Source organism: Frieseomelitta varia, unplaced genomic scaffold (genome assembly GCF_011392965.1).
Source record: "Frieseomelitta varia isolate USP_RPSP 00005682 unplaced genomic scaffold, Fvar_1.2 scaffold_508, whole genome shotgun sequence".
NCBI classification, from domain to species: Eukaryota; Metazoa; Arthropoda; class Insecta; order Hymenoptera; family Apidae; genus Frieseomelitta; species Frieseomelitta varia.
Window position 1 is genome coordinate 77,301 of NW_025110266.1, and position 69,317 is coordinate 146,617.

The 69,317-nt window shown below is 34.8% G+C and overlaps 10 protein-coding genes across 25 annotated transcripts; 5 read left to right on the top strand and 5 right to left on the bottom strand.

Moving 5' to 3' along the window:
• Window positions 1–3,194: 3,194 nt before the first annotated feature.
• On the bottom strand, window positions 3,195–15,737 carry LOC122533228 (alpha-protein kinase 1-like). 3 transcript variants are annotated; one of them, XM_043662733.1, is made up of 4 exons: window positions 9,232–9,250; window positions 8,852–9,136; window positions 6,619–6,889; window positions 3,195–3,514 (listed from the first exon to the last, which is right to left on the bottom strand). In XM_043662733.1, exons 2-4 carry the CDS (start codon window positions 9,003–9,005, stop codon window positions 3,232–3,234), a joined length of 708 nt encoding a protein of 235 aa, XP_043518668.1. In that variant the 5' UTR covers window positions 9,006–9,136; window positions 9,232–9,250; the 3' UTR covers window positions 3,195–3,231. The 3 variants fall into 3 exon arrangements, with proteins under 3 accessions (XP_043518668.1, XP_043518670.1, XP_043518669.1); XM_043662735.1 differs by lacking the exon at window positions 8,852–9,136 and having other exon boundaries at window positions 3,197–3,514; window positions 9,232–9,438; XM_043662734.1 differs by lacking the exons at window positions 8,852–9,136; window positions 9,232–9,250 and adding an exon at window positions 15,122–15,737 and having other exon boundaries at window positions 3,198–3,514.
• A 339-nt stretch (window positions 15,738–16,076) lies between these two features.
• On the bottom strand, window positions 16,077–19,773 carry LOC122533224 (protein prenyltransferase alpha subunit repeat-containing protein 1). The gene is made up of 2 exons (XM_043662724.1): window positions 19,448–19,773; window positions 16,077–18,437 (listed from the first exon to the last, which is right to left on the bottom strand). Exons 1-2 carry the CDS (start codon window positions 19,756–19,758, stop codon window positions 17,222–17,224), a joined length of 1,527 nt encoding a protein of 508 aa, XP_043518659.1. The 5' UTR covers window positions 19,759–19,773; the 3' UTR covers window positions 16,077–17,221.
• A 437-nt stretch (window positions 19,774–20,210) lies between these two features.
• Window positions 20,211–21,023, top strand: LOC122533229 (tubulin-specific chaperone A). The gene is made up of 2 exons (XM_043662736.1): window positions 20,211–20,513; window positions 20,797–21,023. Exons 1-2 carry the CDS (start codon window positions 20,384–20,386, stop codon window positions 21,021–21,023), a joined length of 357 nt encoding a protein of 118 aa, XP_043518671.1. The 5' UTR covers window positions 20,211–20,383.
• A 172-nt stretch (window positions 21,024–21,195) lies between these two features.
• On the top strand, window positions 21,196–22,667 carry LOC122533225 (programmed cell death protein 7). Its single transcript, XM_043662725.1, has 3 exons — window positions 21,196–22,033; window positions 22,104–22,308; window positions 22,416–22,667. Exons 1-3 carry the CDS (start codon window positions 21,196–21,198, stop codon window positions 22,537–22,539), a joined length of 1,167 nt encoding a protein of 388 aa, XP_043518660.1. The 3' UTR covers window positions 22,540–22,667.
• A 150-nt stretch (window positions 22,668–22,817) lies between these two features.
• On the bottom strand, window positions 22,818–24,874 carry LOC122533223 (U3 small nucleolar RNA-associated protein 15 homolog). The gene is made up of 5 exons (XM_043662723.1): window positions 24,761–24,874; window positions 24,002–24,584; window positions 23,709–23,929; window positions 23,192–23,627; window positions 22,818–23,098 (listed from the first exon to the last, which is right to left on the bottom strand). The coding sequence occupies exons 1-5, from the start codon at window positions 24,848–24,850 to the stop codon at window positions 22,863–22,865; spliced, it is 1,566 nt and encodes a 521-aa protein (XP_043518658.1). The 5' UTR covers window positions 24,851–24,874; the 3' UTR covers window positions 22,818–22,862.
• LOC122533222 (DDB1- and CUL4-associated factor 12) lies at window positions 24,861–29,990 on the top strand. Of its 3 annotated transcripts, none has more exons than XM_043662719.1 (8): window positions 24,861–25,092; window positions 25,449–25,508; window positions 25,581–25,671; window positions 25,770–26,225; window positions 26,307–26,537; window positions 26,605–26,889; window positions 26,976–27,141; window positions 27,490–29,990. In XM_043662719.1, exons 1-8 carry the CDS (start codon window positions 24,861–24,863, stop codon window positions 27,643–27,645), a joined length of 1,677 nt encoding a protein of 558 aa, XP_043518654.1. In that variant the 3' UTR covers window positions 27,646–29,990. The 3 variants fall into 3 exon arrangements, with proteins under 3 accessions (XP_043518654.1, XP_043518657.1, XP_043518656.1); XM_043662722.1 differs by having other exon boundaries at window positions 24,988–25,312; XM_043662721.1 differs by having other exon boundaries at window positions 24,988–25,312; window positions 25,449–25,671.
• A 1,552-nt stretch (window positions 29,991–31,542) lies between these two features.
• On the bottom strand, window positions 31,543–40,749 carry LOC122533227 (tumor necrosis factor alpha-induced protein 8-like protein). Of its 5 annotated transcripts, none has more exons than XM_043662731.1 (5): window positions 40,401–40,714; window positions 33,647–33,725; window positions 33,342–33,443; window positions 32,497–32,768; window positions 31,543–32,368 (listed from the first exon to the last, which is right to left on the bottom strand). In XM_043662731.1, the coding sequence occupies exons 3-5, from the start codon at window positions 33,349–33,351 to the stop codon at window positions 32,015–32,017; spliced, it is 636 nt and encodes a 211-aa protein (XP_043518666.1). In that variant the 5' UTR covers window positions 33,352–33,443; window positions 33,647–33,725; window positions 40,401–40,714; the 3' UTR covers window positions 31,543–32,014. The 5 variants fall into 5 exon arrangements, with proteins under 5 accessions (XP_043518666.1, XP_043518667.1, XP_043518662.1 ...); XM_043662732.1 differs by having other exon boundaries at window positions 40,657–40,686; XM_043662727.1 differs by lacking the exon at window positions 33,342–33,443 and having other exon boundaries at window positions 40,657–40,749.
• Window positions 40,750–41,027: 278 nt separating this feature from the next.
• Window positions 41,028–43,007, bottom strand: LOC122533226 (geranylgeranyl transferase type-1 subunit beta). The gene is made up of 3 exons (XM_043662726.1): window positions 42,063–43,007; window positions 41,593–41,953; window positions 41,028–41,497 (listed from the first exon to the last, which is right to left on the bottom strand). Exons 1-3 carry the CDS (start codon window positions 42,597–42,599, stop codon window positions 41,385–41,387), a joined length of 1,011 nt encoding a protein of 336 aa, XP_043518661.1. The 5' UTR covers window positions 42,600–43,007; the 3' UTR covers window positions 41,028–41,384.
• A 130-nt stretch (window positions 43,008–43,137) lies between these two features.
• Window positions 43,138–51,184, top strand: LOC122533219 (zinc finger RNA-binding protein). 3 transcript variants are annotated; one of them, XR_006307659.1, is made up of 12 exons: window positions 43,138–43,294; window positions 43,572–43,735; window positions 43,856–44,197; window positions 44,579–45,145; window positions 45,270–45,983; window positions 46,057–46,369; window positions 46,447–46,634; window positions 47,612–47,760; window positions 48,995–49,090; window positions 49,352–49,472; window positions 49,753–50,130; window positions 50,362–51,184. XR_006307659.1 is itself a non-coding variant. In XM_043662711.1 (11 exons), exons 1-11 carry the CDS (start codon window positions 43,245–43,247, stop codon window positions 50,034–50,036), a joined length of 2,988 nt encoding a protein of 995 aa, XP_043518646.1. In that variant the 5' UTR covers window positions 43,138–43,244; the 3' UTR covers window positions 50,037–51,184. The 3 variants fall into 3 exon arrangements, 2 of the variants coding, with proteins under 2 accessions (XP_043518646.1, XP_043518647.1); XM_043662711.1 differs by having other exon boundaries at window positions 49,753–51,184; XM_043662712.1 differs by having other exon boundaries at window positions 44,690–45,145; window positions 49,753–51,184.
• Window positions 51,185–53,249: 2,065 nt separating this feature from the next.
• On the top strand, window positions 53,250–57,150 carry LOC122533220 (polyubiquitin-A). 6 transcript variants are annotated; one of them, XM_043662717.1, is made up of 3 exons: window positions 53,250–53,359; window positions 54,006–56,624; window positions 56,853–57,150. In XM_043662717.1, exons 2-3 carry the CDS (start codon window positions 54,014–54,016, stop codon window positions 56,981–56,983), a joined length of 2,742 nt encoding a protein of 913 aa, XP_043518652.1. In that variant the 5' UTR covers window positions 53,250–53,359; window positions 54,006–54,013; the 3' UTR covers window positions 56,984–57,150. The 6 variants fall into 6 exon arrangements, with proteins under 6 accessions (XP_043518652.1, XP_043518650.1, XP_043518649.1 ...); XM_043662715.1 differs by having other exon boundaries at window positions 54,006–55,962; window positions 56,191–57,150; XM_043662714.1 differs by having other exon boundaries at window positions 54,006–55,506; window positions 55,735–57,150.
• The last annotated feature ends 12,167 nt before the right edge of the window (window positions 57,151–69,317 follow it).

Below are 69,317 nucleotides of genomic sequence, written 5' to 3' on the forward strand. Positions count from 1 at the left end.
GATGTTATTTCTTCTTTTCGCCGCGGCGCTCTGATAATAAGCTTGCTTTCTTTTTCAAGTCTCCTTTAACTGAGTTTTTCAGAAAAATTGCGGCACGTACTCGCGAGGATTCGAACATTTCTACGTGTGCTTGTTCGTAAGTTGTATCGGGGCATTTGTGAAAACGTAGTTCTTCACTCGTGAATTTCTTATATAATAAATTTGAAAGATTCGACGTAACAGCTTACGATGAGTCTACAATTAGAATAGTAGTGAAGACTTGACACTTTGACTTCATTGTGGAAATATAGTAAACATGTGATATAAGTATATTTCTTTAATTTTAATGTCACGCGATTGAAGAATAATATTTTTTTAATATTAATTAATATTTTAATATTGATTCTTTAATCTTCATTGTAACATAGTTGATGAAATCTTTATCTAAAGACACAATACGTTTTAACATCTTGACATTACACGATAGAAAGAATATTCCAAAAATTCTGAAAAGAAACGGGAGAAATTTTCTAGTCGCAAAATGAAATAAAACTTTTGAACAATTTTAATAATTGCTTAATTTTAAAACTACTGCTCTATATTAAAAAACAAAAAAAAATAAATAGAAATATGACTTCTTCTACAGAATTTACAAATATTAATCTTGCAATTTAATTTTCCAAATATTAATATTAAGAACAAAAACTTTCGAATAGGAACATAATGATCTCGAAATCGTGTTTTCTGCGAACCTGTAATCGATAGTTTTATTCAAGGTACTACCGAAAATACCAAAATTATTCACGTCTCTAGCATTCTACGTCGAGGCACGTCCTGTTCTCGTGCACGATATCCTTCCGAAGCGAAATTTCAAATTTTCAAAGAAGTCGGCTTGCTTGAAAATATTCAACAAATTGCCACGCTTCATCCAATGAATATTTCATCGCGAGTACTCGCTCATTTCTCTCATGGCGGCTGGGAAATAAATCACTGGACTAGCCAAACGCAAACAGTTCGATGCGAACGAGTTACGTAACCCGAGAGGAACCAGAGAGGTTACTATCTCGCGTTTCCCTTATCGAGGAAATTATTTACGTCACGATATCAACTTGCCAAAAATATGATCGCTAACGAACCGAATCGAAACGAGCCACGTGACGAAGATCCACTAAAAAGAAACGCGTTGCAGCTTTTCGCGTTCGACTTGAATTCCCTTCGACGTCTGATCGAATCAACATACGTATGTAATTTAATTTAACTGAGCGACGCCAGAGTAAAGAATAATGGAGGAGCACGCGGGGTGAAATGTAAATTTCGACGAGTTTAACATTTTTTTTTCTCACGGTGCCGTTCGCGTGCTCTTTATCGCCGATTATGTCGCGCCTTTGAATTTGAATTGTCGAGAACTTTCGAGAAGTTGAAGTATCGACGATTTTATCACGGTTGTTAGTTTCATTTACTGCGTGTGAGAAAATACGAAATCAGGACGTTACGTGTACATTCAGTATTCTATCGAGATTTTCTGTCCCCAATATTGACCACTATTATTCTACACTATGAAAAGGAATTTTACACCTACTGAAAAGAAATGTAAATATTTAAATAAAAATAAATAAAGATAATTAATAAAATATTAAGGAATGGATCTTTGATTTTTAAGAAACGCTTAAAAATCTTGACATTCCTCGTTCTTTTTTTTCTTTTTTTTTTATACAGACTCTCCAACATTCGCGGATTCACGGTCGACACGTTTCAAGAAAACGAGCAAAACATCGCGAACAAGCTGTGCAGCTTGAAACCAGTCCGCGTTAATTTACATCCCGGTCTACTAAATACGATGTACCTGACGATCGATATATTAAGAGATTATACGTATACTCTGGAAACAGTCTTATGTAAATACGAAGGCCGGAATATGAAGTTGGATTCATTTACGAGGGATATCAAACGAGTGATGAACCATGCAGTAGAAAGTTCGACACAGCTTACTAGGTTAGATTTGCAATGCAAATTTCGTATGTTTCTAGAGTAACCAAACTAAAAAGACGTGTTCCTTTTGTCAACTTGAATTTATCTGGGTTGAATATTTTATCAAAGTTTTCTGAACTCTTTTGATTTATGTTGCAAATTACAAATATTTGAAGTTACTCGTATTCCACTGTGATAGTAATTTATTTATTTATTTATTTATCGATAAGATAAAAGTTAAAAGTTGAAAATTTAAAATCTCTTTTATAGAAAGACAAGCAGATAATTTGTAAAATTTACTTGGAAAGTTTTATTATTAAATTTGTTTTCGATTTATAAGAGAGTATATTAATAGTCTCTGATAGTTTTTAATATGAAATTGAATTCAGAGTTCGCAAATGTAATTCTGCACAAGAGAAAACTCCAATATCAAATTTACTTCTAAACTTGCAAAAATTCTTCCTTGTATAATCATCTAGAATAATGTTTGCCTATTGTAACATTATTATAAATGTAATCTTCTTTCTCCTCTTCAACATATGTATATGTATTCCATTTCTTACATTCCATATATATATATAAACTTGTCTACTTGCCAGAAAGACTGTAAGTAGACAAGTTACAATAGACTGCGGATGTTTATGCAAATTTCAAAACAATAAAATTTAGATAGAGCTTCATTCCGGATTACCATAACAACTATACGCTTTACTTTGAATATTTTCTACATTTTTACATATGATCTATTATCGTATCTATTATCTTTACATATTTGTTACAATACAACTATTTGTATGAACTCCATTTAATCAATGCCTAATAAATTCCTGTTAATTAGATCTACTTACTTGAACTTGAACTCTTGTGTTATATGAACGAAAAATCACTAACAGAGAGTAGGATATCTATCATATAAATGTCTGTTATATGAGTTCCAATTTTATATATATATATATATATAAACTATTTGTTCCCTGAAAAATTCATATCAAATTCATATTAAATCTAATCTAAATTCCTATTACATGAACAAAAAAAATCACTAATGGAGAGTAGGATATCTATCAAATATCTATTATATGAATTCTAATTATATATATATATATATATGAACTATTTGTTCCCTGAAAAGTTCATATAAACAGAGTTTATACAAACTACTCTACATCCAAGTATTTTGCAAATACATAAATATCTACAGTCTTCTAAGAAGATTATTATAATGTGCCAGACTTCCCTCATCAAGCGATCATCGTCAGAAATAGGAATAGGATAGGATCAGACTTACCCATTGACGACGGAAGAGGATTCATCATTGTTCGATGGTCCCGACACCTGGACTTTGGGCACGTTGTAGATATCCGCCTGTCCTTGACCATACCCATGCCCATGACCATGCTGCTGCTGCTGCTGTTGCAGCTGCTGCTGCTGCTGCTGCTGCTGCTGCTGCTGCTGCTGTTGCTGCTGCTGCTGCTGCTGCTGCTGCTGCTGCTGTTGGGTATGAGTCGTCGAGTATTCATCGCTGTCGCTACTCTGCGGAGGCTCAGACCCAACTCCTCCACGAGGTCTGGAAAAAAAAAATCAGCAACTCCGAAATATTAAACTGGTCAATGACCATTGACTTGAACATCGTGGGATTAATAATACATTGTTGGTCTCCCTCCGAATTCCTTGTCGAGGATAACGATTTTCATCCAACGATACCGCATGATATTTCGAAATTTACGTCGCGTCACTGATTTGTTGCTACTTGTCTAACGAAGGATCTGATTACGCAGCTACGCAAATCCGAAACTCATCAATAATTTTAATCTGCTTCGATGACAGCGATTATGTTTTTTCTTTTTTTTTTCTTCGTCAGATTTGTCAGGTTTTTTGCAATGAGAATCGCGACGAGATTGAAAATTGTGGCTTTGAATTGTGGCTCAAGTTCGCGCTCGAGAAATTTGGAAAAGTTACGATGGGCCTGATGGTTTTCGTTTCTTTGTCAGTGAGAAAGTAGAGCAGATATTTGAGCCGGATAATAGACGGGAAATAAAATATCAAGAGCTTATATTAGATGCAACAACGGGAAGGAAATGATCCACATGCGTCAATGATGGAATGTTTAACCTTACGTGGACTTCACACGCGGTTAAGTGCCTTTTAAATGACGTAAATTTCGAGACGATTGAGGAAGGGTCGATCTAAAGAACGAAAGAGAGAAAGAAAGTCTCTCTCCCTTATTTGTGACATACAAAAAAAAAAAAAAAAAAAGGAAGAAAGAAAAATCGATTAAGTAACGAACAAGCAAAGATGAGTCTGGGATCTCGTAACTTTCGCGGATGGAAAAGTTTGAAAAATACGGTGGTTGGTCGAAACACCGTTTGCTGAACGCAAGGCTCCGGCGGTTGACGCGAGAAAACGAGTTTGAAAAAGTCACACCTGCGATGAGTGTTGTCGTAGCTAGCAGTCCAATAGAGGGGCGCCACTGTCCCACTGTTACAACTACACAGTGTCACATGCAAAAACTGAACTCGAAAATTAGGTCCCTTTCGTTGCTTCTCTAATCACTCTAGAGAAGGCTTCCTTATCCGCTCGTTCCGTTCTTCATGGTTAAACGGCGGTAACGACACACAAGGACCTCGACAACTTTCCATTCGATGGAACGAGAAGCCGAAAGTTTCGCTCGCGGTTCAATACGGTCGCAGCATCGTTTCTGTTTCAAAGCCAAGAGGCTGCTTGGAGGATCAATGAAACTCTTCTTTATATCGCATACGGATGTTTATTCTCTGATTTCTTTTCTAACAAGTCCCTCCCCCCCTCTCGCCCCCTTCACCGCCCTTCACTCGTTGTACACCTCCTCGTTCTCAGAGGGACAACGAACGAAAGAGGCTATCCCCCGAAACCACTTTCCCCCGTAGACTCTCTCCCTCTTATTAACACGGTGCACCGATTTCCCTCATCTCGGCGGAAACGTCTCGAGTGAATACAAAAGTGAATCTTCAGTCTTCTTTTGTCTCGTTTAAAAAAAAAAAAAAAAAAGGAAAACCCAGCGAAGAAGAGCGAAACTAACTCCCGGTCTCAGGTGGTCGGACTTTTCGCGAGTGGACAGCGGCAACGTGGACAGCTCCGACTCGGGAAGAGCTCGCAGTGAAAATACGGCAATGCGGTGTGCCGGACGTGCTGCAGTCCGGCGCTCGTGCGATTCTCCTCGCTGCTCGACGACACTTTCGCGGATGTACACCAATGGTACAGCAGCACCGTTGGATGTACGTGAACGCACACTCAGCTGTTTCGGCGCGTCTGCGCCAGTCCTGCCAGCTATTGACCGTACACCACGCCGCCAGTTGCAACATCTATATATGTATAGCGGAACGAGGAGCTGGCTGGCTGGTTGATACGTGTGCGCGGCGAACGGATGCAGCCGATGGGGGATTATTGCATCGTTTGCTGCACCCATAGCGGAGATATATCTCGGAGGGAAAAACGACCGACAGAGGGAACGCGCGCGCGGTTCTCGCGTCAGCTGATCGCGAACGTTTATTCCCCAATCTCGGCGGCGCGATAACACGTGTGCGCAGCTGGCCTCGCGCTGATACATGTTTACAAGGTGGACGTTTAATTGCTTCGCAGGCCTGGCGAAATAAAAATAACTTCCTCATTAAGGGACTGCCGGTGTACGCCCGGTGGCTGACACAGGAGCGTAGCGAGAGAATCGCCTGTGAACGGGGAACAAATTTCATTCTCTTTGATTTTTTTTCTGTTTTTTTATCTTCGATGAGAGATGGTAAATTAAATTTCTTTGATAAAATTAAAGTAATTAAAAGATAAGGAAGTAGGAACGACACGCGCGACGAAGAATGGATGTAAAAATTGGAGTCGAAGTATGTTAAAGTGTATTTTTGGGTGATGAAGCAAGCGGTTCGAGACATTTTGGTAGACGCAAGGACCTCGAGCCTCCTGCCTCAGGACCGGACCACGTCACCTCGGAATTGTCTCTTTCGACTCTCGAAAATATGCATCGGGAATCGTTAACCAATCGCGCTGGCAACCATAACGAGCGACCAAACCGTACACAATAATTCGTCGCTCTCATTTAGATAGAAATTACTAAGAAATAATAAATTCATTCGCTTAGGTTATACTTCGGTATATATATATATATATATATATACTTATAAAACTGAGAAAATATTGCAAAAGAAATTCTCGACGTGGCACGCGTCCATCATTCCAGCGCAAGAGAGGTTAACAGCAACAAATTAATTTCATCGACTGCCAAACGAGAAAGACAAGAGAAAATTGCCGTAACGTAACATCACGAAGAAGAATCTCCGCCGCGAGTACAACAACACGTCACTGCTCAACTCCTCCAATTTACTATCTACAACCGACCGAGATTTCATTCGAATACATTCCATCTCCACGAAATTCACTCGGAGGCCAGGAGAAGACAGTTCCTCCCTTGTCGTTCTATATCTAAAGTAACACACCCCGTGCACCCAGCCGCGCCACAGCCAGCCACTCTCTCGCCAACCGCAGTGCAAAATGCGCAGTAATCCTATTCTCCCGGGGGCGAGAGCGAGAGATGATGATCGCGGTTCGCGGGAATCGCTACGAAATGACGATCCGGATGGATCTATCGAGCCGTAAACGAGTGCACACGCGATAGATCAGAGAGAGACTTACGTGGGCATTGACACGACGGGACAGCCAAGCTGGAGAAGATTCCTGGCGAGGTATTCCGGCGCAGGTGCGTCGATCGCAGGTGCGGAGTGCCTGGCGGGCCGGACTGGTGTGGCGTCCGCCTTATCCGGGGTTATGGATGCTGGCGATGGTGATGGTTTGCCGTCGCACGGCGACACGTGCAATCGATTGCGATCGACGGTGTTGCTCGAGTTGGATGATTTTGGCAGCCGGAGGGACGCGGCGCGTCGAAACGGCGATCCTAGCTCGCTGTCTGGAAAACAAGCGTGTGATCCTTGTGTGTCACAATCTCGTCGAACGTCGCATTCGTGAAGTGGGGAGGTGGGGGGAGGGGGCGGGGGAGGGAGAGATAGATTGCTCGCGATCTTGAGCACTTTGTGAAAGAGACTCGAGTCGAATTTTCACGGTCGTGAAATGAGACAAATATACATGTATCTCGCCTTTGCGAGCTTGAGATTTTCTAAAGTGCTTGAGAAGTGCTTTAGAAAAAAATACTCCAGTCGTCGAATTTTAGTAGTCGCGACACGAGAAAAATGTAATGCTTGTGATCTTATGATCTTGAGATTTTCTAAAGTACTCTCAAGTGCCAATAATATTATATATAATATATACAATATATTATGTTATATATAAATTTAATATTTTTAATAAGGGTAATAAGTTAAATATATATATATATATATATATATATATATATATAATATTATATATAATATATACAATGTATTATATAAATTAGAAAAAGTCAAATTATAATACGGTGAGGTTTTGAAATTGCTTAATATTTTTAATAAGGGTAATAAGTTAAATATATATATAATATTATATATAATATAAATTGCTTAATATTTTTAATAAGGGTAATAAGTTAAATATATATATATATATAATATTATATATAATATATACAATGTATTATATTATATATAAATTAGGAAAACTCAAATTATAGTACGGTGAGGTTTTGAAGTTGCTCTTTTATCGAGTCGGAATGAAATATGTCTTCTTACCACGCTTTTGAACATTTAAAAATATCGACTAAGCCAAATATTGCCCGTTGTTTGCAACACTTTGTAAATTTAAAATATTTGTACAGTTGTGAAATATTTAAATAATTCTCCGACAAACCATTTCAATCGAATCCATTTGTTGGAACGAACTTCTACTGTTGAATTCTTTTACTTGAGTAGCTCGAAACAGTTGGTGACGAATACCAATTACGTAAATCATTTGTCCACAAGTTTAGATAAAATGGAATATTGTAATTTGTACTTCAGGTCTACTTTAACTAAATTATAAATAGATAAAAGGCGACTGATAGTGAAAAAACATGACTAACGTATCAAAAAGTATCGCTATACATGCGTATATAAATCACGTGATACGTAGTATTACAGATACACTGTCGTTCGCATACGAGCAATGTGATAGAGAATGCATTAACAAATAAACAGATAAAAATGCGAATAAATGAATAAAAAACGCGAATTAGAATTAAAAGAAATATGAAAAAAAACATAAATAAAATTACGATTGCGTGTATAAATAAATTAAAAAAAAAAAAAAACAGATAAATCGTACACTTATCGATGTGACACGAAGCAAACAACAAACTGCATACGTATGTAAGTATATATAAGTTAATTTCACATCGACAAAGCACGTCTTTCAGTTTTAAAATCGATCACACGCTGTGTGGAATCACTCAAAGCCAGTTATATAAATCGAACACGAATCGTATTTCGCGAGAAGGAGCAATCACTGCGAGTAATTCACGTTTCCTTGCGAATTCATACGTTTCTGTTTGCATTTCTACAACCTCATTTAGAAACGAAAGACGCGTTAAAACGCCCTGAAAATATTACAAGATACAATTGTATCGTTCACCAAAAACACTCGTCGAGACACACTTCGAGAATAATTATCTACTTCCCGAAAATTACTTTGCGAGACTCGAGACTTGCCCAACATTGTCACGTTGTAGATACATAAATGCCGCCAGACGCAGAACTTACAAAGATGCAAAAAAAAAACAGAAAAAAAACAACGGTCCATAGTCCAAGAGACGCGCGATAGTCATGTAACCGACGATTATAAATGCAATAATATATCCGGCACATCACAAACGTTTACTCTATCTCGTTCCTTTCTCGTTTCCTTTTCATTCCTTTTCACGAAAAGTGGGTAACGTTCAAACAAGCGTGGCGATCATCACCTGAGAAGCCTCGCGTCGACATCGTTATACAGGTTCCTCTTCGCGTGGAGCGTTGATAAATATTTCGCGATAAGAGATCAGGTAAGCGGTAAAAAGTCGCGAACAAGTTATGCAAAACGGAAGGCTTGAGAGGCGACTGATGTTTAAGAAACATCGTGGCGTGGTGTTGTTAGCAAAAGACGCGGGATTCCTGCCTGGCTCTTGGCTTTAATTCGTTTAAAACCTCTCTTGCATCACGCCAACCTTAACATTCGGTGTACTATGTCTTCGGTTATGTTATGTTTCCTTGCAAAAGTTACGTATTACGTGAGCGTATTACAAGCATTGCCTCTACTGCCGTAATCAAGTCAACTTTCAGCCATTCGTTCATTCGTGCTTACCTCGTATCTGATCAATTCGCAGCGCCATAGAGAAACGATCTTGATACTCCGACCGACGCGGCGAGACACAGCGGATCAAACTAGAAACACACCTTGCACGAGTCTCGCGAGCAAATTGGACCAAAAGTGGAGCACGGCGAGGCGAGAGGTGTTAACGTTTTTTTCGTGGCTAGAGTATTTTGGAATCTGAGGGGGAGGGGATTTAAATAATTTCACAAATTTTACTAGGTTGATACTGTAAAAAGTATGAAAAATACAAAGCACGGAATGAATGAATCTTTTAAACTTGCAAAAATAAGTACTTTAATACTTTACAAAGTATGAGAAATTTGTTGATCGATTTCTCAAAAAATACGTATTCTTACTGGAAGAAAGAAATCGATGATCTCGAGAATTCCAAAAAAAAAAAAGTGATTTCAGGGAAAGTATTAATATAATATTTTGTAACACTAAGATATTAACAAAGTACACGTCAGATATTGACAAAACACGACACAAAGCAAAGGCATATAGAGTAAAATGAAAAAAATCTATAAAAAAAACTCTTGCTTTAAAAAGTAGACCCCTAGATAAACATAAGATTCTTAAATCGAACGAATTAATTCTCTGATTGCTTTAATTTCGTAAAAACGTTACGTTAGTATCGTTTCGTTTGGTGAACGATCCGTATGGCACTAACCTCATTAAAAACAAATCACCGATCTCTCGCACGTCGAGACGGAAGTATATAGCGACGTTTGAAAAACGACTTTGCAAGACTCTGACTAACGACTAAAAACTCGAATGTCTCACTTAGGTACAAGGACAGTCACGCTTTTTGGCAATGGGCCGCGCATCCTTCCTGGCTTTGCCGCATTTCCCTCAACGACACGTACGAATATTTGCGACACGTACGAATCCGCGGATTCTCCTTGATGCACAATTATTTCCGGAATCGTCCCGCAAAATGATGTAACCACGTGAAATTCTCGTCACTCGAAATACAAAGAATCGCTCGAACGGGAATTCCTCTTTGTTTCTCTGTATGAAATTTTGAGAATCTTTTTACGACGATAATCGATAATCGAGAGGTAGACTTAGAGAAGATTGGTTTTTTTTCAAAGATTATATAAATATAATTTTATAACGAGAAGTAGACTTGAGAAGATTGGTTTTTTTTTTTTTTGAAAAATTGTATAAATATAATTTTATAACGAGTAATTTTGAATTCGTCCTGCCTATCTCCGATAATTCTTCGACTAATTTTATAATCCAAAATTGAAATTAGATTGAAGAAATTACACGAATTCAGAGGACGAATTTCGCTTTTAACTAGAAGTTAATTAATTCATATGATATTTAACAATTGTTGAGTAGTTGCCGAGAGATGATAAGTATGATACATACATTACATGTGATTCTGAGTAGAGTACGATGTTGAATGAAGAAACATTGTCTGGCTCGTTGTGAATACGATACTGCCTGAGAGCCTGAGATTTCCTGTATTTTATACGATTCTCGCGAACACTTACTAGCCAATCAATTTCAAATCTTAACGAATAATATAGGAGGCAATCGACGACAAGCATTAGCCTAAAACATCAAAAAAACGGACGTCGATCGAGTTGTCAACGCCGAAAATTGTCCTAGAACACTGGAGAAAACAAACTCGCAGGTTAGCAACAAATGAAGACAAAACATGTAACGACCTAAATTTGACGATTTAAAATTTGTTATGTCTTTCGAACGGAACGACAGTACTGTGCAAAAATTTTAAACTAGTTGTCGTAATGAATATTTTGTCTTTAAAAGTGAATATGAAAATAGCGTGCAATTTTTTATCAGGATATCGATAAGGAATTGTTCGATAAAATCATTTTCTACTGTGTAGTATTCCATTCTCCATGGTACTCAATTATTTTATACACTTAGAAGTGTTTTGTAACATTTAAAACTGTAGAAAATTTCTAGAAAGTTTGGAATTCACGGAGAACGACAAATCTAAAAATCTTTTAAAATCAGAAAAATACAATTGAAACAAGAACACAACATTTAGCTAGTATTTCTCTCAACATAATATTTCACCTATTCACCTCAATTCTGTCTTTTAATAATTCTTGTCTGTGCCAAAGAAATCTTTTAAAATACAGGCAAATACAATTGAACGCAGCAGGATTAAGAACACCTCGCATCTCGCGAATTGATAAAATCTGATAATGAAAAAAAAAAAAAAGAAAAGAAAAGAAAAACAATAGTCGGCGAATTCAGGAGAGTCGCGATAACCGTAATATCGTCAGCGCTTGGCCGATAGCGCGTTCAAGTTCCATTTTATCCGTGTGCTCGTTAATTCAGTCTCAATTAGTATTAAGTGAGCGCATATGTGCACGTCCGTTCCTCACGGAGAGGGTCGCGAGTTCAGAGCTGTGTATTTCGTGACAAGAAGGACGGATTCTATGCGAAAACGGTATTTAATCGAATTGTTACCATTACCGGCTATAATCATTGAGATATCTGCTCTGTCTTTGTACTTGAAATCCCTTATCCACCACTTTAAAGTATTCCAGAAAAATGAGATATCGTTATTTTTCTTACGTCATCTTGTTCGTAACATACGTATATGTATATCACTATTATTTAGTAAAGTAGAAAGCATAAAGAATCTCAAATATTATCATTTTACGTTGCTTTCTGTTTTCAATTTTGTTCTTTACAATTTTTATTACACTCGTAATAAAAAAGTTCATACAATGTGATTTTATTTTAAAAAAAGTTAAAAAACACAGAGAACCACAAATATTTTATGATGAAAAGTAATAAGAGATTTTAGTTATGCTTGGACAAAGTGTATCATTTAGCACACATTACATTTGCTGCTTTCATTTTCTAGTTACTTCATTATAAATTTATTATTGTAGGCACCGTTACTATAAGTTACTTTTAACCTTTTAACATATAGTATTTCATTTGAGTTTTCTATCTCCTTTAGTTAAAAATGTTTCATTTAATATTTATTCATTACTAAGTGACTCGCATTTTTTCAAATAAAGATACATTATACAATTTGTTACAGCATTCAGGGATTCTTGGAAACTTGAAGTTGCAGAAATACATACGTGTATATTATAACGTGTGAACGAATATATATAAAATAAATTACAATATAACGAAACAATAGATTAAAAATTTAAAAATGCATAAAAATTCACGATCTACTAGTAATTTAATTGAATTAAACGAAGGAAAACAAAAACGCCACGAAAAAGTAATAAAAATATAAATATACAGTGTTCATGACGAGTTTCATGATGTTTGATCAAAGTACACCGGACAAGGTACTTGTTTATGCAAGCGATAAAGCGTAATATGTACATAATATAAATCCATATAAATATGTACATGTCGCGACACTCGTAATGAAACGCATTGCGCGAAGGACTCTGCACTCTGTTTACGACGAGCATGCCAACGACAGATTAAACTGATCTTAAAATAGAAAGTCGGTAGTCTGTCTGCGTCATATTGAAAATTTTCACATTTATATGGAATCGGTCGCTCTCTCGAGAGAAGAGATGTTAAAATAGACATACGACACGTGAGTATTGCCGCAATCAGAGTACAGAGTATATGTAGTAAGTGCATGTTCTGTGAATATTTAGATACAATGCTACAGGGAAATGTATTTTTTTTGATGGATTTTTTAATCCAACATTCTATGAAACAATCACATATGAAGGCCACAGGAGCAAGATATAATTTTTTATATGAAGACCACAAACAATATAAGTCCATTTTTGTCAATTTTCTGATCTTTAAAGTGAAAATAGGAATAAATCTGATAAATTAAAAGATAAATAATAACAAATCGTCACATAAAAAGCGAGTAACATTTAATTTTTATGTTAATTGATATTGATTTGCGCAATTGTTGATATTTTCTAAATGTTCAAGAAAATAAAAAAATATATATATATATATATACTGTCGGAATACAATTAAATGAAAAGACATGAAAAAATGTGACATCATATTTTTTTACCTGATCTTCGAATCAAGCTAATATTAATCATTATAACAGTAGCAGATTTTGATTTTTTACAAAATACTTGTGTTTATTAATTTTGAATCTTTACATCTTTATACTTAATATTAATTCTTCCCCCTTCCAAATATGATGCATTAAAATATTCACACTTTTTCAACAAGTGTATATGTATTTTTTTCATCTAGTCTTCATTATTATTTATTATCTTTTTTTATTCCAATATTCACATTATTCCAAGAAAAGAAAATTTCTGTCATGAGAAAGAACTACTTAAGTTTCATCGTCTCCGATTAAAAGAGCATACATCGATGAAGATTTTTAAGTAACGTATTAAATTTGCTTGGAAGTTTAACGCTCCAACTCCTAATTTAGACATTTCTAGATTTATAATCCGAGGAAACATCATAGAAACCCGTTGAAAGGCTGCTTTATTGTTTCACGTTTAAACAGGACGTTCTTACGAACACTATGCGGGTCTCTTGCCAGGTGATGCATCCAATCCTCTTAGAGGGATTTTTGTCGATTAGTGAAGACACGACGAGCTTCCTCCCCACGTGAATTGTTATTTAAACAAAATTTATACCTAAACTATTACCGACCTTGGTAATGCTAAGTGGAGCGTGATGTCGCTTTGAACTCCTCCGTATATACACGTATATACCGAATCTATGAATAAAGGATGAAGAGGAAGGAAGCGAATCTATACGTGGTTAATTCGGCAATAGGTCAAGGTTTAATAACTCTCTATCTTTATTGCTGATTTTCGCAACGAGTACATCGAATTCCGATATTGTTTTACTAACGAACTTTGATTTATTGTTTCCGTTTATTACTGTGCGTATTATGTTGCTTCTGCGTTGCGTAATAATTTTTTAGTTTCTTTTTTTTTTTTTGCAACAAGTACGTCAAATTCCAATTCTGATGTTACTTGATTAATTAATTTCTAGTTTACGTGACAATTTTGTTAACCTTTCTCTCTACGTAATTATTTTTCTTCCCCTCTTTATTACTGACTTTATTATCGATTGAATTGTTATTGCAATATTATTTTATCAGCCAATTTCTATTTTATATACGTTTTTGTACTATTAACTTTTATTATGAATTTGCTTATAATATTATTTCAGTAGCAACTTTTTACTTTATATAACTATGCTATTAATTTTAATCTATATTACACTATCATGTCTTTTTCGTGTTACTCCGTTTCAAGTGTGCAATATATTTTATTCAAAAAAGGCTGTTTTATGCGATTATGTCACCAAGGATGACATACAAAATATATATAAAGTACATTAGAACCAAGATAATCTAATAGATAAAGCTTATATGCAATCAACAGAAAGATAAGGTTCGCCCACTTTCACTGCAGCAAAAAGAAATTTACCCACACACTTTCACAATATTACTAGCCTTTTTGCTTATGAAATACCGTATAACGTTGCGACAGCACCTTCAGGCATCCAACATTTCAAAATGCGAAAAATGAACTTTCCAATGAAAACAATCAAACTCGGTATATACGTGTACTTAAGAATTAAAAGGGAAAACAAATAATTAAATTCATCTAACTGAAAAATCTCTGTCAATGTTCGAAGCTTCTAGGGTGCTCTTGTTATAACCCAGGTTATAAATACCCGAACGACATGTATACAACATCGACATAAAATAGTGATTATTTATCTACGAGTATATCAACAAGAAACCGCGGCTCGCTTGTATTCTGTACCACGTTTCATCAAAATAAACACGCGTTTGACGAAAAAATTTCCAGGGAAAATTGTCGACAAATGACTCGCAAGTTATTGCAACAACGCAGTGAACGAACGACGCGGCAAAAAAAAAAACAGAGAAAAGTAATCAGCTTACCTTTAGGTTGAGCGACCTTCATCCGGTTCTGTTTGGTGAAATCATTGAGGTTAGCTTGAATCGTGGATCCAGCCTGTGACGCCATCGATTCGACTTCCGATATATATTACGATGCGTTCGATTTTTGGCGAACGAGCAAAGGACAAACGACTCGTCCGACCCGCCACTGCACACTTTGTCACGTTGTCTTCCCTGAAGTATCACACTGGTGGAATCTCCTGAGGATACCTATCGACCGCGACTCGTCGTACCTCGTCGTACAATCGAACTAATCGACCAATAGACGTAATAGACAATAGTCACGTGCGAGTTTCGACGATATATTAAGAGTAATCCGTTGACAATGTTGTGTCTAGAACGAGATATGAATTTTTTTTCGGTCGATTCCTTCTCCGAACTCGCGAACGATATATCGTTTACGACACTCATTGTTAGACGGAATTTATCGATCTATCGCTTGGTCGATGAACGTTTCATTTATTACTAAATGGAATTATCATGCGTCGATTAGTACTGCATTGTATGTAAATACGCAGGATGTAAATAATTGCTGTTCGGCAGAGGAACACGGTGTTCTTACCGTTTCTATTCGTGTTCAATAATGATATTTTTAATCGTTAATGATAACATGTTTTTCTGTTTTCACAAATGTAGCGCAACTCCAAAAAATAAATAAATAAACAATACACATTTTCCTGGAACTTGAGGAGCATCCAAGAGACGTTTACGTTTGCAGCTGTTATGTTAAAACCGTGTAATTCCCTGCAGATTTTATGTCCTCTTGCACGTGTGAAACGTTAATTCTAAGAGTTGAAGGGCATTGGAAGATTAAGGCCAAGACAAGTGGAACGTCGCATTAGGGCCAAGTCCGTTTTATGAGAGACCGTGTATTCAAGGCGAGTATGCATGTGTACCAAGGGCAGAGTTGCATCGGTGAACGAAAAAGACAAGAATTGTTGTCGACAGGGTTCACTGACCTTTATTAACATGTAACAATGAAACGGAAGTTATAGGACTTGGTGGACGAAAAATCTGACGATCACACGCGTTCAACGACCGTTCCCGGTAGACTGAAGAGAAATTCAGTCAAAAGTCCAAAGGTTTATTTTTGGTCAGATTGTCGTGCCAAAGGAGGACAACGTGGCCAATGTCGCATACGTACTAGTGGCGTTAAAACAATTGGCCTGACGATGTAAATGGCCTGCATTCGCGGACCTCCGCTATTCTACATATAAGGTGACTAAAAACACATGGTTACAAAACTAACATTTTTTTTTTTCTTCTTCTTTTATCTCATACTTTATCAACGTTCGACTATACACATATTTATCGCGTGATAATATTTCCCTATAGCCTCAAAAGACACTTTTTCTCTCTCTCTTTCTCTCTCTCTCTCTCGCTCTCTTCACCATGCAATCGTAGAACAACGCTTAGAAAATCAAACGTTGTCCAACATCCGGTATCTCATTTTTCTTCGTCAATTATCACGATACGACATATCGTGCACGGTTATTGAAAATTCTCTTAAACAATACACGGTAAATGTCTCAAAAATAAGTATCGTTACTCATTCCATTTTTCATCTACATTGTACATTAGATCTTGCGTTATCGTAAATGATTCTATATCATTTATACAACAGTGCTGTCCAACTTCAACTCCAGGGCGTAAAGAATATCTCTCTGACTCTGTCTCTCGTGTGCTACATTGTACGCGCGCGACTAACACGAGTTTCTCGCCTATATATCCGTTTGTTTTAAAAGCGAGTTGGGAAGAGAAAGAAATCATACTTCATCTCTTTCCGAGCTCTCGTTCCTCTCGTAACGATGACACATAAAGGGGGACAAAGTCGTACAAGGGGCCCCTCCCGTGGACAGCACTGATTTACGCGTATAGAGTTTGCCGCGCAAACAGATCAGACGAGAGAGCACTATTGAGATACAATTCGTGGATAGAGTAATACGCCTAGGAATAACGTCTGCGTGGAATACAGAAATAAGAGAGTTATTGCGTGATTTTTACAGTGGCATATCGATGCATGTCGATTATTGCGCATACGTTATATCCGCCGTGCAAAAATAGAACCTTGGCTCAACAAGATCACGATCTAATCTCGAACCCAATACTTTGAAGAAATTTAAAGAACCTCTCGACCAGCATCTTCTCGTGTTGATCCCGTTTGGTAGCGAGATCAGCGATCTTGTTGGTGCGCGCGCGAAACGCTTGCACGAGAAAATCATGGCACACGGTCACATCGTTCGTCAACGACTTTTGAACATTCTTTCTCTCGGCTGATTCGTCGACAGATCGGCCGTCAGCATACTCGTCCTCGTGATAAGAATGATTCGACGCCATGAAACGCAAGAGAAGATACGCCAGGAATCTACGGTGACACCATAGTGCCTCGTGATCGTTGTATGTGCAAATGGCACTGTCATTCGCACGGCATTCCTCCAGCCAATATGACAAAGCACGGAAATACGTTGTCTGACGTTGTCTCCTTCTCGACGAAGTTATCGCCCTGAATTCCGCATTCATCCAGTCGTATAACCTCTGCAATTGATGCATGTCCCCTGTATCACTGATGTTCGATTTAATGTAAGCAAATAGTTCCTCTTTCCATTGCTCCCCGACGTCCGGGCACTTTATAAACGATTCCCTCGGTAGTTCCTTCAACTCAAACATGTACTTATTCAGCAGGAACTGTCGATAGGAAAGCCCACTGTAATCCGAAACATGTCGTTGACACCAGGCCAGTGAGTTCTTCCATTCTGTTTCCAACGTTGGGTAAGCAAATCCACGGGATTCACGAAGAGTAATTACATGACGCCTGTGACTCCAGGCGTGATAGTTACTCGCGTATCTGTCCGCACACGTAGTCGCTATATCCAATTCCCTACAGAGTGGCGATTCCACAGATTCTGGATCGTAATGTCCGTCCTTACTGTTCAATATGTACGACAGTAACCACCGTCGATAGGCGAACGCCTCGAAACATTTCGGCTTATGGTAGAGCACCAATCGTGAGAAAAAGAATTCCTCGGATGCTTCCAATTTGTGACTCCTTACCAGCTCCCGTCGCATGTTCCAAAATGTTGTAACATTCGGATTCAATAACAATGCGCCCAACAACCATCTTGCTATTGTGCTTGGCTCCTCGCGTCTGTGTTTATTTTGTCGAAGTTCGAAGAGTCGACGGTAAGCGTAGCAGTACAGCGGTTGCACGCACCACGACGCCAACCCAAGGCAGTCCTCCTGATGGAATACAGGTGATTTGTTCTCATTGTCTTCCGCGGGGATTATTTCGAAACTTTTCCTGAAATTGCAAACGGGTCAACGCTTTAGCTTACGCGAACTCTTGTGTTCAGCAAACATCAACTGCTGCTGTGAGAAAGATTAAACAGCAATTTTTCAACGTAAACGTATGTTCATTTGCTTTACATAACTAAAATTAAAATATACTTCTGCATTCCTCGAGTTATTTTTCGATCCAGTCGCATTTTTCTATCAATGGAGAACTTTTCAAGCTGAGCAGATTAGGAAAAAATGCCAGAAATAGTTCTTGAAGGATTAAAACTCTCTGTGCTTATTATAACACACATGTTGAGATACAAAAATTCAAAGACTTTAAAAAATATCAAATATAGTTTAATATAATTACTACTAAAAGTATAATTAAACGTGATAACATAATTAAAAAAAAATGTTTAATATTACAAGGAATGATATGAATTACATAAAAATATAAAGAATATATATATATATATATGTATATATGTATATATACTGCTATAAATATATATTTTTAATGTCTTTAGTTTGATATGTACTATCATTATCGGTTATTGGCATAACATCAGTGGTATGCATGCAATTATAATGTCACACTTGCAATACATATAGAGGCATATATATAATATGTGTATACACATACACGCATTATATATATACACGTACATATATATATATATATATATATAAAAAGAAAAAGAGAAACAGAAAAAGAGAAGCATGTTCAATAGTAAGTATTAAGATTTAATAATCGCGATGGCGCCAGTTTCCTATCGTAAATACCAGATACCAACATTGCTGATACTGTATTTACTATGCAAACCTTTTGCAAAGCGTCGTACGTTCTCGTGTCCGATTAAAACGTACAATGATGATATTACGACGTAATTTTATCAAAATTAAAATACGCTACGTGAAACGTTGCGTCGTCCATACGATAAACAAGGTGACGGGCTGAATCCACGAATTTAGAGGTACATTTCACAGATATTTTTAAAGACTCCGCCCTCGTAATGTATCTAAGAAAACACTCACAGTGACGGATTCTTCTTCACCACATTTTCGATGTCGGATAGGATTTTCTCTGCAGCCGGGAAAATATCGTCTTGCATTGTAACCTCGTCACTATTATTCGTTACATGTCTCGGAAAATTAGGTACAAACTGACACACAATTAACCCTTCTGTTTCTCTCACTGCACCTTTCAATGCAGGCACGATGTAGCGTTTTTCTACGGAAGTGTGGGGGGATATACTGCGATACTGTTTGAAGTTCTCTGCAAGTCTCGAACGTTTGAATTCAGATGGCGCGAAATCAGAGGTTCCGAACTGTGGTTGAGAAGACATCAAATCTGTATATATTTCTTTCTCTAAGAAAACATCAATATCATTACATCTTCCAAATATCGTGTTTATTAGTATCTTCTTATATATATTTATAGAACGATGATTTACACTATTATCGATACGTACCAAGATATTTAGGGAAGAACGTTTTATCATGTAGTATACCAATGATTGTTAAGACAACAATTTAAAATTATTCGAAATAAAAAGTTTCCTCTTTTGACGCAATGCTTAACGATGGATCTGTTGATGACAATTGATAAATCTGTTAATAATATTCGTTAAAAAAAAAGAAATGAAAATCACGTATGCGTACGTTATTTAATACAAAATTTTATACTAGTTACTTTTATAACATAAAAATTTTTATTTTCTATAAGTCAAGAGATGTTAAATGTAAATTAGATAATCGATTGAAATGATCGATATTCTCGATAAGTTCATGTCATAAGAACATAACTTAATGGAATACCAGTCCCCGGCTATCAATCGGTATAACCTATACACCACAGAGTTCCTCTTCATTTCATTTGTAGCTATTCATCTTACCTTATAAGGAAAAACTCGTTTAATCAGTAAACTCTTCATTTTCTCCATACGAGGTAAAATATATTTGTTTTAAACAATGTCCGATCCTCGTATAAGAACTCTAAAAATTAAAACTGGAGTAGTGAAACGTCTCGCGAAAGAAAAAGTCACGTATGAGAAAGAAGCAGCACAGCAACGTGAAAGGATACAGAAATTAAAGGAACAGGGTGAGAACACTTGAAAAAAGCGACCGAAGAGCTTGTTGTATTAGTCTATTATTTTGATCCTTTCAATAGCTGTGTTATTTATTCAGACAATTTTGTATTCTCTTTATTTTTCATTTAATATTCCAAAATATCTGCTTAATTAAACAACTGTTTGTGAAGTTTATAAATGATAATTAAACAGCTTATAAAACTTGTAAATATATTCAGTGTAATAAAACAAGTTTACTTTATTTTTATTTTTTCCAAAGATAATAATTATTATATCATTTTAATTTCATTACAGATAAGGATGGTTATGATATAAAAAAACAAGAAGAAGTACTTCAAGAGTCTCTCATGATGGTACCAGATTGTCAACGACGTCTTGTGAAAGCTTTCGAAGAACTAAAAAAAATTTTGGACACGGAACAAGATTTAAAAGAGGTTGAAGTTTATATTGAAGCAGAGAAAGTATTACAAGAAGCAGAAACTCAACTTCCTAAAGAGGGAGAAATTATGGAGATGTGTTAAAAAAGCAAAACCTATTGTGTTTATTAAAATATTATTAAAAGTTTAAAGAACTATATTTTCATCTAAGATAATATAAGATTTGTAAACAAGTTAAAGTAATCATTTAGTGTAAAGAAAGTGATAGTATTAAGATATTTTATATTTTTCCAAAATTAAGTAGTATCGAGCAATTATGTTTAACAATCAAAGTTATTTAGAGGATCCTACACAGAGTTGCAGAGATCCTTGTTATGATATGTCTTACCCAATGAATCAATCCATTTATAATGCCAATTACAATATAAATGTATACCAAAATTATGTTTATTCAGTTGATACATCTAACAGTGAGAATCCAACATCAATAATTAACCTCGGAAGACGACAAGCTGATGAAAATGATATTGAAAATTTTCTCTTGGCAGTTAATCAGCCTAATAATAGTATAAATGACCAGAGAAACACATGCAGAAAATCTAAAATTGCTATAACTAAAAATGCTATAACATCAGCATATAAACTAAATGAAAAATTGAAAACAATTTGTGCTGAGCTTAAAGATAGTCAACATTTGACAGAAGAAGAATGGCAACAGAAGATCAGTCTCTGTAACACTGCAAAAGAAGAAATTGTTAAGCTATTAGAGCCTATTAGAGATCAATGTTTTTTAAATCAATTAAAAAAAGATTTAGAAAAACGCAAGAAAAAAAGATTGAGAGAAAAAATTAAAAAAGAGAAGTGGCAAAATGAAAAATTAATGAAAATGGAAAGACGAACAAGTATGCATGCACAAATTGATTCGTGGATTAGGAAAGAACAAGCTGTAATAGAGAAAGAAAAACAAGAGGAAAATTTACGTAAAGATGCAGATATGATTCTATTCGATGTTAGAGGGAAAAGAACTGATGCTAGGAAATATCTTGGACTGTTGCAAGAATTACGAAATTTACGAAATGTTAAAGCCAATATTGCCAGAGCTAGAGGGGAACATTTATCTTCAGCAGCTGATAAAGCATTTAATAATATTATTGGTATTTATTTATAATAATTATTTCAATAACATCACATACATATAATTACATTGTAATATACCTTTTATAGCAAAATTAATAGAACAATGGTCAATGCTTGATCGCGAATACTCTATAGAGGAACAGAATTTGAGATTAATGTTAAAGAATGACAATGAAGAAAGAATTGAAAAACAGAAAAAGAGTCTTTTCGATGAGTGGGAAAAAGTACTGTTCGGAACGAAAGTAATATTTGATCGGTATAACACAGATTTTACCAAACTTATTACTGTGAGGTAATTATTATATACTTTATTATATACTAAAAAATTATTATATACTTTTTATTGTATTAATTTTATTTTATTTTAAGAAATAAATATTGTAATTATTTTATTTTTAGAACTGCTTGGGATAAGTATATAAGCACAGACAGTGATGCGTCAGCCATACCAATTGGATGGATAATGCCTCATAAACCATCCTCTGCTGCCTGGCAGAAATGCCTCAAAAAAGAAATTTCGTAAATAAACTAATAGCATTTAATTTTAGATTATAGATTTTGAAAATAAAATTTGATATACGCCTTAGTAATTTATACTATACGAATATGCATTATACAAACGATATGCATTATACGCATTTTAAAAATGAACGCTTCTCTGGTTTATTTATTTGAAATATTTATATTCACAATTAAATATGTCATATAATTTAAATATTTTCAGAACTAAAATCATGTGATTTCAATTTTATTAAAATATTTTATTAATATATGTATTAAAATATGTATGACAAGTATGTATGTACAACTTTTTTCTTATCTATAACTCGGTATATTAAGTTATATTCATGCAATACTTAAAATTAAATTTTTTTGAGCTGCACTTGATGGTTTTAAAGTTTGGATATCTTTTACTAGTGTCGGAGGTACATTTTCTGCGGCAGATAATATCATATGCAATTTTCCTTGCAATTCTGATAATGCCAGCATTAAATTCTCTTCTTCTTCTAACTTCGCCGCTAAAATACTAAACATTTTTCGCGGTTCTGCTGCAAGTTCGTCCAAATGATCTTCATAAATATCTGTTGAAACATCAAATGATTTAGACATACATTTTTAAAGGCAATTTTTTTACAATAAAAAATTGATTAATGAAAAGGACATTAATATATTACCCATTAATACATTAGTTACATATAGCAGTACTCTTCCAAATCGAATACTTCCTACATATCTATTCAGAAACCTAAGGATATTTACAAGAGACTTGCCATCTCTACCACTCAAAGCTTGTTTTAAACCCTGTCTTCTGATAAGCTCTTGCATAAGCGCAACTGTAACGTGCGGTGCTTTATTTACTACATAAGTAGTCATGACACAATCTAAAGCTTTTGAATATTCGAATTTTCTTAAACAAGCATCGTGTCTGGACATAATTTCTTTCATTTCTTCGTGTACAACAACATCTACTTGAGGAGTATGTAAATTTCTCCCAGAACGTCTGTATGATATTTTTTTACGTCGTGGCTTTTCATTTTTTACTTCTTCTTCTCTTCTTCTTACAGAAATTAAACCATCAACCATACCAGCAACAATAGTCTCATCATTTGACTGCAATTATAAATATTATGCTTAGTATTTTTGTTTTACAATTAAAAATATAAACTACAATTAAATATGAAATTTTCTTACACTAATTCCTATGCTAAGAACTGAATTTGGATAATCTAAGGAATGAACAGTTTTATATGTTCCAGAATCATAAATTTTTACATGTCTATCCAATGAGCCAGACAAAATTCTGTGACCATTCGAAGCTATCTTTAAACACGTTACAGTTTTATGATGCTGAGTGATTTTTGCAAGTAATTTGCCACCAGCAAGTGCATCCCAAACTCTAATTTCTGTTCCACCTGTTTACAATCATATTAAATATAAATGAAATATTTTTTTATAGAAACATATATTTCTTCAAAGTGACATACCTGCAGATAAAAATATGCCTCCAGAGGGTAAAAATAATAAACTTTCAACAGGAGCTTCATGGCTCACATTGAGAATTTGTTTGCTTGTTCTTGTATCGTACATATATATATGTTTATCATAGCCACCAGATAATAATATATCCTTGGAAATAGGACTAACTGCACCAGCTCTGATATAATCCGAATGTTCATTAAAAGATGTTATTTGTTTTTCACTTGGTATATCCCAAACTATTGCAGTCTTATCATCAGAGAATGAAGCAATATGAAGATTATCTGTAGTGAAGAAAGTCCTATGTATAGCAGCTTTGTGTCCGGAAAACATTCGTAAAAGACTTTTCGTGTGGACATCAAAGAGTCTAATTACTGCTTCTTCACCACCAGCACAAAGTAGTTTGCCATCATTGCGAAACGATCCACCATAAGCTGCTTCTTTAAATCTATTAAGATTCTTTGTAACTAATTTTGTGATTGGATTGTACACTTGCACCCTCACTGAACAAGTGACGGCAAAGTAGTGTGGCTCTACCGGTGAAAAATCGATATAATCGATTGGTCCAAATTCTTTTACTAAAACAGGAGCCTGTTGAATAAACGACACAAAGACACTTTAGAAATTTAAATTTTATACCTTTAAATATGTAATCTTAAACGCTATTTATTTGTAGGTTATGTCTGATACACGTGTGAGAATCGTAGATTAATGACACAATATAATCATAAAAAAATTTATTGTTTTTGACGTCGCGACATACTCACGGTATATTTCTTCCAATATATATTTTCCGGGGTTAATTCAGAGTTCGGTCTTGCGAATACTTTGGTATTTATTTTCTTGAAGGATGCCATTTCTTCTAAAATGTCAGCTGTAATAAAATTCAGTAGAGGGGGTAAACTGCTCCTGTTGACAATTGATGGAAGTTGCTCCCTTCGATTTTCTCGACTGTCCAAGAATCTATTTGCCCATCGTATTCCAAATACAGAAGCTTCCGAAAATCATTTTGAAAGGATCTCGAACGACATGTTGAAGAGATTTCAGTATGCTTTGTTAGATTTTCTACGGCTGTGCTGTTCGTTTCAATATGGCGATGGTTAGTTGCTTAGTGCTACGAAAGTCTCGTTGCTTATCATGAATTTCATGGATTTTCATTCTATTTCCTTGTATCATTTGAATACGAAGCCTTGATGTTCATATTATCATATGTAAGTGCACGCAACTTATATAATTATGAAGCCGTGCATCTGATAAGAGGATATTATTCGAAAAGTGTTGCTCAGACAGCACGATAGATTCGGCAATTTGCCGTCCTGGTAAGGTTTGTTATATTTCATGAATAATCACAAAAATGTAAATATTTATGAACGTAACCGAAAATCTTCGGGATCAAGAAACTTTCATTACCACACGGAAGCAAGAAAAAAAATTTGGAACCTGATTTTGTTCTAGTCGGAGAAGAATTGCTGCCAAGATATATAATTTCTTACTGTTTCACTGCACACCAGCCACGTAAATATATTTCATATGCAAGAGCATTCAAGTATCATAATATATAATTAATTAGTAAATTATAAAATTGAGACACAATGGCTGAAACGCAGCGAATGACTGTTTATGGTAGACATCCTCCTTGTGCTAGTGGAAATCGTTTGGAAGAACGTCGTGCTCGAAGGTAAATAATGAAAAATATTGATGTGGAAATTAATTGGATAATTTGTGTTTTAATTTATATCGTAAATTATTATTTATATATAATTTTATCTAATTTAGATTAGCCTTGAGGTTGGAAAGAAACCGAAAATCAGACAAGCCAGATGATTTTATATGTTATGAGTCGAGTGATGATGAGGCAGAGACTGTAAGTGAAGGGAAACAGTTTCTAAGAACTTCTTTCAATTTCGTGGACTATGTACGTGCAAGAGAAACAAACACAAGAGAAGTGAGAAAAATTAATCAAGAATATGGATTTAGACACATATTGACTCATGATTTATTTAAAGAATATTCGGTTAGCTTAAATAATATGAATAAAGTCTTTTGTTCTCAATGGTTAAGTGATAGGCAAGTAGTATTTGGTACAAAATGCAACAAATTAATGGTTTATGACGTAGCAACTCAGAAATTAGACCAAATACCATCTCTACATGGAAGGCAAATTAATTCAGGGGGTAATGCTGTTCCTGAACAGCAATGTGGTATACATTCTGTTCAAATCAATCCTTCTAGGTATATACAGATAAAATATTTTTTATATAAATTAAATTCACAATCATGGTATTGTAACTTATGATTTTGTATATATTGTAGGACTCTCCTATCAACTGGAGCAAGAAATAGTAATGAAATAGCAATATATAGGCTACCAACATTAGATCCAGTTTGTGTGGGAGAAGGTGGTCATAGAGATTGGATTTTTGATATGTGTTGGTTAGACGACGAATTTTTAGTTTCTGGTTCTAGAGATACCAAAATGGCTTTATGGCGTATAGATAATGATCTTGCTGAAGCTCCTGACAAAGCGGACGTGCCAACACACAGGTTGCATTATACAAAATACAAATAATAAGTATATTTTATAAGTATGCTACATTATGTTTTTTATTAGGTTGATTCAACCCGTATGTGTCAAGGAATGTAGATCTGCGCAAAAAGTACGAGCTCTCGTCTTCAATAGAACGTATAAAGAAATTGCTGCTATCACTTTGAATAATTTTATACACATCTGGTCTGCTGAGACTTTTAGACAAAAAATATCCAGAAAACTACCAGTTTGTCAAGAAAATGTTTGCCTTGCTGTGCAAGATGATGGTGTTTATGCTGTAGGATGTCGTTCTTATACTTTACTTTTAGATGCAAGGACTGTACAACCTATAAAAAGAATACCTTCACGGTAAACGAATTAATTACAATTACTTTAGATTTATTGGAACTTATGTGATCTTTATTAAATTGTACTAAATGATGTCTTCTTTATAGATACAGCGGTTGTGGAATTCGATCAGTTAGTTTTCAAGGTTCCGTTTTAACAATTGGTACAGGCTTAGGAATGATGTTCTTTTATGATGTTAGGGCTCAAAAATATCTTGAATCATCAATTAATTCTAACAGAATTGTTGTATTAAAAGCATCAAAAGGCTACGTGGTAAGAATATAAGCATAATTTACGAAATTTCGAGTAACTCGGAGCACATTTTAAAACGAATATTGTTTAAAATAATCACAAACTAGAACTTTGAAGTGTTTTCGAATTTTACATGTTATTGAATTTTAATTAAAATAGTCTATAATATATAATCTCTAAACTGTGGTTATATCAAGTAAAATTTATCTTGTATTGTATTTATTAAATATACTAAGTATTTGAATATAGTTAGTATATTTGACTGAAATATCGGGTATTAAAGACTTTAGATTCTCGCAAATACAACTATTTGAAATTGAACTGGTGACTTTTATGTAAATGTAATATTTGTTTTTGTGATAATTTTAGTTTCCTGATGAAGAGTATATAGATGGATTTCAAAATGTGAAGTATACACCTGCTATATATACCCATTGCTATGATGGATCAGGAACTCGATTATTCACCGCTGGTGGTCCTCTTCCCGTAAATTTATATGGTAACTATGCAGGATTATGGCAATAAAATTAATTTTAATTAATTAATTAATTAAACTACCGTATCGATTTTACGTAAGTAATTATAAGTTGTACATTTAACTAAACATTATTGAAATTTTATCTCAGGAGGTATATACACCTATTCTAGAATTAAGGAACATTATCTGATCATCATCATCTTGTATTTTCACTTCTTTTCGATTTTATTATATAAGAAACTAAGTAAAAAATTATATTCGGATATTAAAATTTTAGAATATACTTATCAAAGATTTTTATACTTTATGAATAAATAAGAAAGTAGCAAATATTGACAAAACATCTTACAATTAGAGGTGTATATATCTCAACTGCCTGAAGAAATGAGTGATAAAAATAAAGATATTCGATTTTTTTATCATTTCAATCATATATTTAACTCTGAAAGTGATTTTCATTAAACTATTTTATATTACTAATCAAGTATATCAGCATGTTTGTATGCAGTGTGGGAAAGCCAAATTTAATGTATCAAAAACCATTGTTGCATTCAAAACCAAGATCTGATAAATACTAATTTTATAATCAATGTGATCTATTTTATGAATTCAGCTTGTTAAATTAATTTCATTCATCTTTTAACATGACAGTTTGCTCTTGTATTATTTATTGTATATGAAATTTAATAAATTATTGTATGAAAATCTTACAAAGAAAAATGTACCATGAATATTGAAGAAAAATACTTTAAAAGTTTCAAGTCTTTATATGATCTGCATACAGTATGAGTTTTAAAATCATTTTTATCTGTGTTGTACATTTCTACATCAGTACAATAGAAATGAAAATTTAAAAAGTAATCAACGAATAACACTGCAATGAACATTAAGTTTCTCAGATGCAATCTATCAAGTTGAAATTTTACTACTGGCCTTAGTAGAACAATATATAATGAATATTTGTTACAAAAAAACTTATTTTAGAAAAATAATATCTATTAAAGCCTTTATAATGTATTTCTATATCACATAGAACGTCAAACATATATAATTTTGATCAATGCATAACTTTTGAAACAGTATCTTTTAAGTGTGCATGGCAATTATTATTGTTTTGTTAAATTTTAAAAAATATATTCAGTTTATTATCTTCTAAATATTAATTCTTTTAGTTATATTTTTTTGTTAATATTATTATAAATAATGTTAAATTTATTAATTGTATCTGTTTCTGATATTGGAAAAAATATTTTGAATTGTAACTGCTCAAATTTGATCAAATCGATTATTCATATATTACACAAGTTTATGATATAAAGGTATTCAAAAATATCAGCTGTGCACATTTGCAATTACAAATAATGGTACACAATCTGTAATTAATGTATTTCTTATGTACAATTTGAAAAATTTATTTCAACAAAGTACAGTCTGTCTCATAAAAGTATGTCGGGAATATTTCAACAAAGTACTTGAGATTAAGTTATATATTTAAAAAGTGTAAGAGCATGTAATATTGCTAATTAATATGCGTTTGCATAATTTCTAATTTTATTCTCTAATAAATATTGTTTGTCTCAATGTATGAGAAAGCATCGAATTTTTAGAAAAAAACCTGACAAATCGCTTTTGTCTCCCCTCTCTTTAAAACGTTGTATCCATTTCTTAACCAACTGTGAGGTATATAAATATTTACTCTTTTGAGAGTGTAAACATAAGATGACAAATCTGAAAGACTTTAAGCCACTATGTATTACAGAGAAGAACATGTTTAGATTATTATAATATATTTTTCATCAAGTTTTAACTTTTGTAAACATCATCTATATGCTCTTTTGAGACAGATTGTATCTTTGATGAATAAATTGTATATTATTATAATGATGTTAATTGTGCATAACTAGTTTACACGTTTAATTGTAAACAGATTTATATTTAATTTTTAGAATGAATCATTTTCAAATTTTGGTGTACTTAAGTGATCAAGTTCACCATTATGTTTGTCACTGTCTTATATATTAAATTTGTTGATACAGTAAAATGATGCAAGTGCATTTCCAATACTTAAGATAGAACATTTTAATGAATCAAGAAATTGTTGACATGTAAACAATAAGTAATTGAATTATTAGTATATCGCAATGAATATGTGGTAACAAACTATACTCTGTGTACTTTTACATTAACAGATTATGAATTGTTAACATATACTCATAAAGTCATTGCATTATATGATAAATAAAAATGTGTGTTGTATTTATAAATTCATGATTAGATTGTACGAATATGTATATGATCATGCATAATGAACGAATACATTGAATATCATACACGATTATCACATGTACCTTTACTACAAATACTACAAACAAAATATTATAAAATAATGCTACAAACGATCCATAATTTTGTTCAGTTATTTCGTGCATTTCAGGTTATACATTTCAACAATGATTATAATTATTATACGTAATTCACGAAGTTTATTGTTTTTCATATAAAATTTTCAAGTAACAGTGAGCAGCTATTGTCCATGTTAAAACGTCCTAATTTTCGTACTAATGTCACCTAAGCGAAACAAATCTAAGTATCGTGTATTTAAACTCAAATAATGCAATAGGAACAATAAATAAATAATTTTTATACTTAAACTATATGTATAAGTTATAAAAGAGTTTTGTACAGGTACAATCACTGCATTATTGTGCCAGAAAATATTTTTCCGTATATTATGCTTATCAAATGAATATTATGAAAAGATTTTATGAAAAAATTATAATATATAGCGACTTTATCAATTGTCTCTGTATTTCTTAACAATTGACTTTGATTTTCTTCAATATTTTTTTTTTTTTTTTCTGTAAAATGTATAACGCGTGTAATATATTCTTTTTTTTCTGTATTATAAGAATATATTTAAGTTACCATATACTATGTTCTCTGTATGGTTGTGTTCTTGTTAGATCTGTAGCAAAACGTCCTTTCAAAAATTATTGATCAGTTATGTTAAGAATATACGGACAATATATAAATTGCTTATAAGCTCTTTTAAAATTTGTTTTAAAAATTACATTCTTTATTGTTAAAAAAAATACTTAATATATATATATATAAATTTCTTATAAATTACAACTAGATTATTCATGTTGTTTTCTCTCTTTTTTTTTTAATCAAACTATTGTAACGATTATAAGCAAATATACATATACATTTTGCTAGAACAAATTATAGCACGAAGCTACGTTATTTTTCTCTCTATACTTTCATTTAAGATGTTAAATGCTAAGTATTTCATACAGGCAGTGCTACTTGGTTGCTGAACAAATTACACTAATTTTATATGTATGCGTGCGCGTGTGTGCATTAAATAATCTATGTAAATAAATATATCAAATCACTAATCACAATTGCGTTCATCTCGATTTTTCTTCTTTGGTCGAACTAAAAATGAACTGAAAAATTGAGAGAAAAAGAGAGATTTTCGTCTCGTTACAAATAATTTATTAATAGTATGTGTATATATATATATATATATATATATCTCAATACAAGATTCTTATTTCATTTAGAATCATCACAATAACGTGTAAAGAGTGTATAATGTATACAAAACACGCGATACTACGACATAGTACATATGATGTAAATGTTCAAATTAATTATTGAGGCTTCGCCATAACTGTGTTAGATATGTTGTATGTATCATGTATGTCGGAAACGTACAGAAGCGCACAATACGAGTAAAAACACAGGGCAATCTGTCTCTTTATAGACTCGTCGATATGTGAGAATATAGCTCTTTGACGAGTAAAAGATTATACCTTTAAAAGGAGTATCTTAGGAGAATGTATTTCTAGTAATTTGTTTTCTAATGATGACAAATTGCTTTTTTTTACGCGCTCTTCTGTCGGGATTAACGAAGTCGCTTCTACCGTAATTATCTATAAACCCCATTTTCGGGCATAAATAAGCTCATTTTTTTTTCTTTTTCTTTTTTTTTTTTTTTTTTGGTATAGATTGACAGTTGGCATCCTAACGCGCAGGTGTTGTAAATAAATATACATTGATCGTAACAATATACATTCTGAAAATAAATAGAGTATTTCACAATTATTGCGTAAATTGGTGAGCACTACCGTGTTGAAATCGATCAATATTCTCACGAGAGACGTCGCATTTCAAGAGCGTTGAGCCTCGAGTCGAAAATATATATTACTTTTGTGTTTATTTTTTTACACAGACGACCATAAGTAACTTGGTATCACACATACACGTCGATTTCATTTTTTTCATGTTTTTTTCTCTTTTTTTTTTCAAAAAATAATAATCCAGGGAGGAGAGTCATCGTCATCCCTTAATTATCTCTGTAATTATTCTCGTTTCCGTCGCGAAAATGCGATCGCGTTTAAAAAAGAATCAAAGATGCCCAACGTCCAAGGCCTTATTTATGTCACTGACTAGCATCCCGAGGATGGGTCTGTGTTCCGAATCTTGTCTGAAAACCGAGTCCAGAAAGTCGGAGTGCGTTAAGAAATCGAACACTTGGTCACACCGATCTTGAGACTTGTCCGTGAGATGCGACTTAATCAGCGCCTGTATCGTGGTTCTGCATCGTTCTAACGATTTTACCAGATACGCCCGATCGAAGCTGAATTCCAATTCGTAGAACGAGACCACGGACATCGCCACGGCTCGAAGGGCAGTTCTTATTTCGGCGAGTTTCACGTCGTCGGCGACGTTTAACTGTTGATTACGTTGCAAGAGGCCCACCTGGAACGCAAGTGTTTAACGAACATGAGAGATGAGAAGTGCCGCTTGACCTTGTCGATGAAAACAAGATGACAACCGCGGCTGTGTCGCGTATCTGTGTCAACAATCATCGAGGGGGAAACAAGTACCTTGATGGACAACTTAACGATATTCTTTAAAACCTTTTCAGGCTGTTTCTTGTCTAAGCTGAGGTTGGCTTTTGCCGCTCTCTCCATAAGCTTGTACAAATTGTCCAAAAGCGACGTGGTGGCGTCATCTATCAGCAACGATCTTCCGGCCCCCGTAGATACGACTCTGCCGAGGAGCTTTTTTTGCGCTCGAAGACCTAAATCACGAGCGCGGCTTCCGGTGCCTCCGGCAGGATAAGACCCGCCGTTCAGTGTAGCCGCCGACTGCATCACTGGGGGAAAAAAAAATTGCAAGCGCTGTACCATCTGCTCGGGGAGATATGGGATCGAATAATACCCCTCTTGTCAGATGAAAAGATGGAGTTGTTAAAGCGTACGGCACAGGGTGCGTTGGGAAGATTAAGTCTGTAAGTTAACTGTGTTCCACTGTGTTCAAGTGGTTATGGAGGTACGAATCTATATCGAATACTTTGAAATTACGTTACTTTACGAAAACTGACAGATCATTTGAAAAATTTGTTTGACATTCGTCGCGACGTTACACATTTTTCATACGTAACAAATGTCATTGATAGTCAAATGATGCAGTTGATAATATACTATCGAGTAAAAACTTAAACTCGACTGTGTCTTTGAACAGGTGAAATCTATTTGTCATTGTTTTCAGATACACGCCTTTCTTTTAGATTCCGTGAAATTTATGTTGCAAATGCCTATAGCCATTTTAGTGTGCCCCGCGGCAAATACATTTATCCTAGTTGAAGCAACACGACACGTGACGTCTCATGGATTTATCAGGATCAAAAACAAGGGAAAATGATAGTGCGTGAATGATCAGAACTTACCATCAAACATTGGTAGACCGCTGTTTCCTCTAGGCGATAACGGGATTGTGAATGAAATAAAGAAGTGTTCTGTGAGCACGGTCGAAACTCAGGCAAAAGTAACTAAAATGAGCAACGATGTAAAACGAATCAATATTTATAGCGTAAAATATATATATAAAAAGGCGATTATTACGCCAAATGAATTAAAATACGGCAACACATATAGAATGATGTTGCGCTGCGCGCATCGTGCAAATGCGTTTGTGCTTGTGTTCTTATTCGTGGGAACGAATCAGAGCATCATACAGTTAACATTTGTGTACCTTGATTGCAGTCGGTTACGGCTACAAGATGATAGAGCAGCCAGCTCTGCAATTCCATTACTGCCGTACCCCACGCCACCTGAGAAAACACTCGTAAATGTGAGTTTTACATTTTTATAAATTTTTATGGTATTTTTTGTTTTTGCAGTAAAGAGATTATTTTAACATTTATATGTTTATATATTTTAATTTTTTATATGTGAATACGAGAGTTAATTTACTATCTTCTTTTACGTATAAGATCAGGTTTCATTCATTTCTATACGTAATGTTTTAGTAATCACTTATTCTACAAGATAAATATTTCACGCTAGCAGATATATATTCCTTATATAAAAGGCAACTATTTGTTATCATTTGCTTTTTTTGTTTTTACCGTTATTTGTAATCATCAGATACACTTGATAAGCAAATTATTGGAAAATAATCAATCAATTTAGAATTAATTTTATTTTTCGCAACTTTATTTCAAAATAAATTCGTTTGTTATTTTGTTTGATTATTACAATTGCTCACGCATTTCTTTTCATACGAAATAAACTGTATCCAACTATGTTTTGTAACAGATTGAAAAGTAGGAACGTTATATTAATTATTATTCAATATACTCGTCGTGCCTTCAAAGTAACATCAACGGGGATTCCATGCCGCGCGTGTCATCGACCACCCACCATGTAGCACTCAATAGAAATGAATTACCTAACTAAACGAAGATATTATAATCGTAGATTCATAATTGAATATCGCGATACTATTTTAAATGTGTTTTATTAAAATTCACGAAATCCGCCAATACTTGCCAATCTATTAAAATTTTTGAAACGCATTTTCAATATTACAGATGAACATAATTATAAAAATTTCGCGAATAAACGGTTTAATAAAATTTCCGCAAAATTTCATTAATATTTTATATTATACTATACAGTTTTATTATTATTTTATTAATATTTTTATTATTTTGTTACAAATTTATTTCATCGTTATAAATTTCCGTTAAAATTTCCATAAAATTTCGCCAGTTCGCCAGGCTCTACTTCTTTACTCTAGAATCGAGCCACTGTTGCTTGAATTAAATAACCATCATCGCGGTTTCAAAAGGTGGAGAGAAAAATATGATCGTTGCAAGTTGGTGGCAGGCAAAGTATTAAATAGGTTGGAGCACACATGCTCCCTCATTCGTGTAATTTATGTCAGTAACTGAGGTCAAACCCGATACACTGGAAATGGAACGTAATGTGCGTTCGTGGTTTGTTGTCGCGAGGTATAATCGTGTATATATGTGCATGCACACATATCCACGTACATGTATGTATATCGAAAGGGGTACAGTTGTATGGAAGTTGAATCGATTTGTAAGGAACGTCAAGGCAAGCCAGAGACTCTCATTCTCATTTATCGACGTAATAGGGGCAAATGGATGCGCACCAAGTGATATTAGCTAGATCGGTACGTATTTCAAGAACGTGACAAATATCGATATATCGGTCATGTGTCAGACCGTCTCGGAATTCCCTGCCGTTTGACTCTGAATGCTGATCCCTTCCGGGGATCTTCAAGCATTCGATCCGGTCTTGTGTCGTTCGAGAACATCTGAGCCGCTTTTAAATGCATTCGAGTTAGCGAAACAGTGGAAATAACTTGCACACGTGACTCGGACGTTCTGATCTACGATTGCTGAATGATCGATAATCACGTACTAATTGTAAGTTCGTACACGATTAATAGCGAGTCAAACGCTATATTAGGATGCTCCTGTAAAATGTAAGATTCACGTGTGAAAGGCAAATTGCTATTGTGCAACGAAATACGGGTCGGTAAATGTTAGATAACTTGCCAGAGTTGGATATCTTGGATAAAAGATAATAACATTTTTTGCAGCTGTTTTTTTGTTTAATAATTTTTCAGATCAGAACTTTTAATTGACCTTGCACGTACATCTAAACCAAGCTCACCCTACCTTGGTATATTCACGTAGAACAATTCTGCGTGAAAATTAAATTCCGGTTGAAAGGTTTTAATTGATGTATTGTCGTGTCGGGGAAGTACGAATAAAACAAATGATCGATCGTCCGGAGGAACTTTCGCTCTCTTTGCTCGGCCGTTTCCTAACTACAATAGATCGAGTTATTACGCGCGCCAATTAGAAGATTGTAGAGAGTATCTATTGTATATAAAACGCATTATTATTAGCGTCGATGAATTTTAGAATTTGTTTCCCTTTCTCCTCTGCGCACGGCCCACAAATTCTTTTATCAATTAGAAATGTGGCCAGACATTTTGTTTCGAACGCAGAAGATTCCTATACTATTGCAATTATTAAATTATATCTTATCTGGATACTTTGTGTAACAATAGTGTATATTTGTACAACGTTGTGTCACAACTTATTCTTGGTTAACGTATTCAACGTAGACCTCACAACAATTCGATTGCATAAAACGAGGCAAGCGACACGATTCAGAGTTTATAGCATCCGGTGGTACTTGAAAAAACAGGTCAAAAAATTCTATTCTGATTTTTATCCGCCACAGACTAGAGTGGTTCCATGGAATTTCCTGTAATTTCGTCTCCCTGTTTCGTTCGAGCATTAAATATTATGATAAATTTCCGTGATGAGTCACTGGTGACTAATGATCTCTGAATTGTGTTAATTCAACGAGACAACTAATAATCGAGATTCACTCACATAATAAATAAAATTATATAAATATACCAAAGTTATTACTAAAACGAAATATTGTGAAATATATTCCGAAGTATTATGATATATTCATTCTGTTTAAAAATCACGCGATTATTTCTTAAAGTTTCCTAAAACCGACAGTTTTTTACGTTTTCGTGTTTTAAAACGGACTTTTAGAGACGATGATTTCGCGTGGTAAACGTTGAAAAAATGCAGATGAACAGGTTGAGTTGCAGGTATATTCCCGAGTAGCCTGAAGCTTCGTCACTTCTATAATTAGTTATCTGTTTCGTACTATCGCGATGTGTTCAAGGATATATGTATGCTACATATCTGACAATCCGCATTTCTCTAACGTGAAACTAATTTTTTTTAATATTGAGAACGTGCATAAGTTACGTGTGCACGCGATATATACTTGTTCCTCCGCTTACTTGAAAATTGATGTACTTTTTCGCATTGCGTCGTATCGAATAAACGTGTCTGAATTTAGAAAGGTAATTTCGCACGCGATCAAATCTGCGAAATTAAAGAATTACGATCACGGGAAAAGAGCACGCGAAACACACTCGAACACAGTTGAAAATTTACTATTTAATTCAAACAAATAATTCATGTTCATGTCGTACAGAACGATTATGTTTTGAAGCATTACTTTTTCTTTAATGAACAATATTTCTTTATAGTAATTTTTAATATTACCGTTGTTTTCATTGAGTAACATTGATTCATAATTCCTCCTCAATTTCTTTAACAATTTTTCGTTCAAATCGATATTTATGTTTTATCTAGTTACTCGTAGCGAGTTGTTGTAGTTTGTGATGTTTTCAAATGTTTGTACCAACAAATTGTCGAAATTCACTTTTGCACCATTTCCTTAAAACTGTTTAAGTTGAGAAACGTCTGGATTTAAAAATAGTAATAAATTTACGTTTTAGTCTGTTTGTTCAAAAGAAGCTCGAAAGAAGAAATTGTCAGTACCCTCATCAAACGATTTTGGAGCGGAAGTGATCTGTCATTCTTTCTTTGTAACAGCCTTCGATAACAGCGTCACACGCAATTAGGTTGATGAAATCAAGGGATTTCCTCCGATGAAAATAATAATCTACGAGTCTTTTATGTTGACTTATATTTCCAATAATTCGAGATATCAAACCGTGCTTATCATCGTCAAACGATTTCAAAGTGAAACTTTCGAAATAATTTATATATATAATATATATATAATAGCTAATTTAATATATATAATATATATATAGTAATATATTTAATAGTAATATATTTAATATATATAATATATATAGCTAATTTAATGAAATTGAAAAACATGTTTTATCACACTACATACATGTTTACGCAAATATAACGTATGTTTCATCGTTCAACCTTCAAACAGAGATTTATTTTATTTACTAAAACATTACGTTTGTGTACTAAATAAATATAAACGTTTATATTTAAACTTATACCATGTCACACCGTTTTTTACATTACGTGTATTCTGTACAGTTTGGTAATCTTTAGAAATTCATAATTTTATTGTTCGCAAAGCGTCATCATGCAAGGATGACCAATAAGCCTTCAGACTACGTTCCCCATACGTTTCGTTGAAAGTAACGAATTGTCAAACGATTTCGAATCGAATGGCAACCTTCGTCCCCTCCCCGCCTCTCGATTTCTTCAACGTTTTTCTTTTTATTTCGAAAGATGCAGCTGTCACACCGACAGCTGTGCAACTGGCACGAACCTTCTTGTTAAACTGAGCATCTTGTCTGAGAATATACCCACCACCTGCCCTTCGATCGATGTGTACGACTACACGTGTGTGCACGAACGCACATGCCGTGCGCAAACATACGCAGCGCGCACGTGCTCACACAGGCAAAGTTAGGAGACCGATTGTGCTTTATCCACGGTCACGCGTTCGTCTGTTAAATACGACTTTCGAGAGGTCCACGTACGGCCGCTTGGTCGTTTTTGGATATCGATCCTTGCCGATTCCCGCACGCGGGATCGTATCCAATTTCAACTCCTTTTTCCTTTTTTTTTTTTCATCCTATCTCGCGAGTAAATCTCCCTTCAATTGTAATCCTTCGTCGATTTTAACGAGCGCCGGATTATATCGTCGCTCGATCGATTTTTCTCAATATTCTCAATATTTGACGTGCAGAGCATGTACTTCAATAGAATCGAGAAGTTGTCCTCACGGAGTGATTACTTCACGAACACATAAGCTTTTCCTTTTTAAATAAATCTCAGACTGTATTAAAAATAACGCGCTAATGAATGACCGTTGTGTATGATGAAATCGTTTCATTCTATATTATACGTCTACGTATCCATGTACTAAGAACCATCAGGAAGTCTATAAAAAAATATTCAACATTCGAAGGAACGTTTTACTAGGCAATAAAACAAATAGTGAAATACGAAAATTTTGTGATACTCTTGGAGGAATGTGCGTCCAAGAGGCAGAAAATGAAAAAGAAAGAGCGAAATTTATGTTATGTCCTTCGGAGCTCTAGGAGGCACATGCGTACATATTTTCGTCGTTGCCTGTATTTTAAACAGATAGCTTGTTCAAGGCTGAGGATACTCTAGACTAGTGGCTAGAAATTTCAAATTCCATTCTGTCGAGTGTTTTTTTCTTTTTTTTTTTTTATATATATATATATATATATAAAAGAAAACTCTACTATTTCTAACATTTACAATTATTTTAATTGTTATAAAATACTGGTGCGTAATCGTCTCGATGGAAAATCAGTAGGCAAAGGTCTTAGATCATTGCACGTACATCAGACTGGAATACTTCGGATTTGAATACTATTTTCAATTTTTCAATTGGAGACAATTCACATCGTCTTTCGTTATTTTACGAAACATTTGAATTTTCACAAAAAGCTAAAATTTCGCATGTTTCGTTACTACGATAACGTAGATCGTCTAAAACTTTCGCACATGCACGTTATATGCATCTAGCACGTAATTCGAGCAAATTGATTAATGGAATGCGAATCAGCTTATCAAGTACCGCAAATGAAGTTGCCGTGGACGTTAGCGAGCGCACATATAAAAGACCAATTCGCGGATATGAGAACAGAGAGAAAAAACATACCGCTGTGCTAGCATTAATTAAAAACGACGGCGAACGCCCGTTGTATAATAGTCTCATTCATCGCGTGGTTACTCGTTAGGGTTGCCTATTTACGGGGCAACACATTTTGTTGTTCATCGATTTACGTTGAAGCGTAAATTTATGCCAAAAAAAAAACTGTTTCATCTCCCCCGATGTCCCCCCCCCCCTTTTCTGTTTATCTGAAAGATACGCGCGGCTGCATGGATGAAAATCATATACTGTGGAAAATTTCACGCTATACTGATGATCGATTAATTCGCGATACCTTGGATAAGCTTTGGCCGTTATTTTCTAAATATATACACGGTGTTTTCGTGTTACTCGTATCGCTCCTCGCTTAACACGCGTGTCACATTCACGGTGACAAATGCACATGTAAGGAATTAAGGTACACGCATCCGTTCAGCCATGACTAACTGACGCAATTAAGCGGACTCGTCGGTTTTGCGAAATTCAGTTTCCATCGTCTGTTGTCCGCAACTTTTCTTTTCACGTAACGTGACTCGATGTCACGTTAAGGACAATGCTGACGAGAATGCTGTTCTCCTTTCCGTTTCCGCGAGTTTTACCTCCAATTGTGGTCTCTTGAATTCCCAAGTTTTTACTCATCTTTAAATACAAGTAGTACATGTTACACCGTGTACTTTCCCCATTCAGTTTTGCTTCGATAGAAGTTACGCGACGTCGTCACAAACATGACGATTCGAAGTAACAAGTTTCTGGACGACTTCACGTTTTCTTAGTTAAGTATTTCTGTGAAGCACGCTCCAATAAATGTGGAACTTAGCTTTAGATTTAGACGCGCAATCTATCCGACGGTAAGCGTGTACATCTGTCCCAAATCGTGTTCGATCAACGATTTCATCCTCGATCGAGGATAAACAGTGTAGTCCGTGTTAAATTAATTTAAATTTTAGGCGCGCACTAACCTCTGCTGATGTCTAGGCCGCGAATGCGACCCCCCCAACACTTGACAATGAAGTTTCTCTTTTCCAATGATCGTTGAATAGATATTGTTCTATTGTTTCGTTTGCGTTTCCACTTTGCTCTCGTGCGCGTGAAAGATCCCACTGGTGTAACGTGAATTTTGAAAAAAAGTATCTCCCCTTTTCGAATTAGAACGTTACTGAACACAATGCACTAGTGCGCGATGAGAATTACAACCGGCGACGATGGAGCACGCACCTCTCGAACCTCGCAGTCTCTTCGACTGAGCGAACGAACGTCGTCTGTTGTGATCTGCGAACCCACCCCGGTTACCATGGAATCATCGCTCCGCGAGGTGGGGCGCATGTGGCAGCTACGCTCGGGCAACTTCGCAGTGTCAAGTTTTCTTCTTTGCAGTGTACATTACCCGACGGGGTCGCAGTTACAGACACGAAGAAACGGAATTTAAATGAACGAAACTCTTTCGTCTAATGATATGCACTGCGATGCTCTTTCGAACAAAGTACTGCGTTAATCGTATCAGTTTCAGAAAAAGTGAAAGACAACGGTTAAATAGTAATTTTATTAATTTTGTAGTATGATGAAGGATATCAAATACTCTTTGCATATATTTTTTGTTTTGTTTTTATTAGAATTTTTAAAATTTATATATACGCAAATGACATTTTAAGATGCATTTAAATTATGCTATTGGGTCTCCTCTTATATCCAGTATGCGCTTTGGATACGTGTTCAACAAGTGTCTTCATTGAAACAGAACAGTCGATAACATACCTCAAAATCATAACATTCTCGTTAATTGACGCTTTTAGAATAACGGTTCTAGGCACAGAGAATCTGTGAGAACTGTACAAATAGGATCCATAATAAGATGCAAAAAACATTAGTTTTCCTTTGTATTTTAACTCTGTGCGTTTGATATGATATTCAGTTGTTGCAAATACTTTATAAGATTGTTAACTGCATTACCATACTTCATGTATTTTTAATAAATGTTTGTATGCTCGGTCAGAAATGTTAAGGGCAGCATTCATTATGCATAAACCAGTCTCTCCTAAGAGGCTTAAACCGCATAGACCTAAAAGAAAAACAAAAAACAATTATTCGTACTGTATGTTTTATAGATATTTCATAGAAAATAAAATAAATTTTATAAATATTTGTTGCAATTACCTAGGTAAGTATGAAGGGGATCTGGCAGACAATCAGCAAACTTTCCAAATCCTCCTACAACATTATCTTGAGTTTCAAGCAGGAATGCCCTATTTTCTTCTGGATCTGATAATTTGTTAACATCAAGCATTTGCAGAGTCGCGCCCACCCAGAAACTGTAACAAGTATCAGAAGATTTTCCGGGTCGTCCGTGAAAGCCGCTGTCTTGTCTCATGAGACACCATCTCTTTAGTTTATTTAACTGATCACTTGTCAGTACATTGTGAAGCTCATTCATGAGAAATAGACTAGCTACTGCACAAAATGTGGATCCTCCATGCGACTCAAGACCAGGTCCTTGGCCCATTGCTCCATCATATGACTATAATCATTGTTGAGATATTGTGCTATGATAAAATTAAGCGGACAAAGCCAATTTTTGTTAATACTCTTGATACGTGAAACAAAGAGAGAAGTGGATGAAAACTTACAATGCTCCTCAGAATGTAGTCAATTGCTTTTGTCTTGTCGATGCCTGACCAATCATTTAAAATTATAGATATGCAACAGGCACAATAAAGAAATCTCATGTCACTTTCACATCCTGTTATGACAGCTGTAAATGACCCATCAGGATTCTGACAAGCTCGCATTCCCTCAATGATGGATTTCTTGTCAACTCGACTCAAATCATCACCGAGAATTAGAAGAGTAACTAATCCGATGTATGTCATTGCCAAATGACCACATTGATATTTTGGAGTATCCTTTGGTATTGTTGTCGAAGGCTGAAAACCAGAACGTGGCCCAGCACCAGTCACTTGAAGCCTATAGATCCAGTTTATCGCATCGAGTTTCATCTCCTCGCCGAGATCATTCAGGCAGTTCAATATATCTAATCCTGATATAGCAAAAAAGGCTACCGCAAGTCTAGAGCAGTCGAATTCTGCTGAGCATGAATTGGGCATGATTTGCAATAACCTCTGGAAATATCTCGCATGCTTTTGCTTCGCTAACTGTGGCGGCATGCTGTCACCGTTGTATTCGTATTTATTGGAAAAAAAAAAAAAGGAAACAATACTTCAATATATACGTATATTACGTATTGAACGATGGTGTTTCTTTCAAATTGATTGTGCGATTGGGAAAAGGTTCCATCGGAATTATGACAAAACCTACTAGAGAGCGCTTCAATTTTGAACGATAGATGCAGCTACTGCTAGATGGCGTGAAAAATATTTCGTTGAACGCACGCGTCGCCGGCAAACTAGCCCTTTCTTGCGCACGCCGGACGTTCACCGCAACACGCACCAGCCGCGAAAAATACGCAAACTACATACTACATCGGATAACGGAGATAACGAGAAAAACACGCAGTAAGTTAAGTTCCAATTAACCGTATACAATCTGTCCGTTTCGTGAATACTTTCTCGCGGTAGTTTTTCTGGCTAGTACGGTAGCGCGTTGATTTGCGCGGAGGTAGTTTTGTCGGAGGACGACGCAGAGTTCTTGTGGAAGCTGCCACTGAGGGCGCAGCATTCTTGCATTCGTTGCGCCCGGCTCCAACAGAATAACCAATAGGAGCCGCGGCAGCGCCGCCATTCTATCGAGTTCGTGGCACGCCCTACAACTTCCTCCATTGTCCTTCTTTCCGGGATTCTCTGCGAGGAAGGATGGCGCAGAACAATTATTTTGGGTTTACTCACGGCGGAACGCAATATGGGTACGAAATCGATTGCATACCATAATTATTAAGTAGCTAGTGTTAAGTTTTTCGAAAATTCGTGACGGTAACTACGTTGGCGGGAGTAATAACTGTTCGTTAAAATCGGTGCACGCGAGAGCCCAGCCGGCTTGGCCGCCATTTCTTGCTGAGAGTAGAGCGTCCATCGAGCGTCTCTCCCGGGCACGGATCCGATAGAGGTCTTTTTCGTTTTGCCCGTTTCCATTTCTCATTTTATTCCTTGTGTGTAAGCAAAACCTATTGTTCTTTGAAACAGAGCGACCAGCGCAGCCGCTTATCAGACTGGTCAAGCGGGATACGCAGTAACTCCGGCGGCGACTGCCGCTACGTACACGCAACGACCCGCTGCTGCCGCGGCCACAGGTTACGAAACGTACCAAGCGGCCGCCGCTGCAGCTGCCACTGGGACTACGTACGCTGGTGAGTTGATTTCAATGACGTTTCGTATCTTCCTTTTTTCCCCTGTCACGCAAGAAAATCCACTATCTAGTGTCCTCGTGCTTGTAATTTTGAGCTTCACGAACACCTTTCTATTTACAGCTGCGAATCCTGGTACTGTGGCTCAGACATACGATTACGGTTACGGACGTGCTGCACCGGCAGCTACATACGACGCTGCTAAAACGTACTATCAGCAGCCTGCTGCGGCTGCAGCAACCTACACTACTACAGAGACACATTATCAAGCTGCGAAGCCCGCGTACAGTACAACTAGCGCGTACACAGGCACCGCGAGGCAAGCTACTACTACTGGTCAAGCAAAAACTTACCAGGCCTCGAGCACAGCTTACCAGCAATCTAACCCTACTCAAAGTGCTACTTATTCTTCGGGATATACAGCTCCTGCTACACCCGCGGCTACACCATCGACGGCTACAAATAGTAAGTTTTCATTTAGTCATATATATATATCAATGTTTTTCGCCAAGATTGAAAATCCTGTGTAAATGCCCTGCTAACGGTGACGTAGGAACTAATAACATGAAATTGATCCTCTGGCTATTCAATCGATATGTACAAATGGTATAACAGAATTCTGCCAACATTTTAAACCACAACGTGGTTTAGAAGTTAGCAGAATTTTCTGAAGTTACAAAACTGACTTTATGTAAAGATCTTTGATTATTCTACAATATATACTTGATAAATATTTCATCAAAGGAATAAAGTGTTCGTTTTGATGGGTACAAGTAGAATGGTTCCATGAATACAAGGGTTGACTCCTCCAGTCAAAGTTTGAGGTTTCAATTTCATTTCCCTTAGAAACGGCGAGTACAACGTATTCCGGCTACGACGCAGCGCTATATAGCGCTGCGACTATGTATGTAGCCCAACAGAGTGCAAACAGCAATTCGACTAACCAGAAGACTGGAGGTTGGCAGGGCTACGGACGGAAGGGATTTGGCACTGGAGGGGGAGGAATGAAGGCAATGCGACCCAAGCAGCCCCCTAAGCCTCAACAACTACACTATTGCGATGTCTGTAAGATCAGCTGTGCTGGACCACAAACGTACCGTGAGCATCTGGAGGGCCAAAAACATAAGAAGAAGGAAGCCTCTCTAAAAGTACCGCAGCAACCACCGGCACGTGGAGCAGGCAACAGTCTACGTTGCGAGCTTTGTGATGTCACTTGCACTGGAAATGATGCTTATGCTGCTCACATAAGGGGAGCTAAACATCAAAAAGTTGTTAAATTACATACTAAACTTGGAAAACCAATACCGAGCGCAGATCCAACTGTTTTGAATCCAAAACCAGCAGCAGCAGCTAAAACTACAGGAACTAAGAAGCCAACAGTAACGGCTACTCCTAAGATTAATTTCGTTGCTTGTAAGTAATCTGTTCTTTTTTCACAGATACATAGTGGTTAAGTTAGGATATGTGGTCAAATATTAGGATAGGTTATGTACAAATATTACGACAGTAAATAGACAATAAGTATGTATAATTGTAGCTGGAAATTTGGGAACTGTAAATCAGAATCAAACTGCGGAAAATAAAACGGAAGAGACTGCGGCGGAAGAAACTGTCGAAGAAGCAGCTGTTGATGAAAAAGATATTCAACCAGTTGGTCAAGAATATATAGAGGAGAACAAGTCTGAGGATGGAAAAATTATAAGCTTTAATTGTAAGCTTTGTGAATGCAGATTTAATGACCCCAATGCCAAAGATATGCACATGAAAGGAAGACGGCATAGGTTCGCTTATAAGAAGAAGGTTAATCCTGATTTAGTTGTTGATATGAAACCAAGTCTGAAACAAAGAAAAATGTTAGAAGAAAAATTACGTAGACAACAAATGCGAGATGAATACCTGCGCCGTAGAGAAGAAATAAATCAATTGGGACCTATGGGTCCAATGATGGATGAAGAAATGATGTATTGGGAAGAAAGACGACGCTATGAAGAAGAATGTGAATATTACGAGTGGTATCGACGCTATGGACGTGGACCTGGAGCTCCACCGATGCCACGTCCTTTCCCGGGACCACCACCAATGATGATGTTTCCTGGTCCTCAAAGGAGGCCAGATTCGTCAGATGACAAACATGTATTAGCTCATCATACTACCATTTATCCTAAAGAGCAGGAACTGCTGGCAGTTCAAAAAATCGTTTCTCATACTGAAAAAGCTTTGAAGTTTGTCTCTGATACATTGGCAGAAGCTGGTAATTATTATTTTTTCTTTTCTTTTTAAATTTTTTGTCATGCATTGTAGCTACAATATCTTTATAATGGCAGGTAAGAAAACAACACCACCTATTACCAATGCTACACCAACGACTCCAACCACGACTGCTCAACAACCTCAACAGCAGCAACCACAACAAAACGCAGATATGGTAAAGATTAAAGAAGATCCAGATAAAAAGAAAACGACAACACCGCAAAAAGAAGATGGCAGCGATGGTAATCTGTTTTCATTCCAAAAGGAGAAAGAAGATTCAAGGATATTGAGAGGGGTAATGCGTGTTGGCAATTTAGCAAAGGGACTTCTATTGTCTGGTGATAATCACGTTTGCCTTGTGGTTCTGTGTGCAGAAAAACCAACACGGTTAGTTGCATAAGACCATGTTTTTGTATTTAAATGTCTTATGCACAATTCATATGTACATATTCTCTTGTTTACAGATCACTGTTGAACAAAGTTGCTGAGATACTTCCAGCACAATTAAAGATTGTAGCTCCAGAAGATACTTACAATGTTGGAAAGCATCCAGAGTCAGCTGCGTTAACTGTTTCAGGAGGCAGCGTAACCGTTAGCGTAACACTCACCAGTCCTTTAATGCGCGAAACGCCTAAACCAGCTGCTGCTGCAGGTGATTTGATCGTTTTATATTTTCATAGTGGCCAAGAAAAGGATAACTGATAATTTCAGAGACTTTATAGAAAGCATCTTTTATTTTCATGCTATTTTCTTGAATAATGTGATTTATGAATTTTGTTTGTTCTTTTCATGGCCCAAAAGCTTCTTTGTAAATTCTTTTAAACAGGATGATGCAGGGGCAGCCAAGGACTTCAACGGTTGCCAGTGTATATACGCTCTAACATGCAAAATTCCTTTTCTTTTCAATACAGCCGCAATCTAGTGTGTCCACGACTGAGTATAATTTATATTTTTAAAAAAACATTAATATTAAAAACTAAGAGCGTAGATAGAAACACATTAACAACCATTTTTTAACGGAAAAGAGAGAGCGTAAACTTGATACGATTAGACGTCGCTTTTCTTCGTTTTAATTTAATTTGTAGTGGTACATTTTATAAGTTCTGTCGATAATAGTTAAGCTGGAGTCTCCATTAAGGCAGAGAATATGCTAGTACAAACGTGGACACGCTTTTGGTATGAGGAAACAACGCTGAGGCAATCTTAAAACTATGGACTTTTTGATCATGCATTAATAATTTTAAAGAGAACCCTCTATTATCGAATGCTGTACGCATAACATACAATGTGCAGTCAACTCCTTTTTCTTAACCGATGATTCTTTTGATAGTGTTACTTTAACGTTTCATTTTGAGTAACGCTGTCAATTTCAATAAGAAACATCGGTCGTTCTTTTGTAATGCGGAAAAAAGGACGTTCAGGAATAGGGGTAATGCACCATTGTCGTGTACTACATTCGATTAGGTTTATTTTTGTTTCAAATAAAATAAAAATATTTTAGGCTATGCCCTCAAGTTTAATGTACTTGAGTTAAAATATAATTTATATATAGAGGGGAAAAGTTTTGGGCATGATCAAACACTCTAAGTGTTGTCTAAGCGTGTTGTGCTTTCTTTGTTGGAATCTCAGATAATGCTGGACAGCAGCAACAGGGAGCTGCTCAACCGCAAGCAACGCCCGCGGCGCCCGCTGTGACGAAACCAGATCCACCCGATGTACTTCCCAAGGCTAAGTGTTTGGAGGCTTTAGCTGCACTCAGGCATGCCAAGTGGTTTCAGGTTTGAATCAATCAACTCTCAGTTCAAGATCTCGAATTGTCAGTGCCATTTTGTTGGCAGTAATGACTGTTTTCTGTTATGTTTTCCTAATGCGCGGAACGCGTGCAAGTTGTCCTCTCTCTCTGTCCGCAAAAAAAGAGCAGTCTTAGAACTTCCAGCCTTGTGACAATTTTATTTTTATTACTATCTATCTTCTTGTTGATATGATTTTGTCTGAAACGTTTATTTGATTACGTTTGCTGTTTCAGTTTGGTAGGTTTGCCAATCCACTTTATATACATCAATATTATATTTCGCAAGAATTGTCGAAGATCTTTGCCAAAGCAATTGTTGTTTGCAATTTATAATTTATGCATTAGTTACTATAAGTGGATGGTAATGGCAACATTTTACTATTGGCAGATTTTGATTAAAAGAAAAAGAAAATCAAAAAGGAAGAAATATATGTATAGCATTTCAAAAACAGAATGCATCGAACGTGCGATCAGATAGTTTCAGACAAGAAGTCTAAGCATTATGTAAGTGTGAATTGTAGCATTTAATATATTAATGCACGTCAAAAGCATTTACATTTGCTTTACTTCAAATCATCAACATCCAGAATAATAGGAAACTGTTTATAGAAAATCGTGTTAAAACTACGTAATTTTTCTTCAAAAGATGTAGTTTTATTTGTTTTGTTTATAATGCACTAAACTGTTTTACGATGCTTATGATCAAGCTTATTCATTATTCTGGATTAATGTTAACGTATTGTAGCCTAGACTGAGTCTGTTCTAGGTCTGTCTTAGAAGTCTTTGAAGTTAGTGTATTTCTCTTTATAAATATGTACTTTATTTCATACTTTCTACGTGATGTGCTTTGTAAGCACTGTTAAATATTGAAAGACAGACAAGCACAAACACACAGTGGTGTCATAAGTATATCGGGTGTTTTTCAATTATAAGTTTAATAGTTATATTTGGCAGTTCGACAAGTGTACAGTTTTTCTGATACGTTGCACTTTTTTTTAAATATTATGTTAGGCATTAATTGTTCAGGAAATACTTAATAAACACCCGATAATTTTGATATGGGCTAATATCTAGGAGCTATAGGCACGAGGCTGGGAGGATAGCTAAAGCCCACACAAAGCAAATTAAAAGTAGTTTAGGACGTCGCATCTCTAGGAAACTCAGAGACTTTGACGTGTGTATAAAGTTGTATGTACTAAAGTATTAATCATATTTAACAGGCTAGAGCAACTTCACTGCAGAGCTGTGTTATGGTCATTCGCATAATGCGTGATCTTTGTAACCGTGTACCCACTTGGGGACCATTAAACCCATGGGTTAGTATGGAACAATTTTTTTTATAATGCAAATACGATAATTTAATTAAACAAGTACAAATAAAACGAAATGTCGTAATAATGATACTTTAAAAACTAAATAGTAGTAGTATTAAATAATGACCAAAAGTTCTATTCATTTCACACAAGGCAGAATTTTTAGTATAAATTCTTCCTTGCACTCTGGCAAGTTTCAGTCCCAATTTGCAGCCAGAATATAAGAAATAAATAGAAACAAACAGATGTTTAATCTTTTTTTAGGCACTAGAATTGTTAACTGAAAAAGTGATAAGCACCGCTGGAGGACCTCTCAGTCCAGGTGAAGCTTTAAGAAGACTTCTAGAATGTGTCGCTGGAGGAATATTACTTCCAGGAAGTCCAGGTATGCATCAGTAATATATTATTACTGATTTACTGTATATAACTAATGGTTAACTACTGATTATATTCTAAAACAAAATGATGATCCAGATGACGAGACTGAGCATATTGTGAAATCCATGGTAGATTCTAAGATCGAGTATTTCGATCTTTTTATCTCGATGGAAATTTCGCAGTATTGCGTAGATGATTGGCAATCTGATTTTTATTATATATATTTTTAAAATTCGGTACTGTTTGTATGAAATTATATAATGATTATAAATAATATTCTTCTATAGGATTATCTGATCCATGCGAGAAAGAACCAGTTGATGCAATAGGCAATATGACAGCTCAACAAAGAGAAGATATAACTGCTTCAGCGCAACATGCTTTACGATTGGTTGCATTTCGTCAAATTCATAAAGTTTTGGGCATGGAACAACTTCCGCCACCTAAATATAAGGGCCGATATGCTAGAAAACGAAGACGCGACAACAGTAACGGAGAAGGAACAGATAGTGAGGCTTCAAAGAAAGATAAAAAAACAGAGGAGATCAAAATGGAGACTGACTCCAAGTAGATCTACCAAAATATTCGCTTTATCGGTTTACTCATAACTTATATAGTATAAGAAACAAATTTTTCTCGTGTCAATTGCTTGTTCAATGAGATATGAGTTTCTATACTGGAAAGATATCAAAATTTAAAGCAAGACTAATGATCTATTAATATGGTATTATAATTATTTGAAATGTGGAAATCTCCTTTTGGACAATGGCGCATCGTTTTAATTCTCAATCGTGACTTTAATGGCGATAGAAACTATTGGGTCAGATTACGTCATTATACCTTGACTTTGTTTTTGGATGTATAATAATATCATCGAGTTATCACGTTTCTATTAGTACTAAGTTTAATCTTTTAATGACAAAAAATTGTGCACTGCTCCATTTAAATAGAAACGTAAATGTAAATGAGCAGTTCAATTCTTTTAGCAAGTTCTAAATTCCTTTAAAATAACAAATGCAATATTTCAGATTCCATTTATTAAATTCATTTTATGTAAACATTAGTTTTTTTGTGTTATTATAAAAATAAAAAAGAATGTTACTTTAAGAACCGTTTGCAAATATTTCATTGGGCATTTAAATTTAAACTAGATCTTTCCTAAACAGGCAATTGGTACGATTAGTTCCAGCACTAGGATTTTGTCAAAGAAAATGATGAATGCGTTAATTAGTTTTGAATTACTTATTTAGCTATATTTCACAGTCATGACGTATGGCAAAGACGTTTAAAGGGTTATGAACACAAAAGGGTCATGAACACATTTATAAGTTTTGAAAAGTTAAGAGTAGGTTAGTTTGTATTGAGAATTCGTGTGTAAGTTGTGTGTGTAGTCGTAAAGAAGTGCAGAATGCTTCTCTGCATTAAACAACTCCTAACACCCTATGTTCATATCGCGTGTACTAAATTCACGCAGAAGATTCCAAGAAAGCAGAGTTGAAAATCAATTATTAAAATAGACTTTGTTGTCTAATGAGGGTTATGTACACGTATCAAGAATTCCTAATATTTTGCTGTAGTTTGTTTAAAAATTTCACCGGAAGTCAAATACTATCTCAAAATGTTCATATTTAATAAATTTTTTTCTGATATAGTGTATGAATCTTCTGTTGTACACATGCAAATCCTCTTTGAATAAATTGAACATGCATGAGATAAGAATAAGGTTTTCTTCACTTCCATATTCCTTTGCATTTTATAGTATTGTGTAAGAACTTTTATAAATAAGATGAGCATCGTCGTCTAACAAGAAGGCCACACACACAATAGTACTTCGATTGTATGATTATAATTATTAGCTAATTTTTTACAGAAAAACACTTGACATACAAAGAAAGTTAATTTATTTTTGGATGGCACTGAATAGAACTGAGACTGATATTGTATTAATTTTTTAAATAAAACTGGTAAAATATAGAGAATAAAATTAAAGGAAATGTAACATTTAATTTAAGAAGATAATTTGTATAAGTTATGAACATAATTTCATAACATTCATTCTGTTTGGTGCAACTAGTCTTTACAAATAAGTGTGTTTAACAGTAATTAAATTCCATAACTTCGATTTTTTCCCCTCTTATCATCGTAATTATTTTTGGTCAGACTGAGCTGATGTTTTAAATCAATGTCAAATTCAGCATTAAGCCATTTATATTTTTCCTGTTTTACAGTATTAATTAAAGTATACTTGTATATATTTAAATTATATGAGAGACATGTGTATCTTTAATTTATTATTATTTTCTAAACCAAATATTAATGTAACGTAATGCGCAATACTACAGATGTATTACAAAGAAAATTCACAAACATTTTTTACATTCAGTATTTTAAATCTATAAAAACGTGTGTGCAGAGCCTTTATGAAATTTCAAATATAAATAATGCATATTATCATTTTTAGTATTGAGAATTTAAAAACATACTGAAATTAAGGTGAGAGTTACGTTATATGTATTTTATATATATATATATAAAAGATCATATTAAACGTTCGCTGTGCCATTCTAATTATACTTTACTTTTAAGAACAATTGCGATTTATTTCATATGAGAAAAGCAGTTTCAGTTTTACTATAAACACATTTCGATAATAAAAAGGTAAATATTTACATTATTCTTAGAGTTTTAATCTAAATGTCTGCGTGAGCTTCTCGTTTCTTTCTTTATACTGATTTGTTGTAATCATTGATAAATTATGTAGTTAATTAAAATTGATGTTAATGACGAACTATTAAACTAACATTGTAAATAGTTATCGTAAGTAAACGCTTGTTTTTGAAATTGTCATGTATTTCATGTAAAACAATCATATAAACAAAATTTTAATCTATTATAGTCATGATCCATCTAATTGCTTTTTTTACTCAGGTGTCGGTATCAACAATTGAAAGAGATTAAAATACTGTTTTTATTCAACTTCGCTAAAAATATTTGGTAAGTATCAATGGAATTATTTTGAAAGTAATTAATTATATAATTTTGACACTAAATTATATAACTTATTTTAGTGCCTAATTTTAAATACAATTTAAATACTTCTCGACTATAGTAGTACGTCAGTTTTTTTGCAAAATATATTCTAATTTTCATTAATTCCAAGATTGTTACATCAGTTTTGTACTGAGACGTTGGATGATTCTAGAATTGATATCGTCAGCATGAGTAATAGATTGTTTTGTGTTATAATTTTTATGATTTGAATATTTCTAAATCTGTTTCGTGTAAAAAATAAAAATCAATTTATATTGCTTGATAATGTGTTCAAAATCCTGAGAATAATTTATATGTGGCACGTACGTACGATTTGTGAAATATTTGTTCGTAAAATTAGATCATATATAAATGTAAATCGTACGACAAATTTACTGGAAAATACGTTTCGTAAAACAATGAATCATCATTTTTCTTTGTTTAATAATTTCTCTGTGCGCCCTCTAACTGTATATATAATTATCATAATGTGACAGCTCAAAAAAAAAAGATATAATTAAAAATTCTGGTTTGAGGAACATACTATTTCAAAAGTAATAATGTGCCATAAATGGTTTTGTAGACATCGATAAAATTTGACACAATAATAGCCTTTGTCTCTGAAACCAATTGGACAAAGCAACGTCAGAGATTTGATGATGTTAACGGAATATAATCCAATAAGCATCTTTTTACAGATCGTCAAACATGTTTGCGCATGATCAGTAACACACTATCCCTACCATAAAAGGAACGCTTGCCCTGTACTGACGCAGTTATAGCAAGATATTCAGAGCATCAGAAAGAAGGCTTCTCGAGTACCAATTGAAATTTCTGCTGGGTCACAAATTACATCCACAGAAGGTAAGAATTTTCATACAATGGGTTAATTATCTCTATTTTGAACTTTTTCAATATAAATTGGTAATCCCAGATTCTTGAATTAACTCAAAATTGGACTGTTGGATTAGTTCATTTCTATTTCTCTTTGGTTCCAAATTTGTATGTAATTATAAGTACTTGAGTCGTTAAATACGTTCTTTTGACGAAAATAATAATGCGATCTAATATCATATAATAATATAGGTCGTGAAGGTGTCAATCACAGATGTGAAATTTCAAGTTCATTTCTAAAAGAATTTCGAAAGATCATATTTTCTATATATATATATATTTAAAGCATATATTGTATCTGAAGCACGCAATAGTAAAATTTTTATTTAACTAATTGACTGCTAAGTAAAATCCAACATTTTGAAGAACGTTAGTCAGCGCTTTTGCTGCGTAGTAACAGAAGACAAAATGGCGATTATTGATTCTCCAAAACGATAACGTCTGGTGACGTTATGTGCGTCAACTGTTATATTAGTGAATAATATGCAAAAAAATAAGTAATTAATGTACAAAAATAATTCTCAATTTCAACTCTCACACATAGCACATTATTTTGTTAATAAATATGCATATTGCATCAGCCAATTAATTGCATAAATTATTTTATTTTTTCAAGAGAAAATCATGCAGATCTTCGTCAAAACATTGACAGGCAAAACGATAACCTTGGAGGTTGAAGCATCAGATACAATTGAAAACGTAAAAGCAAAAATTCAAGACAAGGAAGGAATTCCTCCAGATCAACAAAGATTGATATTTGCTGGAAAGCAACTAGAAGACGGACGCACACTTTCCGACTATAACATTCAAAAAGAGTCGACTCTCCATCTTGTACTTCGACTTCGTGGCGGTATGCAAATTTTCGTCAAGACCCTCACAGGTAAAACCATTACGCTTGAAGTTGAGGCTTCTGACACAATTGAGAATGTTAAGGCCAAGATTCAGGATAAAGAAGGCATTCCGCCAGATCAGCAGAGATTGATTTTTGCTGGAAAACAACTCGAAGACGGACGTACTTTATCTGACTATAACATTCAAAAAGAATCAACTTTACACCTTGTACTACGTCTTCGTGGTGGAATGCAAATTTTTGTCAAGACTCTCACTGGTAAAACAATTACTCTCGAAGTTGAGGCTTCTGACACAATTGAGAATGTTAAGGCCAAGATTCAGGATAAAGAAGGCATTCCGCCAGATCAGCAGAGATTGATTTTTGCTGGAAAACAACTCGAAGACGGACGTACTTTATCTGACTATAACATTCAAAAAGAATCAACTTTACACCTTGTACTACGTCTTCGTGGTGGAATGCAAATTTTTGTCAAGACTCTCACTGGTAAAACAATTACTCTCGAAGTTGAGGCCTCTGACACAATTGAGAATGTTAAAGCCAAGATTCAGGATAAAGAAGGCATTCCGCCAGATCAGCAGAGATTGATTTTTGCTGGAAAGCAACTAGAAGACGGACGCACACTTTCCGACTATAACATTCAAAAAGAGTCGACTCTCCATCTTGTACTTCGACTTCGTGGCGGTATGCAAATTTTCGTCAAGACCCTCACAGGTAAAACCATTACGCTTGAAGTTGAGGCTTCTGACACAATTGAGAATGTTAAGGCCAAGATTCAGGATAAAGAAGGCATTCCGCCAGATCAGCAGAGATTGATTTTTGCTGGAAAACAACTCGAAGACGGACGTACTTTATCTGACTATAACATTCAAAAAGAATCAACTTTACACCTTGTACTACGTCTTCGTGGTGGAATGCAAATTTTTGTCAAGACTCTCACTGGTAAAACAATTACTCTCGAAGTTGAGGCCTCTGACACAATTGAAAATGTTAAAGCTAAAATTCAGGATAAAGAAGGCATTCCACCAGATCAGCAGAGATTGATTTTTGCTGGAAAGCAACTTGAAGACGGACGCACACTTTCCGACTATAACATTCAAAAAGAATCAACTCTGCATCTTGTACTTCGACTTCGTGGCGGTATGCAAATTTTCGTCAAGACTCTCACAGGTAAAACAATTACTCTTGAAGTTGAGGCCTCCGATACTATTGAAAACGTTAAAGCCAAAATTCAGGATAAAGAAGGCATTCCACCAGATCAGCAGAGGTTGATCTTCGCCGGCAAACAGTTGGAAGATGGACGTACCTTATCTGACTACAATATTCAAAAAGAATCAACGCTTCATCTTGTACTTCGTCTCCGTGGTGGTATGCAAATTTTTGTAAAAACCCTTACTGGAAAGACTATTACTTTGGAGGTTGAAGCGTCTGATACCATTGAAAATGTCAAAGCAAAAATTCAGGATAAAGAGGGAATTCCTCCAGACCAGCAAAGATTGATCTTCGCCGGCAAACAGTTGGAAGATGGACGTACACTTTCTGATTATAATATTCAAAAGGAGTCAACTCTACATCTTGTTCTGCGTTTGCGAGGAGGAATGCAAATTTTCGTCAAGACCCTCACAGGTAAAACCATTACGCTTGAAGTTGAGGCTTCTGACACAATTGAGAATGTTAAGGCCAAGATTCAGGATAAAGAAGGCATTCCACCAGATCAGCAGAGGTTGATCTTCGCCGGCAAACAGTTGGAAGATGGACGTACCTTATCTGACTACAATATTCAAAAAGAATCAACGCTTCATCTTGTACTTCGTCTCCGTGGTGGTATGCAAATTTTTGTAAAAACTCTTACTGGAAAGACTATTACTTTGGAGGTTGAAGCGTCTGATACCATTGAAAATGTCAAAGCAAAAATTCAGGATAAGGAGGGTATTCCTCCAGACCAGCAAAGATTGATCTTCGCCGGCAAACAGTTGGAAGATGGACGAACACTTTCTGATTATAATATTCAAAAGGAGTCAACTCTACATCTTGTTCTGCGTTTGCGAGGAGGAATGCAAATTTTCGTCAAGACCCTTACAGGTAAAACCATTACGCTTGAAGTTGAGGCTTCTGACACAATTGAGAATGTTAAGGCCAAGATTCAGGATAAAGAAGGCATTCCACCAGATCAGCAGAGGTTGATCTTCGCCGGCAAACAGTTGGAAGATGGACGTACCTTATCTGACTACAATATTCAAAAAGAATCAACTCTGCATCTTGTTCTTCGTTTGCGGGGAGGAATGCAGATTTTCGTCAAGACCCTCACAGGTAAAACCATTACCCTTGAAGTTGAGGCCTCTGACACAATTGAGAACGTCAAAGCCAAAATTCAGGATAAAGAAGGTATTCCACCAGATCAACAGAGATTGATTTTTGCTGGAAAACAATTGGAGGATGATCGTACATTGTCTGATTATAATATCCAGAAGGAGTCAACTCTTCATCTTGTTCTTCGTTTGAGAGGAGGAATGCAAATTTTCGTTAAAACTCTCACAGGTAAAACCATTACCCTTGAAGTCGAAGCTTCAGATACTATTGAAAATGTCAAAGCCAAAATTCAAGACAAAGAAGGAATTCCTCCAGACCAACAGAGATTGATTTTCGCTGGCAAGCAATTAGAAGACGGACGCACACTTTCCGATTATAATATTCAAAAAGAATCGACTCTTCACCTTGTACTTCGTCTCCGAGGTGGTCAATGATTCCATACATCTATTGATCTCGTTTTAATAAGAAAAACGATATCTACTAAATAGAAATAAATTTTTTTACTTTTATTCGTACTAGCTGCCGAAATAATAAATATATATATATATAATTCTGTTATTGATGTACCCTGATGGCAAATAAAGTAAATAATTTCTGTTTCCTTTTTGTAATTTTCTTTATAGATTAATATTCTTGTAATTTATTTAATAATTAAATTTCTCTTATTTAATATTCTTGTAATTTATGCATATGTAAATAATATATAAATAGATATAATATATAAATATAATAATATTATATAGACGAGTGAAATTTTTTGTATGTAATTAAATTTGTTATTATCCAAAATTTAGCTACCAGTTATATTGTTGGATTGAAAAAGTTAGGAAAAAGTATTATATTCTTTAACCCGGGATTACTCACCTGGGGGTCTAGCGCAGGTACATCCCGGCGACTAGACCCTCACGTGGCTAATCCCGGGTTAACATTGGAAATAGTCTTGCAAGGGTTACAGTATATAAGAAAATTTTAGCTTTTGAATATAATATAGCTTTTAATAATATAGCTTTTGTTCCGACTAAAGGTTCTAGTCACAGACTAGTTATATGACGAAGTATTCATACTTGTGCCTCGTCTGTGCTTAAGCGTAGAGTGCGCTGAAGAACCAGAAATCTTTTTTCCTGGTCGGTATTTCAGCTCTGAGACACGAAGTCCTATTTCATGTCTGTTCTATTCTATCTTTAATCAATGATTAAAGTTATTTCTGATGTCTTCGTAGAGATGTCGCAGCTTTATTGTTTCGTAGTTTTTTAGCGACTACAATCTTTACAAGCGGAAATTTTGAAATTAATGAAATTCTACGAGCATATATAGGAAAATCTATCACAAATTTACTTTCTAAGTAGTAAAATTCTCATATTTTTCGATTTCATGTTATAACTCGCAAAGTGTAAGAGACAAAAAGAGTTTCGGGACGAAAGTTACTTCTTTTAATTGGGACTATTACATAGTAACAGATTTATTTACAATTTTTGTGTAATTTTATTCTTAGCTCGTGCGAAAGTATTTTTATTCATGGAAATTCAAACGTGTGCTAGAAACATTTGAAAATTTTCATTTTCATGACTAAATCTACGATTCCGAATTTTGTAGTATTTTTTATCCTATCATTTTGTATATAATATTTGAATTATCCAGGAAATCCTAAAAAATTCAATCCTGACATTCAAAAATCAATGAAACGACGAAAAAATGTCGTCGAGGGATTATTGCGAAGATCACGGTGGAAACAATTTTTCAACGTTTTCAGAGACGTTTGAATTTTTACAATTTTCGAGAATTTCAAGAATATCCTGACTTTCTCAGCCGATACATGACGTAAAAATATTTTCGAATATGAACGAAAAAAAGAAAGAAGAAACGAACTCAAAATTGTTAAACTTCGCGCTTTAAAATGAAACCAAGCGGATTCTTGTACGATTTTTTTCTTTTTTTCGCGGCAGTTTAATGTATCGACAATTTTTTTTTTTTCATCGAGTGTACGAACAATTTCCGCGACTGACTGTAAGCCGTTCATAATATCCGAGCGAGAATAAACACATTATTCGTACGTGTCGTTGTATTTCGTATAAATTGAAGGGAATTGAACGGGGCGATGCGTAATGGTCAGTGGCACTGGCGACGTACAGTCAGTCTACAATTATTTATACTTCAGCTGGTTGGATGCACGCGCCAAGCAATTCGATTAAAATTTTCACGCGCTGACGAGACACGAACGAATTTCCGTGCGTTCCGGAGCCACCGTCCGGTAGTTCAATATCATCGAATTACGAAAATTACCGTTCAATTCTGTTGTACTTAAAATCTTTATACGCGAGAATACCACGGATCTCCAATATTGCCCGCGATATATAGATGTCTATTATTAACGTGCTGTTTTAAGGGGGCACTCTCCCGTGAACGTTGCAAAATCGAACAATTTTCACGAATGTTTCCTTTTTTTTCCACAGTGACATAAAGTTACTTTTTAATTGATTGATTCTTGCTGTTTAAAAATCGTATCTCTCTAAGAAGATTCTTAGATTATTTTCATCATTATTGTCCATACCAAAATTGTAGTTTTATATTTACTCTACCGTGTGTTTTTGGACTAGAAAATTAACGAAATTTCTTAATATTATATTATATTATATTCTTTATATTATATTTCTATAAATTTCGTTGCATATAATTTTTTTTTATATCTAGAATCAACTCTCTTGTATTTTACGATAATCCAGATCGTTTTTTATTCATTTTATACTTTCCATTATATATTTATACTGTTACATATTTATTGTATGACTCTCGTCTTTGAGCTTAATTGTGAAAATGTCGTTTAATACACCTAGAGCACTAGGTGACGCGTAAATATGATATAACGTTCAATTAAAACTTTAACGTAACTCGATTTTGGATAAGTGGCAGAGCGAAATGAATTTTTCGTACTCTCCTGGCACTAATTATCATTCGAACCACCGCCTTTCACCGCGTAATCGTGTTAAGTCGTTTCTCAGCTCTCCGTTCTAATTAATTTTGCTCGTTTCGAGTCCAGTCCCGGGAATAACACTTTCGGTGGGTCTAATTGTTAGTAACTATAATTTTCGTTACAAAGAGTGCGTTCTCTCTTTTTCGGGCCGTAACGTGTATGGTACAAATGTATGAAATACATTTCAACGGAGACTTTTTTCATCTGCTATAATATCCACGCATAAATCACAACACAATATGTATATCTCAAACAAGGATATATTTATTTAAATAACTTCAGTCGTAGATCCTAAAAGATATAAAAACATAATGTAATATCAGTAGATATTATAATAGATGTATTGTATATAATATAATATAATATACAATTAAATTATACGCTACTGTAAGTGTCAAGGAAAAAGTATCTCGTGATTTTAGCGTAATTTATATCGCGATGAAACGTGTAATTAACTTTCGCGCTGGCCGGATTAAAATTTTGATTAAATCGTATCGTCCGTGCAATTAACGGGAAGGTTACTAGCATTTCGCTAGTAAAACGTTGTTAGATAAGTTCATTTGTAACTACAAATCACTTTGTTTGATAAATTACGAACCGGAATGAAGATTAGTTCTAACGGAGATATTAACTGGCAATTGAACTGAATATTTAACTTCCAGAAATAAAAAGTTTTTGGTGAAAATGAAGTCTTCTTTTTATTGAAATGGTGACGTAAGAAAGTTTTTTTTTATATATTTCAAATATATTTATATTTTACATATTTTATATATATATTCTAGCGAGTTTAGTTTCCAATCAAACGCAAGTATTCAAAAAGATGATGCTAAATCATTTCAAGAAATAAAACGTTATTTATCTAGCAAATCACATCAATATTTTCGTAATTCACATTACATTAATATACTTTATAATATAGTTTATAATTCATCTATCTTTTTAAACTCTTGAATTCATCTACAATTTTAAATTCTTAGAAAATAGCACTCCCGTAAATTTATCACACGAAAGAATCCATTTTGAAAAAACATGATTCTCGAATCATCATTAAAAGTGCCTCTCGATTCTTTCAATCGATCGGAAATCACGTTACTTCTCAGATCTCACGTCTCTAAATTCAGCAACAAAAGTAACACGTAATCCAGCGTGTAACACTCTGATAATTCGTTTTCACATTTCCCCCTGACAATAACTTAACAACGTCACTTGAAAATGATCCATTCTCAGGTGGGATCCCGTCCCTGAACTGAATCGCTCCAACTCGCACGGAACTTATGACTTATCGTTGCCAACAGGTCTCTTATCTACGAGGAGAAAGATCGCGAGAGGAAGAAGAGGAAGGAGGACGAGAAGGAGGAGAGAGGCTCCACCGAAAGATCCTCGATAATATCCTGCAACGGTTCGGCCGCCGCGAGGACACGGGGAGCACGGCGTGTCTCACGAGCGGAGCGTGTATCGCGTGTGTTGCCTAATGGTGGAAGGAAACGTTATCCAGAGGCGGGCAATGGACGGGCATTACTGTACCGGCGTAGCCCTGGTAGGGCCGAGAGAAGTCAGCCTCCGGGATATGGACTCGTACTCAGTCTTCCAACTGGTCTCGTACCGCGCTGCTCTATGCAGCGTGTCACACAGCCCCGCGAACAGCGGCAGCTTAGTTAACAACACTACGGAGCTCTGCCGCTCCGTATCGCGTCGTCGTCTACGTCGTTGTCGTCGTCGTTGTCGTCGTCGTCGATCGTAGTTGTCCGATCGCCTGGATCGGACCACCTTCCTTGGTTGTTCATCGGTTCACTTCGCCCAGTGTGTCGTGCACGATTCTCCTCCGCGAGAGTTTGTCCTAGCATCGGTCTGGATTCGTCTGGAATCACCGGGGAATTCCTCTGGTCGCTTCCGAGCGGAATTATTGGCAGATCTTCCTCGATCTTGGTACCGAAATTCGAGCTTCCACGTCTCTCGGAATTCTCGCGGAATTTTTATTTAAAATTTTTTTACCTGATAATTTATTACGAGACAGTTACGAGAAGAGCATTCCAATCGAATTCTCGAGCAACACTCGAACGCGGGACTTTCGATTCGATTATCCGTCGAACTCGCGAGATTTTCCAGATTCAGTTTTCCGCTCGACTCGATGGAATTCTAGCGAGATTCTCATCGTGTTCTCGGACGACTTCTCTCGTTTTTAAAAATTTTCTTCCTTTCTAAATTTTTATCTTGCAAACTGCCCCGAAAATTTCAATCGAATTCACGCGCAGAACTTTCACGAACGTTCCGTTAATTCTCGTTCAACACTCGGTCAAATATTTCCCTGTCGAACACGCGGAGAACGCTCGTGGAATTTCCCTTTATAGTTACATTCGCGTTTAATTCTCACTGCCGTCGGATTTTCGCGCCGCGGAACTCTCCGTTGAATTCTCGAGACTCACTTTCGAAACTCCGCCGAAAATTCTCGAGTTCTTCTCTCGTGTGCAGCCGGAATTCTCGCCGAGACACTCTTCGCTGCCAAGGGAACTTTCTTCGAGATTCTTCTTAGCGAAATCGGCCGATGGATCCCTAAGATTCGATTCGAGTCAAGTTTGGCTGAAAGAATACGTGTTATCGTTCGAGAGGGATTGCAAGTGCACGCGCGCGTACGCGTCGACCTCGGATTTGCCGATGACTCGGTGAGAAACGTCGACGGTGCGACATCGACATCGAGTGGATTTACCGTGGAACCGAGCCTTCGACACGGAGGATGACACAGAAGTAACGACGACCCAGTGGATGCAGACATAGAGCAGCCAGAACTTGCCCGTGGCAACACGATGGACCTCCTTCTCTTGATCGGATTGCTTCCCCTGATATCAGGTACTGAATCTTTTTTTATTTTCGAACGGAAACGTTGCGTTCGCCAGACTTGCGACGTGTACCGTGTACGTACGTACCAAGCGTGCATTTTCTCGGGTTATGAATATCGATCGAAGGTATATAATATTTGGCTGGTGCGACGAAACGATGGGATGTCGGAATCTGTGGAAAGAAGTAAATATTTAAAGAGCAAGGGGAAAGAAAAGTGTACACGGGTGAACTTCCTCGGCCTTTTCGTAGAATATTCGGTGTCTTATATATGGTACCGGTTGTTTAAGAGTGTTGATGTTCGTTACGAATCTCTGAAAATACCATATGTTTCTTTGCTGCACCTTTTTATATGTTACAACGTCTAATTTGTGGTGTTTTAAATATATAATATAGTAAATTAAATTAAATTAATAAAATCAAATTGAATTAATTAAATATATTAAATTAAATTGAAATATATATATATTTAATTTGAATTAGATTATATTATATATTATTTAATTATAAAATATTTAATTTAAATTAAAATATATTAAATTATATATATATTAAATTAAATTGAAATATATATATATTTAATTTGAATTAGATTATATATATTATTTAATTATAAAATATTTAATTTAAATTAAAAAATATATATTATTTATTTTAAATAAATGTTATTATATTTAAGTTAAATAATGTATATGTATGTTATTTAATTTAAATATATTTAGTGATATTTTAAATACAGTTTTAAATATATAGATGCTGTCGTATAGGTAATTACGATTGATTTATTTTTCAATGTTTAAATATAAATTTCTCGTAAGATATTTAAATATCTCGTATTTAACATATTTAACATGTCTTATATCGTTTTATGTCTTATATCATAGAACTCCGTTTATAGAAACTTGTTGATAATCAACGAGTTTATATGCCTAATTGGAGTTGGTGTATGATAGGAGTTTGCTCATTCTCCTCGTCATTCGTGATTTTCCGTTCATTTAGCTAATAACAGCTAACGTTCGAATAAATGCATTCAGTTTATAAGAATTCGTTTAATCGAGCACAATTTGAAACTTCGTTCAAATAAATGCTCATGTAAAACAAATATGAATTGGCCATTGTGTATATCATGAAAAGTACTTTATCTTCAATAATTTTTATTTTTGACGAAAATTCTAGTTTTTCGAAAGTTATGAAAAAAATGGTAACATAGAAGACTGTTTAAATGATAGGATATTTCTGAACCGCGTGTTCATTAAATCATTAAAGTTTCGATAGTGTATCACGACTGATTATCTCTACGAAAATTTTCTTACCAAAATTAATCAAAAATCTACTTTTCTGCATCTATTTTCTCATCCTCGTCAAAACGAGACAAAAGAGACAAAAAAGCAAACGGTCGAACTTCAAAGCACCGCCATTTTTTCAAATTATTGACTTTTTCTTCACTCTGTCAGCGTAATTAAACGCGTTTTAATTAAGGGTCCTTCCCGATCCTTTTTACGAACGAGAGCCAAAAAAATATCGCAATGAATTCTTAAAACGAATGTTAAAATTAAATAAATAAATTTTACAATGTTGAAAAGAAAATTTACACGACACTGAAACGTATACGTACAAACTGAAAGTAGAAATTTTCTACTTCTAGCTTCTGTAAAAAAAAAAAAAAAAAAAAATTGGAAGAAGACTCCAGAAAACTGCCCCCTAAAGTAAACTAAATTCTATTCCTGTTTTTCCCATTCATTCATTCTCGATAATATAAAATTCTCGATGACGAGTCGTCGAAAACTTTCGTTCCACTGCGTAAGGAGAGACAATCGCTCGGATGCAACAATCATTCGCTGATCTGACGTTCTCCGATGATTCTATTGACGCTGAATTTAATTGCTACCAATTCTTTGTGATTAAAACTTCGGGAGCGTTAAAATATTTATTCTTCGCGCTCGAGAAGCATCCGATAATGGCTCGATACATTATTCCGAGCTGACTGGCATCGAAACCCGTTGTTTCGTAAAACTCTGGTGCCAGCTATTTTTGATGGAACATCGGCGTCGTGGATTATCGAAACGCGATATTTTCATCGACATTCTCTTTATAATTAAAACGTTATACTCGGTTGTGTAACAATTCGCGTACCTATCGTTCTAATAAGAAATTCTCGTTCGTTTGAAAAAAGAAAAAAAAAAAAAGAATGAAAACAAAGAGAATAATTAAATGAAATAAGCCTCGTCAGACAAGTGTGAATATAAAGATTGCAAAGATGAGTGATTGTAACAAATAACAAGAATTGCAGCAAGGAATTCTTGCTCGTTTGAAAGAAATGAAGAAATATAAAAATGAATATAAATAAGATCGAAATATGATTATATTCATTTTATGTTCATCTTCTTCCAGTCGACGTGATAGAATAAAATTAATTTTAAACAAATTTTTGTTACCTTCTCAGCGACTACCTCTGTGTAAGGTGTCGTATAGATCTACTATCGTTTCTTTACACTTTATTTATTTATTGTTCTCGGTGTGTCACGCAGGCTCACTCAGATTTCTTCTTGTTTCATCAAACTGATATAAACGCAGTGATAAAATCCGATAAAAGAATTCTTGTTCGCTTGAAATACAGAAAATGCAGAAGATATAGATATGGAGATTAAAGTACGTGCTATTTGTGTTCATTTTGTTCCAAAATCGATGCAGAAAGTCAATTTTAAATCAATTTTTGTTAATGAAAATTTTCATGAAACGTCGTTCTCTGTACATCATCGTGCAAATAGAATACAATCCTTCGTTTCTTTACACTTCTGAAGTCAAATATTAAAAAAAATTGGAAATATAACTTGTCCTGCTATCGTGGCCTTGATCTCTCGTAGCAACGTTATTAGTTCTCGTTTCTCCTCGTAAATAAAGTGGGGTGCTTCCATGCATTCGTGGGAAAATTTAAAAGTAGAAAAATACACACGATCCATAGTAGATTATCTCTATAATGTTCCTACATTCCATTTTTTTGATTAACTGATTCTCTATTTATATTCCATTTCTTCTAATATGTACGTACGTACAACGTATAAAATGTTGACGCATAAAAATGTCGTCTCGCAGCGCCTTCATAAATTAAACGCCTCCAATTACAAGTGGGTTAGTGTTTATTTATCGAAGATACGCAGGAATCTCTCCGGGAGGGGGGGAGGGGGGATATTTCACAAAGAGGCGCAAACGTATCGCAATTTTCGTCTAGCAATTTCGAGAATTTTCGTTGTGCACGCCTAAAATATTTGCCGGCCCGTATTTTCGTGTAAACGCATAATCGGCAAAGGACACGCGATGTTTCGCCAGGCACAGCTGCCACGGGGCAACGGGGCCAATTTTTATTTTTCTGTCAACAACGCTCGCGCGAGCTTTATTACGCGACACAGGGTGAACAACTGCGTCTCTGCACTCTCTCTCTCTCTCTCTCTCTCTCTCTCTCTATCAAAGCTTCCCACCCCCTTTTTTTGGCCTCTCAGTCCTCTATTTAACACCGTCCTTTCCTTGTTCAATGGGATTCGTGCTTTTTGAAATTGTCAGACACGCAACTTGTTTTTTGCTTTTAGCAATAGTAATTGAAGCGTAGAGATATAATATAAATTTATTATTTAATAGGAGTATATAATATAAATATAAATTTATTATTTATTATAATATACAATACTATAATAAATATATAATATATATTATAATATTTACTATAATATATATTAATATTTATTAATATATAATATTAAATATTATAATATTTACTATAATATATAATATATGTTAATATTTATAATATGTATTATAATATATAATATTTACTATAAATAATATTATAATATTTACTATAATATATAATATTAATATTTATAATATTTACTATAATATATAATATATATTAATATTTATAATATTTACTATAATATATAATATATATTAATATTTATAATATTTATTATAATATATAATATATAATATTAAATATAATATTTATTATAATATATAATATATAATATTAAATATTATAATATTTATTATAACATATAATATAAATTTATTATTTAGTAGAAATAACGATAATAGAACGACAAATAATTAAACAAGATAAATAACATTCAATCAATACGAATTAACAATTCAAATAAACTCTTTTAACAACACAATTGACACTTTTAACAGCTCTTTCTGAATGCTCTCTCACGACTCGGTTTTTCAACTTGCTCGACTCTGATTTTTTAAAAAAGAAAAGCACTCCGTGCCTACGTTGGTCTTCTCGCATCATATTCATATTTTATCATATTCCTATGATCAACGAACAAGGCCATTTGTTACATTTAAACATAACTAAAATTGTAACTACAGATTAATTATAATAACCGATACCACAGAAGTTAAATCATTTTTTTAATACATATGGTTTGAGGATGAATGAACGAGAATTAATTTCATCGGTAGGCTGCGGATTTTTGTGTACTTGTATCCGGGAAATTTCAAAGTGCGAAAACGCACGGAAATGTATGAAATAAAGTATAAACTTTGGTGTTTGGTGCCGTTGTAATTTCGAAGAAAGTCACTTTTACTGATGCTGAAACTAAATAAAGTAAAAATAAAAGCTGTGTATAAATTTTTGGAACTACCGTGTGTCGAGGAGGACGAAAGAGAATGGCAAGCGATTTTCCGCGACGATTCACCTTCGATATGCAAATTATCTATCAGGGAAAATCGTTGGAAATTCAGTCGGTCGCGCGTCTCGCGCCTTTTAAAACGCGCCTTATGGCTGGTTTACACCGAACGAAATAAATGAACACAGGCATGAATTATAACGGTTTACAAGTGTTGGAACTCGAAGTGTTTAAGCTGACGGGAGAAACGTGTATTTGTGACAAAAAAATCAATGAGAAGATCGTTTCCTCTTGTATGGAATGGAATTAATAACTGAAAGAACAAAACTTGTTTGTGAGATTTAATTTAAATGCGATCGTAATGGTCAAATTTTAACGTGAAGTTTTGAAAAAATTAATTTTGATTTTCGGTATAGATACTTTTGGAGAAACTCGTGACCAAATTTAATAAAATATTTTACAAACGTTAACCCTCGGTTAACCAGATATTCAATTTTAAAATCATTCTCGATATTGAATTTTAGAATTATATAGAAAATTAAAAAAACATGCACAGACCACACACAGTGTGGAAAAATTCTAAAATATTCAAAGTGCAACCATCGTTGTGTCGCTGTGCAGGTGTTAAATATTCCACATTGTTGTTAAAGATTCCGTTCTTTTAAAATTTTTTTTTGTAAACGTAGAAAGTTGTGCAAAGTAATATAAAATTATGTATGTGCACGTGGTCATTGAAAATTCCAGTTGTCACAGTTCAACATTCACACAGTTCGAAACATTCGTGATCACATTTTGTACCATTTTAACATAGTCATGCCAGTTGTAATTATTAACAATCAAAATTTGACGCAACATAATACGAATGTAAAAGTTTTCTACAAGCGTGTAAATATCATGTATACTCTTACTCTTTTCTCAAGTGTGGAAGCGGCTTAAAGCTCAACGTCTGCAGGAAGCGTTTTGCTCGTCTTTGGGTGACGATCGTTGAAAAATTCATCGAACACTACGATCACGGTGTTGTTCCGCGCGAAATTTCCGTCGTGCAACAACCTTCCAATGGATTTTTCCGTCGGTGAACGCAGAAAAGGCGGAGTTTTCGCGGTTGATCTCGGGTTTCCTCGCCGCGTGTTATTGTGAATTTCGCCGTACTTGGTACCTGTACTTACCAACTTCGTTACCAGCTTTCGCCGGTTCGGGCTTTGTGCTTTCTCACGCGAATTCCGCTTGATAACCAAATTGCGTTTAACAACGGCTGGCCAACTTTCTTTCTGTTTCACGTTCATCCGTGCGATGCAATTTTGGCGAATCACATTCCCGAGTCCCTAATACCTGCAACGCCAACAGTAATACAAATTTTTAAGAACGTGTGCATCGTTCATACACGAATCTGCAAGAAAATATTTTCGAATTTATATTTGCAAAGTATTACAGTTCATATTTGTATCTATAATTAATAATTAATATCTGTAAATATCGGAAAATACCGCGCGCCATTATCGAGAAATATTTATCGAATTTATCGATAAGAGATATTGCGGTTATTTTTATGAAAATGTAGTAAATTAGATCAAAAGAATAAATTGAAAAGTAAATGGATCGTGTATTCTATATTTTCTGAAACTTCACGTTTCACGTTTCTCGCAATAGTGGTGTTTTTCATGAAAATTCGTAAATATTCTTTGAAGTAACACGTGCTAATGGATTTGATAGATGAAAAAGGCTTTAAAAACGTTCTTCAATTCTTCGATAGTTGGCGAGGATTTCAAAGAAACTTAAATTTCATTGAACGTAACGCAATTATCAATTTTAGTGACAAATTTGAAGTACTATATTATTTTCTAAACCGTTTCTTTCGAATTCTTCGTTATTTTATTATATTTTACTTTATTATATATTTGTTATATTTTTAATTTATTATATTATTTATTATACTATTTTTTATTTTATTATATTTGTTATATTTTTAATTTATTACATTATTTATTATACTATTTTTTATTTTATTATATTTGCTATATTTTTAATTTATTATATTATTTATTATACTATATTTTATTTTATTATATTTGCTATATTTTTAATTTATCATATTATTTATTATACTATATTTTACTTTATTATATCAGCTATATTTTTAATTTATTACATTATTTATTATACCATATTTTATTTTATTATCCAAAGGGCTGAAAATGTATATGGAACAATCTATATAATTCAGTAGTCGTTCAAAAGTGTCATTAGTATTAATACACTTTTCTGTCAGTATAGTGTACTGTGTATCGTGTACTAGTATACTTTCTTGTACCTCTTCGAAAGTAAATCGTCCGAAAGCATCGT

Bases quoted from the DNA above. Each gene is read 5' to 3' on its own strand.
- LOC122533228 (XM_043662733.1), bottom strand. From the start codon at position 9,005: ATGTTTCTTAAACATCAGTCGCCTCTCAAGCCTTCCGTTTTGCATAAC. The intron at 6,890-8,851 runs GTGATGATCGCC...CTTGTTTTCCAG, and splicing joins GTCGACGCGAGGCTTCTCAG to ACAGCGAGCTAGGATCGCCG. The intron at 3,515-6,618 runs GTAAGTCTCTCT...TTTTTTTTCCAG, and splicing joins CCCGTCGTGTCAATGCCCAC to ACCTCGTGGAGGAGTTGGGT.
- LOC122533224 (XM_043662724.1), bottom strand. From the start codon at position 19,758: ATGTCTTCTCAACCACAGTTCGGAACCTCTGATTTCGCGCCATCTGAA. The intron at 18,438-19,447 runs GTGAGTGTTTTC...TTGCAATTTCAG, and splicing joins GTGAAGAAGAATCCGTCACT to GAAAAGTTTCGAAATAATCC.
- LOC122533229 (XM_043662736.1), top strand. From the start codon at position 20,384: ATGTCCGATCCTCGTATAAGAACTCTAAAAATTAAAACTGGAGTAGTG. The intron at 20,514-20,796 runs GTGAGAACACTT...ATTTCATTACAG, and splicing joins ACAGAAATTAAAGGAACAGG to ATAAGGATGGTTATGATATA.
- LOC122533225 (XM_043662725.1), top strand. From the start codon at position 21,196: ATGTTTAACAATCAAAGTTATTTAGAGGATCCTACACAGAGTTGCAGA. The intron at 22,034-22,103 runs GTATTTATTTAT...TACCTTTTATAG, and splicing joins AGCATTTAATAATATTATTG to CAAAATTAATAGAACAATGG. The intron at 22,309-22,415 runs GTAATTATTATA...TTTTATTTTTAG, and splicing joins ACCAAACTTATTACTGTGAG to AACTGCTTGGGATAAGTATA.
- LOC122533223 (XM_043662723.1), bottom strand. From the start codon at position 24,850: ATGGCATCCTTCAAGAAAATAAATACCAAAGTATTCGCAAGACCGAAC. The intron at 24,585-24,760 runs GTGAGTATGTCG...TTTATTCAACAG, and splicing joins TATATTGGAAGAAATATACC to GCTCCTGTTTTAGTAAAAGA. The intron at 23,099-23,191 runs GTAATATATTAA...ATGTTTCAACAG, and splicing joins TGTAACTAATGTATTAATGG to ATATTTATGAAGATCATTTG.
- LOC122533222 (XM_043662719.1), top strand. From the start codon at position 24,861: ATGTCAGCTGTAATAAAATTCAGTAGAGGGGGTAAACTGCTCCTGTTG. The intron at 25,509-25,580 runs GTAAATATATTT...TATAAAATTGAG, and splicing joins TTTCACTGCACACCAGCCAC to ACACAATGGCTGAAACGCAG. The intron at 25,672-25,769 runs GTAAATAATGAA...TATCTAATTTAG, and splicing joins GAAGAACGTCGTGCTCGAAG to ATTAGCCTTGAGGTTGGAAA.
- LOC122533227 (XM_043662727.1), bottom strand. From the start codon at position 40,734: ATGGTAACCGGGGTGGGTTCGCAGATCACAACAGACGACGTTCGTTCG. The intron at 33,726-40,656 runs GTGCGTGCTCCA...GTGTTTTCTCAG, and splicing joins GAGACTGCGAGGTTCGAGAG to GTGGCGTGGGGTACGGCAGT. The intron at 32,369-32,496 runs GTACTTGTTTCC...CTTGCGTTCCAG, and splicing joins TCGTTAAGTTGTCCATCAAG to GTGGGCCTCTTGCAACGTAA.
- LOC122533226 (XM_043662726.1), bottom strand. From the start codon at position 42,599: ATGCCGCCACAGTTAGCGAAGCAAAAGCATGCGAGATATTTCCAGAGG. The intron at 41,954-42,062 runs GTAAGTTTTCAT...CAATGATTATAG, and splicing joins ACTACATTCTGAGGAGCATT to TCATATGATGGAGCAATGGG. The intron at 41,498-41,592 runs GTAATTGCAACA...TTTTTCTTTTAG, and splicing joins TCCCCTTCATACTTACCTAG to GTCTATGCGGTTTAAGCCTC.
- LOC122533219 (XM_043662711.1), top strand. From the start codon at position 43,245: ATGGCGCAGAACAATTATTTTGGGTTTACTCACGGCGGAACGCAATAT. The intron at 43,736-43,855 runs GTGAGTTGATTT...TTCTATTTACAG, and splicing joins CACTGGGACTACGTACGCTG to CTGCGAATCCTGGTACTGTG. The intron at 45,146-45,269 runs GTAAGTAATCTG...GTATAATTGTAG, and splicing joins TAAGATTAATTTCGTTGCTT to CTGGAAATTTGGGAACTGTA.
- LOC122533220 (XM_043662713.1), top strand. From the start codon at position 54,014: ATGCAGATCTTCGTCAAAACATTGACAGGCAAAACGATAACCTTGGAG.